The sequence below is a fragment of the Rhea pennata genome, unplaced genomic scaffold (assembly GCF_028389875.1).
Source record: "Rhea pennata isolate bPtePen1 unplaced genomic scaffold, bPtePen1.pri scaffold_33, whole genome shotgun sequence".
NCBI lineage: Eukaryota > Metazoa > Chordata > Aves > Rheiformes > Rheidae > Rhea > Rhea pennata.
This window is the reverse complement of record NW_026907680.1, coordinates 2,682,455-2,752,298: the sequence shown is the minus strand read 5'-3', so window position 1 is coordinate 2,752,298 and position 69,844 is coordinate 2,682,455. Positions and strand designations below refer to the sequence as shown.

Below are 69,844 nucleotides of genomic sequence, written 5' to 3'. Positions count from 1 at the left end.
TTGTATGTCAAAGTGAAATCGGAGCCCTGCTGGCAGCAAGGCCAAGGAGCAGAGGCTGTTTGCAGAGTTGTGGATGAATTTTGGGAGCTAGGAGCCCTTTTCTTCCTTTGAAGTCCCCTCTGGTGGCTGGCACCAACAGAGTGTGACTACACCCCACTGGCTGGCATCTCTGTGTGTCACTGAAGCATGACACACACTTGTGCAGAGTTGGTGGATGTGAATGCAAAGGGGAGTCTATGTGTGTGCACATACATGCAGGGCCTGGAAGAGGCAGGAGGGCCCTGTTTCAGGTGAGAGAGAGCCTCTGTGCCTGCTGCCACAGAATCCTTTGCCAACAATGTCTCCAGGCATGTAGAGCTGTGGTGAGCAGCCTAGTAGAGAGGAGTGAGGTGGAAGAGAGGGCTGCAAGGAATGCTGCTGGAGGGGAGGAGTGCCTTGGGTGAATATCTCCCCAAAGCTGTGGTGTTTCCCCTTGGGCAATGCCCTTCCTTTGACTGCCAGCAGCAAGGAGGAAGGAAGGTCATTTCCAGGCAGCAGTCAGGGGTGGCGAGCAGCAGGCTCGAGAGGATGTGCCCTTGGCTCAGGCAGCCCTTAGAGGCAAGGACAGGTTGTTTGGGCTCTTTGAAGAGGATGGGAAGGAGGGACATAAGTGCCTGAAGAGAGAAGGACTGCAAGGGACGGAGCAGTTATTCCCGGTTCCATTTCTGAAGCTTCCAAGAAAGCTTGTCCTTGGGGGCTACACAGCAGTGGCTACTGGAGTGCTCAGGACAGTGGGTAATGGTGTGTCCTGGAGCCTGTCCTTGGAGCTGACGCTGCTGCTCTCCTTGGTGCCTGGAGAAAAAGTCTCAACTGTGGGCTCCTCGAGTTTTCTTTTGGGCATGTTGTGCAGTCCTGAGTGTCCTGTGGCACACATCCCCGCGGTGTGTATTTGCAGCATGCTTCCAGGAATTCACTCACATTCTGCGAAGAAGGAATTACTGGGCAGGAGGACGCAAATGCCAGAAGCTCGAGCAGCAGCTGCGTGGCCTGTACATGGCCATCAGAAGTCAACAGAGGTAGGTGCTCCTGATGGAGGTCCTTCTTTTGCCAGCTTGCTTTCTGCCAAAGCATTGTGCTCTGGGCACTGGCTGTAGAAGGGCCCTTCCCATGGGTTCTGCTTAGCCTTGTCGGACTTTCCCTGGGGCTTTGCTTTCAGAAATGCCACTTGTGCACTAGTTTTACAATATATCTGTAACTCCTGCACTCTCCATGAACACACTGCTCTTTCTGGTGGCCATGGAAGCACTGAGCCTTTCTGTAATACGAGATGGAGAGTTTTTGCTCAGCTGTGTGATTATTCAGATGCTTGGTCTGAACAAGAAAGGGATGTTCAGCCTTGCTCAACTGCCTTTCAGAGCAAAAGGGTGCTGACAGGAAGGTTTAGGGAAAGGATGAGCGCAGGGACTGAGAAAAACGTTTCCTCCTGGTAAAACAGATGTATTGCAGCCCCCACTGCTCTCTCTCATCCTCCCTAGCAGGCTGACCGACACATTTCCCTAGAGTTTAGTGAGCTGCCTTCCCCTGGGCTTCCCTCCCTTGAATTCTCTATAGGCAGGAACTGCTCTCTTAACTCAGACTCTCGGCTCTTGCCCTCGACAAAAGCCTGCCAGAGCTTTTAGCCATTCTCCCCTATTCCCCCACAGCTGTTGTTGTGTAGAATGGAGGGGCTGCAGAGCAAGAGCAAGGGTTGTTTCTGCAATTCTGAGAGGCAGCTTCTTCTCTGAAGCATGGAAACATGGGCTGCCCTTGTGAGCAGCAAGATCCTTTCCTTGGCAGCATCTCACCTCTCTTTCTCACCTTTGCAGATAAAGGTGATGAGGGAATCAATGTTCACAGCCACTAGAGCGGCTCCTTTTTTGTCCTCTACTCCTCTTCCAAGTATTTTTCCAACGTGAGTACTTTGCCTTGCTTCTTTCCCCCTGCCTGATGAAGGCAGCAGCCACCCAGCACAGGTTGGTTAGGGCTGCATTGCCAGGGCTGGGGCAGGCTGCTCTGAAAGTGCTTTGGGAGCAAGGCTTCCCAGCGGCTGAGTCCCAGTGACCTGCACGCATGCTCCGCCTTCATATGGGCTCTGTGTGTGGGGAAGGGTTCTTCAGAGCTCTGTGCTGGCTCCCACCTGCTCAGAGCTTTGTGCTTGACTGCCTTGATGCCTTTCTCCTTCTTTGACACTGGGAGCCCAGCAACCATCCATTGCCCATCCCTGAACACAGAGTCTTTGGGGCCATGGAGCAGTGGCTAATGCATGTGGCAGGACAGGGGTAGTGGTATGAGTTGGAGCCTGTCCTGTAGATGACCCTGCTTCTATCCTCACTGCATGGAGAGAAAGTCATGCTGTGGGCGAGCTTAGAGCTCTCTTTCGGGCATGATGTGCAGCCCTGAGTGTTTTATTTGGGGGTAGTCTTCACAGCTGTTGATGTACCTGCAGTCAGTGGAACCCCTGTGCTTCTGCTGCAGCACTGCCTTCTGCTGCAGAAGCAGGTGCCCAGCTTGTGAGGGGGGAGTGGAGATCCTACTCCCCCTGTGCTCATACCACCTCCCCGTGTGTATATTTGCAGTCCATTCCCAGTCTCCTCACAGTGCTCTGCACAGAATGCAGCAGCAGGTGGAAAGAAACCACGTCCAGAAGCTAGGGTACGTGCTACACAGCCTGTGAATGTAGGCCATCAGAACACAGGAGTGGTAAGTGTTCCTGACTGGGGTCCTTCTTGTGCTAGCCTGCATTCTGCAAATGCATTGTCCTGTGGTTGCTGGTTGTACAAGAGCCCTTCCAGTGCCCTTCTTTGAGCCCTGGCTGACTTTGTCCAGGGCTTTGAGTTCAAAGGCGGTGCTCTAGTTTTACAATGCATCTCTCAGTGCTGCACTCTCCATGAACACGCCTGTAGAGCCACTGGGGTCCTCTTTCTGGTGGCAGTGGAATTTCTGGTTCTTTCTGTGATAGAAGATGGGCAGTTTCTGCTTAGCTGCGTGATTATTGAGATGCTTCGTGCAAACAAGAAAGGGATATTCAGCCTTGTTCAGCTTTCCTTTGGGGCAAAAGGATGCTGACAGGAAGGTTCAAAACAAGGTTCAAAGGAGAGTGTAAGTAACCTTCCCTTCAAGAAAACCACCATGTTGAAGCCCGCACTTGCTGCTCCTGGAAGTGACAATGCCCTCCACAATTTATTTGGCAGCAGGAGACATCAGAGACTGATCCCATGGGAAAGGCAGGGAACCCTGCTCAGGCTGTGATGTAGCTGGGGAATGTTGTGGAGCCCCTTGCTCTTCTGCAGCTGGGGCTGCAGAGTCCCTGCCTGCAGCAGCCGTTGTCCAGCGGGGGGCCCAGGCCAAGCCAGAGCCAGGGGTCTGGTGATTGCCGAGGTCCTGCAGTCTCCAGATGCTGATGAGGAACATGTGGAGAGCAGCGGAGTGGACTTGGAAGTGGGGCACATTGCACAGTGTGGAGTTGCCTTGCAGGTGCAGGAGGGTGCTGAGAATCTGGCTGAAGAAAAGCCCAGTATTCAAAAGATCGTCCAATACCAGCTGGGAGAAGACAAGCAAGTGACCCTGAAGGTCTACTTCTCCTGCCTAGAGGAAGAGGAGGAAGGACTGGACAGTCAAGAGGGGCCTTGCAAGACAGGGCAGGTATGTGGCAGCTCCAGGAGAAGCCTGGCAGAACTGAGGGGCAGTGAGGCAGCAAGAGGTGCCACTTGTAATCCCGGAGCCACTGTGCTGCCTAGAGCGTGCTGTGACTTTTCCTGACATGGGCTTGATGTGGCTTAAAGCCTGTCACTAAGTCCCTCTCCGCAGCCCCCAGCAAAAGCCCAGCACTGCTGTGGAGCTGAAGGGCTGTGGCTGCAAATGGGAGCAGGGTTGAGGGAGTAGGGGAGGAGAGAAGCAGGAGGGCTCTGAGGCCGAGCGAGAGAGACAAGGTGCAACCCCATTGCCCCATGAGCAAGCCACAGGGCTGGCCTGGGCTCAGCCTTGCCTTCCAGCCAAGGGGGCAGCTGTTGAGTGCTGAGAATGGCCTTCAACAGTGGCACCTGCAAAATCTGAGTAGCTGAGCGCAAAGGGATGCTTCCAGTGTTGGTGTGCCCCTTTGCAAAGCTCTCCTTGACTGCTGAATACTGGACACAGGTACCCCCCAGTCTTGGTTCACAACAGATTAGCAGTGTCCAAACAAGGTCTCAAGTCCCATGACAGTCAATATAGCAAAACCATCAGCGAACACTAGCCTGCACTACTCTGCAGACTTTCTCAGCCTTTCTAGTGGGGCAGAACACAGCCTATTCATTTCTACCTTCTTCCCAGGGGTTAGAAGAGCTGTGTGCAGAGACACAGCCAAGTAGCAGCAGGAGCAGCAGCAGCAGCACCAGCACTACTTGTGAGCCACGCGAGCACCCAGGAAGTTCTCTGAAGCTGAATTAAACCAACTGCCCCAAGTCGGGTGGCTCTTGGCTGGGTGTGCAGTGAGCTCGTGCGTTTGCAGCATGGGAACTTTGGAGAGGCCTGAAGAGCAGAGCTGAGGATTCAGGGCTTGGGGGCTGCTGCCAGGGCAGCTCTCTGCCGCGGTCATGCTGTAGCTCTTTGGCTGCAGCTGTGGTGGCTGTGGCCTAGGGGTGTGCTGCGTCTTGTTGGTGCTGGAGAGAGGTGTGGAGAGGGCCCTGCCATGGCCAACGCATGTCCTGGGGCCAGGGGGCCTGTGGGGAGAGGAGGAAAAAGCTGCTGTACGCCTCTGAGGGGAGGAAGTGCTTGAGCCTGGGCCCCCCTTGCTGGGGCCCAGTGCTGGCTGCGTGGTGGGAGGGAACTGCCAGCTCTTGTGTGTGTCTTGGGTGCCCTTGAGTGCTGGGCTTTTGCAGGTGTGAGGGGAAGAAGGCGGGTGCCCAGGGCCAGAAGGGGAAGCGGCCACCCCGGAGGCTTGGTGCCAGCAGCGTCCATGGCCACCTGGGCTGTAGCACCCGGGAACTAGTGGAGTTGCAGAGCCTGAGGGCAGGTAGGAAGGAGGGCAGCAGAGCCCAGAGGCTGGCCTTGAGGCGAGCAGGCTTCCCCTTCTGCAGAGACCTGCTAGGGGGACGCCAGGGGAGGCAGCTCAGAAGGGCGAAGGAGCTCAGGAAAGCTGGCAGGCCTTTAAGCTGCTGAAGGAGAGCCTCCTCCAAGTGCCACTCTGCTCCACCTTGACACTCCAGCAAGCCCAAGTCAGGGCAAAGCCTGCGGCCCCTCACTAGCAATGGCGATTCTGGAGGACCAGGCTTCATCGTTCCATCTGGTGCGTGCGCATCTGCAAATGCAGGAGCTTTGCTTGAGCGCCTGCTCAGGGAGACTTTCATCAGCACTACATGAGGATTGAGTCCCCTTCTCTCTGCAGACTGACAAGCCTCTGTAAGGATCTGCACCTCAGACCAGCTTCTAGCCTCTTTGTCCTCTACGCATTTTCCATTCCCCCCACAGCAGGAGCTGCGAGAGAAAGTGCCCATCACAGAATCATCGAAGGGTGGAGGTTGGAAGGGGCCTCTGGAGATCATCTCGTCCAACCCCCCTGCTCAAGCAGGGTCACCTACAGCACACTGCACAGAGTGGCCAAGCGTTAGACACTGTGTTTATCGATAACTGTGCGGTCTAGGCTTGTAGTTAATCTCCTTTTTTAGGCTTTCTTACTTTCAGGTTGGTGCTTGGGATCTGAGGCAAAGGCAGGAAGGGTTTTGGAGCAGCTGAGGTTGTCCGCTGGCCCGCGCTCACAGAGCAGTCTACTGTAACTCGTTGTGCTCCCTTTCAGCGGCCAGCGGTGCTTTTATTCCTCCCTGCTCCTCGTGGTGAGGTTTGCAGGCAGGAGCAACACATTTGGCCAGACTCTGGCGTGGGGCAGCCGGGGGGTGTGCCCGCACGCGGCCGTAGTGGGAGCCGAGCAGGGGAAGGGTACGGCTGGGTGTGGGCACGGCCGGTGGCGGCCAAGGCGGGCGGCAGGGCGCGGGGGGCGTCGCAGCCGCCGCGCTGGGGCCGCCATGGCGCCTGGCGCCGCTTGCGGCCGGGTCGGGCAGGCGCCATCGGCCGGGGCGTCCGGGGCGGCTGCGCGAGCGTCCCCCTGGCAACGGCGTCCCCCTGGCAACGGCGTCCCCCTGGCAACGGCGTCTGGCTGGGATCGGCGTTCCCCTGGCAACGGCGTCCCCCTGGCAAAGGCGTCCCCGCCCCCCGCGGAACTGCCTCCAGTGACGTCACGGGTCCGCGTGACCAATCGTTGGAGGCGGCTGTGGTGAGGGCGGCTGCGGTGAGGGCGGCAGGCGGAGCCTGGGCCTGGGGCGTGGCCTGGGCGCCCTCGGGGGCGGAGCGGAGCGGAGCGGCGGTGTCGCCGCCCTCCCGGGGCGCCTGCTCGTTGCGGGGCCGAGTCTGCTTGTGGTCGGCGGGGTTTGGCTGCGGGGGAGCCGGGGCGTGCGCGCTCAGGGCCTGTCAGCGAGGCCTGGGAGCGCGGCGGGCCGCTGGCAGGTGACAAGTGTCCGTGCGTGTCGTGGTGTGTGCCAGAGTGGGGGGGGTGTGGGGAAGGGTCTAGGGTGGTGGAGGTGGGAGAGGTCTGTGCGTGTGAAATCCTATCATTTCAGTTAAACCACGTGTTCTCTGAGGTAACTCTTGTATGTTTGTGTTCAGCGACGAAGTAGCTGAGAGGTTTTGAAGCCTGTGGCCGGGGGAGGCGTGGCAGTTTCCTGCGCTGATGGGAGGAGCAGGGAAAGTGGCCAGTGTTACTGCTGTTGTGTGCGGCATTTTGTGGCGTAAAGGCGGGGGGGTGTGCGGAGGGTCTGGAGACGGACACGGGCGGGGGTTTTCAGTAGGAAAGCGGCCGGGCTGTGCACGGGCGAACGTTGTTTTTCAAAAGCGGAGTCGTCTCCCCCGCCCCCCTCCCCCCCCCCCGCCGTTAACGGCATCTCCCCGGCAACGGCGTTCCCCCCCGCCCCGCCCCTCCCCCCCGCAGAACTGCTCCGGTGACGTCACGTCCGCGCGACCAATCGTTGGAGGCGGCTGCGGTGGGGGCGGCGGGCGGGGCCTGGGCCTGGGCCTGGGCCGCGGCGCCCTCGGGGGCGGAGCGGAGCGGAGCGGCGGTGTTGCTGCCGACTCAGGGCCTGGCAGCGAGGCCTGGGAGTGCGGCGGGCTGCCGGCGGGTGACAAGCGCGCCCGCGTGTGTGTGTGTGTGTGTGGCGTGGTGTGTGCTAGAGTGATGAGAGGAGTAGAATATGCAGGAAGCGTTATTTCTGTTACATAGGGCATTTTGTGGTGTAAAGGGGGGAGGGTGTGGGGAGGGTACAGAGCTGTCCTGAGCTGAGAGAAGGAGATAGGTGGGTGTTTTCAGTAGGAAAACTGCCAGGTTGTGCAAGATGTTTTCTTGGTCTGTTTTCCTTGCTTGGAGAAGGCAGTGTTGCCTCAGCATTCCGAAAAATGCTATTTCTCAAAAACGCTGTTGGAATCTGGCTCTCTTTTCTGTCCTCTGTACCTCAGTGGAGAAAATGGAAACTGTTTCACTGTGAAGAGGTGACAGTGCTTATGCAGTTTATAAGAGGAATATTGTTTTGGGTTTTTTGTTTTTGTTTTTTGTTTTTAAACCACTGAAGCTCATTCTTAACACTACACACGATTTGGTACCTCAATGTGAAGTCCTTTTATGTAATTTCTTTTTGCTTTTTTACTTTTTTAAAGGTCTTGTACAGAGTGAGAATCTAACTGTATATAAATTTTCAATCTTTAACTTTCTTTGTGTGCTTCCTGTTGCAGACAATGGCGGCAGAACAGATTTCTGCAGCTTCGCTCCTTGACAGGACTGTGAAGATTAGGAGGGAGGCTGAAGAGCGGAAAGTGGTCTGGGCCTGGGGCCTCCTTAATATGTCTGTTGGGGGGATGATATATACTGACATGTATGTTGATTGTTATATCTGACTCAACTAAGTAAAGCATTCTACTTTGTATATGCTTAAATATTTCATAGGACCCAGTTACTGTTAAATTGATCGCTTCTTCCTTTTCTTTTTAGGACTGGAAAACTTATAAGTTCCTATTACAACATCGCATTTTGGCCGCTCTGGTATATTGGTGAGTTGTCACAGCATGTGAATTAGTTTTAGGGAGGAGGGAAGGTTTCAGCCTTCATTCTTCTTGCTGGGGAAAGCATTTTTAAGGTTTGGGGTTTTTCGTTGTTGTTGTTGTTTTTTAATAACCAAGCTTCATTTTGTTTTCCTTTATCCCTTTTGGTGCTGTTGGAATTTCATCATTTTAGTGACAAGTAAGAAAGAGGGTGAAGAACAGGTTTCCTACCTTAAATGTGTTTAATGTGTGCAATAAGGCTTTGGGGAATAGTTGAAATAGTAGCGTTGTGTTGTATTGTAGGGCTGCAGGACATTTCCAAATAATCAAATTTGGTTTCAAATGAGTAGGCTCAAAAGTAATTGTATCTAATACTATTAGCGGATGAAAAGGAAGAAGAGTGAGAGCAATGTCAGGTAACGAGTGACAGAAGGTTTGGCAGAAGACACTTGATAAATAGCATGAAACTTCATTGCAGTGCTTTGTATCCTGTCTGGAAAATACCTTTCGCTTTTACAAATACATATTGTAGCAACAGAAATGAATTTCAATATAGAAAGGAAATTTATCTCTAATGGTTCTTGCATGAAAAGGAGAAGTTGTCTTACGTCCGTGCTCAGACTGGCAGTTATTGGTAGCCCTAACAATAAACTATTCTTGATTTGTGTATAAACTTGTTTTCTCAGATCATTTACTGTCACTCCTGTTTATGGTGCCTAGCATGATAAAAACCTTTGTGTTTGTTCTAGAGCTTGTGCTTGTATCCCTGTTCAGTCTGAATGCCTTATTTGATTTTTGGATGTACTTCAAGTACACAATGGCACCAACTACCTTGGTCATGACTCGTAGACAGCAGATCCTTCTAGGGATGCAGAATGCAGGTAGGTGTTATAAATTATAAATACTTTTTTTAAAGATGATATCTTTCTCAAGCCCATGAATCTTTAGTGAAGTGAGTTCTCAGTTACCTCATCTGACAAGAGCAGTAAGATGAACTAACTGCAGCCTATAAAAATTCAAAATAAAAGTGATAAATTGATGAGCAATTAAGGGGAGAAGTGGAGAGGAAGCAACCAATACAAAAGGAGAAAAGGAGAGTGGGCTGTTAAAGGGCAGTGAGAGAGACTTAAACTTTATGAAGCTGGACAAGGAATTTGTAACCTATAAATGGGATTGAGAACAAGGCAGAGTGTATAGGTTTGTATTTAAATTTGGTATCCTACTATCATCATACTGACTGGAGAGCGCCAAATTAGAAAGAGAAAAGAGACCTTAGTGTGCAGTCTGAAAATGACAGGCTAGAGAGCAGTTGCTCTGAAAAGTTCTGAACGTCTAAGTGATGTTGTAAAATATAGAAAAACTTGGCAGAGTTTGAAAATACAGCAAAAGCAAGGTGCTAGTACAATGTGTTACATACTACTAGGCTGCCTCCAGAGAAAGAGCGGCAGATACGGGAGTAGGGTTATATCACCGCAGCTGAGGAGTGTAATATCTGGGTTTGCACAGGTAAATGAGACATTAGATGTGCTAAAGACACATGAAGCAGGCAGGTAGAGTAGCTGACCAAATAAGTTACATAATTGCCTCGGGCTATGCAAAGGTGCTTGGTAGAATTTAACTGAAATTTTAAATTGTAGAATTTGTATTGAATTATGATCACGTGTCCCAGTTTTCTGATTTTTATGTCTTTGGGGTTGACTGCTGAATCCTGTAGGGGTCAGACTAGAATAGTCTTTTTAGTGTCCTAGAATTTCCTTAAGGGAAGAGAGTTGTGTATGTGTGTTTTGCTGTGTATTTAAAGTGAGGAGGAGAGTTCTGGGCTGCTGCATGTACAGTGCTGATTGTGGGTTTTTTTGCTTATTGCAGCGGTACAAATAATTCCAGCACATGAGCTGGCAGCGAAGAAAGTCCCTTCTTCTACGCCTTCTCCTAGAGTCCAGGGTCATACTGTGCTGAGTTACAGCCCATCCCGGCCCTTCAGGGCCAGTCCAAAGTTTACTTCTGGTTGTATCTCAGGGTACAGCCCTCAGCGGCAGGCTCTGTCAAGCAACAGCGCTTCTTATAGCAGTGCTTTAACCTATTCACCAAGCAGCAGCTACAGTAAGGTAATGACCAAGGTGGCTTCAAGGGGAACGGTTTGGCTTTGCTTATCGTGTCCTTGTGTTGTGCTGTAAGCCATTGGAGGTGTGCGGCCGGCAGTGGAGGGTCCTGTGTGTGTGTTCGCTTTGTTTGCAAAGCAGATGAAATTTGTCTTGTCAGTATTCATCCTCTTTCCCTGGTGTTAATTTATTTGTTTTAGAGTAGCTAGCTTGTTTCAGAGCACAGCAAAAATAAGAAACTAGAATGTAACTACAAAATAGCAAAAACCTTCCCCCAAACGAGAGCATATTTTATAGCAGCAATCAGCAGAGTAATCAATTCTTATGTTGAGTCGATCTATTCATTTAGTTTATAAAGTCAAAATGGAACTCTCACTTTCCTCATGTGACACAACTGTTTGCTTTTGTTTCCCAAAGCTTTCCAGCTTCAGCTCTTCTCCTACTGGTTCACCATTTGCCTCAAGTGTTGGGCCAGTGGAAAGCACCGGGCTAAGGTCTCGTTGCCACTTTTCACCAATGCGGTATAATTCCCGTATGAGTCAAGATGATGAAATCACAGACCGCAAGTCACTGCAAAAGTACCTTCGAAGCGAAGAAGAGAAACAGCGTAGACTTCAATTGGGTACGTAAATAACTTCATGTAGCCTGAAAAGCTTGGCAAGGAGGGGATGTTGGTTTTATTGATGAGGAGTGGATGAGAAAAGTTGGAAAAGATTCCTGCACAGAAAGAGAGCTGCTGAAGTACTAGTCTATATTATAGATATACTAATAATCTCTGTAGCATTTGTTGTGTATAGTGGACTATAATGAGTTGAAGGGCTTATCACCTCGATGAGAGGGATATTTTGTGGAGAAGGCAGTTGAGCTAAAGGTGGTGAATTACCTGCAGGCAGTTTTTGTCTGGGATAGGGACAGTGCCTTATTAATATAAAGATGAAATCAGTGTTTATGCAGACAGATTTTGGTGTATGTATTTATGATAATTCATGAGCACGTCTCTCCTGTCAAAGCCTTAATATAGTGACCTATTGCCTGTAGTGTTGCTTCTGTGATTACTTGGTGATAATTTTATGACTGTTCAATGTCATTTCAGCAAGTTCATGTTCCAGCTCTCCTTCCAGCAGCCCAACCTTTTGGAACTACAGCCGTTCCTTAGTAGAGCAAGCACAGGTGCTGAGAAAGTACCAGTATCAGGTGGCTTGCATGCCCCAGGCTCCATCAGCACACAAGGACGAAGCTCGTCTGAGCTCTCCACTGACTGCAGAAGAAGTAAGCTCAGCACCAAAGGAGCCAAGAGAGAAAAACAGGGCTCTAAAATATGTGGCTCCATCCAAATGTGAACTCTGTCAATGGTGCTAGAAAGGGAGAAATCCTATAGCATTTAACCATTTTCATACAGCTTGTAAGACTTTTTGCCACAAGGGGTATACATTTCAAATTCCGGACTGTAAAATTTTACAATTGTAAAATTGTAAAATGATTTCTTCCTTGGTGAACAAGGTACCTGTGTTTAGGTGGAAAACTGACTCCTGAGAGAATTTCAGGTTTCATGCTTTGTGGTCTTTGTAATTAACTAATACTCACCGTGTGGGCCACGGTGGAAAGCTGGAAACTTCTGTTGGTTTGGCCAACTGTTCAGAATTATTTTATCTGAAGTTGTTTAATATTACTGTGTAATCTGAGAACAGATAGACTTTGAGTTCAACTCAAGAATGGTGGTTGCGGAACTTTTTTTTACCATTTTGTACTCTGGATAAAATAAACTTGTGACATAAAAATTGACTGGAAACTGACCTGTACCTAATGTAGTGAAATAGTTGAAGGTGTGTAAAATTGTTCTCCTTTACACTTGTGTCTGGAATAAGTCTGATTCAAAAGAATGTCATTAATGTAGCTTTTAATTAAATTTGATCTGTTTTCTTTATGTCGTACATTAACTTAGTCTACCCTGCAACTTGGACCAATTTTATCCTAACAGAGCAGGGAATGCAAAACTGTGCGTTTGGACTCACGGGAGATTTAGTGTACTGTGAAAAGAGAGTAGGAGAGTAGTATGGTAAGCTACTGTAGAATTCACATGATACAGCCATTAGATGAGAGTTCTGAAACAAATGCAATTTGCATTATGTGCTGTGGCTGCGGTCAGAAAACGTCGTAGGCCCTAAAAACTCTTTAGTATTCTGTTAGGTTGCTGTATGTAGGTAATAATGTTCTTTCCATAGGTTTGGGCAAGGGTGATTGTGAATCGACGACAGCTTGATTACCTGGATTCCTGGACCGCTAGGTTCAGAAGTGTAAGTCCGGTCCCTGTGAACTGCCTGTTCTTGCTGTTAGAATAGGTACAGCAGAATGAAAAAGTACCTCAGTGCTCCCTGTATACCTAAGGAAGTGAGAAGAATTACATATTTGAGTCTATTTGAGGATTAGGGTGGGCTTGGACATGGAGACTAAAACAGCATGCTTGTAACCAAGAAGTATTAAGACACATTTTCAACCTGAACTTTTGCACTTGCTGACCTAGGTGTTTTCTGTTCTGAAAACTTCACAGTTGTAAAGTTCACCCACCTTTGAATGAAGACACGTGCATCTTAACACACAGTGGATGTGAAAAGACTTGTTTTTTCTTTCTACAACCCAATTTTCTGAATTTTTTCTGTTTTTTTTTTCTCCTGTATTTCAAACTCCTTCTGGACTCAAATAAAGCATGGGAAATGCCAGCCCGTTGACTTTTTCCAACAGCCTTGAGGAGTGTAATAAGAAAACAAAAAGAAAATTTTGGTCTTAGGCAATTGCTTTAGCAGAGGAAATACAATCACATACTATGACAAAATAATTTGTAAGCCTAACTTTGAATTACCCCTTCAGTCAGAAACTATCACATATGTAGTTCTTCTAAGTAGTGGGACGAGTGAAATGTAAAAGATTTCTATTGATATGTGGGATTATGACTGTTCTGTACCAGATTCCTAAGCATCTGTTCATAAACCTACAGGCAGCTTGGCTTCAGTTCCCAAACTGTGTCACATACAAGTGTCACATACTGTGTTTATCAGGCCCTTCATTTCCTGAAAGGGTTTTGAGAGGGAGTGGACCCATGAAAGTTTAAATTACCACTATGAGTGACGTGCAGTGCCTCAGAATACCCCTTTTCTCATTGTTCAGGAAAGCTTTATCAGTATCACTGCTTTCTGGAGATTTGTTTTCCCAAGTCCTCTATAGTGAATTTTTGGCATTTTAGAGGGTCTTTCTAGAGCCAATCACCCCTATCTAAATTGATGCTCTTAATTACTTTTCCTCCTTGGTTGACTTCAAAGTTCCTGTTGTTAAACTCCTTTGTGATTGTAACAGTGATGCTGACTAGAGAGTAAACTAACATTTTTGTCACATTCTTGTTGCTTCTAAGCTTTTTAATTTTTGCATTTCTCTTTCCTAGTGGATTAATGAGACTATTTTAGTGCCACTTGTACAAGAGATTGAGTCTGTGAGCAGTCAGCTGAGAAGAATGGGGTACCCAGAAATGCAGGTTGGAGGTATGATGATAGAGTAACTGGGGGGTTCGCTGTGGTGGTTGGTAGCAGGCCACCCCATAGCAGGGCACTGCATAGGTAGTATAGAAAACAAGTCTGCTAAGAATTACAGTTCCGTTTCCTGTTTGTATTGGTGTGATCTTTGCTTCATGTAATGCATTTTACTAAACTGGAAGGATTCTTCATAGGATTTCTGGAAATACTGATAAAGGCATGCTGATGCTGCAATAGCATAAAATTCTTAAGCCTCTTGTTTCCTCTGAATTCATTCCTGGAGAGTTAAAGGCTCAGATTAACATCCTTGTATCTTAAACTGCCAGAAAACTATCACACGTTGCAAGGATGGTTGCCTGTCAGCCCTCTCTGTCTATGTTAGTATGTGTCTTTCCAAACTTCCTTAAAATCAGCTACTTCCTGAAAAACCTATTGCTGTTACTTCCTTAAATTGTTACCTGCTATCTTGTCTGAAAGCAAACAGGCCACAAAACGTTTTATGAAAACTTAGATGTGATACATTGTATCCAAATAGTGTTTAAGAACTGAGAAGTCGTCTTATGACTGTGATAATAATAAATCTATAGACCTAGGAAGTATTTATTTATTTATTTATTTTAACTTAAATTAATTCTGTTATCACAGGCGATTAATCGTTTGCATTTAAGATCTAAGATCATTTTAAGGTTAAGATACATTAAAGTTTATTTATTTATTTATTTTAACTTAGAATAGTTCTGTTATCACAGATAGGCTATTAATCGTTTGCATTTAAGATCTAAGATCATTTTAAGGTTAAGATACATTAAAGATTATTTAAGTACTAGGTGTAGCACTAAGTGGGGTTGGGGAGGATAATCTCAGGTGTATTTTGGAGAGCTATGGGCATTAGAAGAAAAATTTTTTTTTTTGGCCTGTTTGTAGTCTGTCCTCAAGATCTGCATCTGTTGTGGTGCCTGTGAAAAACTGATCACTTACTGACCTCATCTCCACCTTGCTGCCCTCCTACTGCTCTTTAAAATGGATGTTACTTCTTCCCTTTTTCACACCATATGTTTCTGTTTTCTTATGGAATGCAAGCCCTTCAGATAAGGGTCTGTCGTCTTTTGCGACCGCACAGTGCTGCATAGCGTTTATGTTGTGTGGTTTAAGGGAGACAGCTAGTACTTCACTGGGATTGGAAACAAACATTTGGAGTATTGGATAAGCTGTTAACTGTGTATAAATCTTAGTAAATTATCTTAGTAAGTTACCTTAGTAAATAGTGAGACAAAAAAGCCAGTTCCTCCTTGTAACAGTGCATTTGTTAACGCCTTGTAAGGGAGAATGTTCAAATTTCTGTCGTGGATGCAGATGTCGTGCTGGCTCTTGTCGCATGCAGAAGCCAGCATCAGCAATCTGAAACAAGCAGCGCTTGTTAAAGCTCCAGTCATGCCAACTCTGTACGCTATAATGCAGTATTTGGATATTGCAGCGAACCAAGAGTATTTGTTTGAAAGGATCAAAGATATGTGGTCTACCATACTGACTTTAAAACGTTTCAGTTAGCTGGGTCAAGCGTCGGCGGTGTCAGATACCCCGTCAATTAAGAGGTTTGAACTACAGTCACAGCAGGGAGAAGAGCTGCTTTTCAAGTAGCAGAGGTAGTTTTTGCAACTTCCTCTTTTCAGACCGATGTAATGATGTGGGACTTGGCATGGAAGTTTTTATTTCTTCTCTCAGTTTGGGGTGTGAAGTGTCCTATTTAATCCCTTCATTAATTACCAATAAAAAATACCTTGTAAACTCCACTCCCCTAACTTTATATCTTTATAAGCACTTCCTTAGTTTAATTTTTCCTATTTTGTGCACTGAAAATACATGCAGTGTTCTTGAAGCTAGTGTCAAATATATCCTTGCACCTTCAACCTCCAGTAGCTGAATAAATTTTGTTTTTTCAGAGCTTTCTCAGGGAGGATACATGAGCTCATTCCGATGGAACAGAGGAGGAGATTTCAAGGGCCGTAAGTGGGATGCTGACTTGCCCACTGACTGTGCTGTAAGTTTTCAAAGAAGGCTTAATATAACTTCCTAAAGTGTGTCTTTCAGGGTAGATTTTTGTGTGTGGTAGCAATTAAGTCTTTTGAGGAACATGGTCAAAATCCTGTTTGCCTCACGATCCTGATATTCTCATTGTAGTCAGTGAAATTATGCAAGGAATAATGCCAATGGGATTGGACATTGTGCAGATCACAAAAACGCGATTTCATGTCTTAGTCTTAAGCCAGTCTCTTATTTAGACTCACCTGAGATGTCAGTCAGGTAACTGTTTTGGGAGCAACCTGACAGAAGGTTGCAGATTTGTTAGAGCAATATTCTTACCTTATTAAAAAAAAAAAAAAAAAAAAAAAAAAAAAAAAGTCTGCTTTAACCAAGTTTCTCATGCAAGATGAACCTTAAAATTTTCATTTGCTGTAATGGTTAGAAGAACAAACGGATTATTAAGTGGCGTGTCTTGATGTTTATTTAATTCAGTAATATTTCTTGAGAGATCCACAGGGATTACATTATCTTACTTGAGAACAGACTTGTAGTCATGCTTAGCCAATTAATGCAAAAGGTCAGGAGAAAGCACTTCAGTGAATACAGTGACTTGAAAATTCAACTGAAATAGTTAAAAGAAAGGCCACAAGATAACCCAGGGAGTGGAGAACAAGCTTCACGTGTGACTCTTCAGTTGAACTCTGTATTTGAAAGGAGAGTTCAGGTGATTTGATTCCCTCTGTAGATGTTCAGTTACTGGGGAGAAGCAGAAAGAAGATTCATATGCAAGTTTTACAACCTTGCTGACAAAGATGCAACAAGATTGAATTGCTGGAAGCTAAAGCTGAGCAAAATCTGTCTTGAAATAAGATTTAATTTTCTAGTTGTGAAGATGACTAAATATTTGGGACTGACAAGCTGGGAAGCAGCTCTAGCTATCTTGGTAGACAGCAAGCTGAGCAGTTTGAAAGTATTAAAGACCGTAACACAGACCATCACACCCTGAATTCATTGTCTTTTAATGAAACCAGCTAAGAGAGGTGGTGTTGGACAATGTACTAAACTTGTAAAGATTCTGGAAAAGAAGTTCTGATATAACAGATGAAATTAATATTGAACACTTGTCTCGAAGCTTTGGCATTAACTTAAGACAATAAGTGCCAAATGAAGAGTTTTTAACGGTAATGTTAGTCTCATTGCATGCAACTTAAAGCAATAATTTCCGCTAGACCTTTTGAGGCTTTGGGCATTTAGCCCATAGAAATTCTTCTGTCTGCCAAACAAATCCTATGTTGAACACAGGAGGTATCATACTACAGAGTAATTTGGTCACGCTGCACCCAAAGAATGTTGAGAACTCTACTGTAAGAGTTAAAACACAACATGCAGTACTGCGATTTTCTCACTGTTAGCTAAGAAGATACTTGTTCTAGGACTTTCTTCCAAAATGTTGAAAGCTGGTAAGATTCATGAGCAGTTCAAGTTTGTCCATTGATTTTGTTTTGCCATTTTTGACAAGAGAGGAGCAACTTGCTGGGTAAGTGTAGTGTTTGGAAAAGTTGTCATTAGATCGGATCGGCCTCTCTAAGCCAAATCTTTGCAGCTAGCGTAGAAACCATCATGAAATCAGGTATCTTGTAGTTTGTCCTATACATGCTATTCAGATCTGTGACTTTGCAAATTCTGTGAGATGTGAAGATAGTTACTTGTATGTCAGGAGTTCAGTTCACATGCAGCACCTTTTTAACGTGTTGTGACTGAAAGGGTTTCATTTACAGGAAGAATAAACTTGTCTTGATGTCTGTGGCGTGCCCTGGACCATTGAATTCAGTGCTCTAAGTGTTAAGCTGCCTTGGGCTTCTAAACATGGTGGGATTAATTAAGTCCATGATGCAGCAACAGACTCTCAAATACCCTAACTAATGTCTGAGATTATGGAAAGAAAGCTGCTGTCCTGTCAGTCTTCTTAATGATACTAAAATGAGATTTGTTTTTGTTTGCACAGATCCTTATGCACATATTCTGCACTTACCTCGATGCCAGACTGCCCCCTAGCCCCAAATACCCCGATGGCAGAACCTTCACTGCCCAACACTTTGTTCAAACACCAGATAAACCAGGTATTGGCATTCTTGGACTGCTTGTTTAGCTGCTGTTTCCTGCTTGGATCCCATCAGCGCTCTTAAAATCCCTATCTTATTTTAAAACTTTAATTCACAGACATTACAAATGAAAATGTATTTTGCATCTACCAAAGCAACATCAATCCACCCCACTATGAGCTGATCTACCACCGCCAGGTCTACAATCTGCCCGAGGTATGATCGTGTTAGTTTTTTCTGCTGTCAGGAAACCTTGAGCAGACCTGATTGGTTTCTTTTTCATTCTTCCTTTTCCTTTGGAACTAGCCACATCCATTGAATATGTAGGCTGGCTCAGTGCAGGAAGCAAATGTTACCACGATCTTTGACCATCATGTGGTATTTAGTCTGCTGCTGAACGATAGCTTCAGTGCCTAGCTTAGGTACATCAGTGCCCAGGCAGCAGCTTCCTCTTGTTGTTTATTTTCTGATGATTTATTCTAAAATCCTAATTTATGTAAGCTCTGAGGTGTGTTGCTATTCCTCAGTGCCAACAAGACTGATGCTTGTCTGTACGAGTTTTTGGAGGGAAACATCTAATCTCAATATCAAAATACTAGACTTTTCCTGTACATCTTGATTTTATGATTGAGCCCCGATTGTGACTTGATTTTCTGATTTCAGAAAAGCTCTTTTAAAAAGCATTTAAAAATATTTGAGGGTGATAATCCATCTAGAAAACAAGCTTGGTCTTTTTCTGGTGTTTGCCTAATTGAAAGATAAGAATTGAGGCAAAACCCCAGCAGTCTAAGCTGTAATACCATTTCGCGAGGTCTCTGTTATAGTTTTTTCTCATCTCTGATGATATAACAGGCCGACAGGGTGCACACTGCAGTATATGTATCTTGCAAAAAGTTTTGAAGGAAAAATTGTGCTGCTCCACCTAAGATCAGGACAGGGGATGACAGTTGTTTTAAATAAGACATTCTAAGATATTAGTATGTTTGTTTGCATGTGATTTCATTTCCAAGTTTTTTTCTCTTCCCGTGGTATTCAGGGCAGAAACAACATGTTCCATACATTGCTTATGTTTCTGTACATCATAAAGACAAAAGAATCTGGGATGCTTGGGTAAGTGTCAAACGTTCCATATCATTGCGCTGCGCACGAGATCTGAGCAGGAGCTTTCTGTTTTGAAATACCGTAACTGAAGTTGCTATCATAGGACGATACTGATGGAATTAAAATGCTCTTCTCATTTTAAGTAATGGCAGCCTTTTTACAAAATCATGTCAGTTTTGTGTGCATGAGCGTGCAGGAAATGTTTTGTGCTTTTCTTTGGTCTTGTGCTGGCTGAAAAATCCTGTGGAGTCCATGCTGCGGAATAGTGGCCTTGGCCAGACAACCAGGTTGCTACCTTCTTGCTAGAAGTACTGTGCTATTTATAAACAGGAGACAGACACTGCCATAGTGCTGTAATCTCTTGGTTTTGGCATAACAAGAGGAGTTTCGAGGGCACAGTGAAAGCTGCACTGACATAAAAGCAATGTCCGGACTTTTTTGTTCTGAAAGAGCTGTTTTTAATTCGAGGTGAAACACGATACCTACATAAATGTTAAAATGCTGATGTGTGGGATTGGCAGTTTTTCTTGTAATGAAGATTTGTTTTAAATAGGAGCTTTAACTTACTTGTGTCTTATCGTTATAATGCTGTTTTTGCAGGCACGTGAATTTTGGTGCATCAGGAGTCAACGTTCTAGGGGTGTTTGGAGAGTAACATCTCCAGCAGGACTGCAGCTCAGAAGAACGATCCTGCTTCTCCTACAAGACGAACTGAGCAGCATTGTTTCACTTGTTGCCTTGAATATGGACTATGAAATGGGATAATTTAAACTCTGCTTTATGGACAGAGGGGAAATGTTTGTAATTTCTGTACAGTTTTGGGGAGGATACTCTGTAAAACGTTTTATTGTTTTTTACTGATGAAATGTATCTAAACAGGAACTCCAGGCAGGTCTTTTCTATTTGGCTCCTCACCTTAACAAATCGTATTTAAACCCCCCTTGCTATTTCTGTTGCATTTACTCTTCAAGCACTCTAAAGAGCTTAACTGCCCGCAGGGCTCAGCAATGAACCCGCACTTGCCGCGTTTGAGGGTGGAATGCAGCAGCGCAGCTGGGACGTGTCTCCCGCAGTTGTACCCAGCCGCTCGCTGGCGAGCAGTCCCTTGAAAAGACAGTTACTGCAACGCGGCCAACTGCCGGATTCACAAGATCCAAGAGATTCCAGACGGGCATAACAGGCGCCAAGTTAGCGCTTACACCGATTTTTGGTTAATTTAATTACATGCGATCTGAAAGGACGTTGTCTTTTATCCCTGCTCATTGGAATAATTGGATTTTGTGACCTCTCTGGATGCTTCAGGTGTTTCCACTGCAGATATAAGGGAAAGAGAAAATTTTTTGACTTGCTGGTTTCAGTAGGTGTTTATAAGATAGATATAAACCAAAACAAAATAAGCATACCATTCAAATGTGACCATCTTACGAGACAGAAGATGTTGTGGGTGATCGAGTACGACTAGAACATTACCCTGCCTTTGCTTTTTAATTTTTTAAAAATTCTTTTATTTCTCATGTTAGCTTTTCTGCTAGCAGCTCCTTACTTTTAGGGCCTTGCAGACTGGCATGTGGCTTCAGCATCCCCACATGAAACCAGAGTGGATACACCTGCGTGGGCTCATCCCAGGAACTTAGGGGAACACCCCGAAGTTCCTGCTGCCTCGCCAGGAACTTCTTGGGGGCGAGCGGCCGCCGCCTGGCCAGAGCCTCCGGCTTCTCGGGAACGAGTCAAGCTCTGGGGCCGCCGGCCAAGCTGCGGTTCCCGTTGCAGTGACGGTCTCAAAGCTCGGGCAGCAGTGGAACGTCCCCGCTGCGGAACGACGCCTGCGCGAGCGTCTCACCACGCCTGCATGTGCCGCCGTTCCCCTTCTGCGGAATTGTCTTTTGGGGGAAAACACTTGCCTTTGTTTCAAAGAGCGGGCCCCACTTTTTAAGGGGGGGATCCATTGCAAATTCAGGCAAATCAAAAAGGGGGTTAGAAGTTGATGTGGTTTATTTTTTTAAACAGAGGGGTAAAACTGCGATACTGTTGTCCCAAAATCTGGGTTCTGTTACCCGGTGTGCAAGCAACCAATAGACACACAGGGTCGAGATATTTGTTCATTTCATTTCTGTGCAGAGATGGGGGCTAGGTGGTAGATCCACAAAGCTAACACACCTCCTCCCCCTCTCATTCTTGATTTACACACGCTTTCCAGGGAGTATTTTATACAAATCTTTCTATTGGTTACAGTTTCATTACCTCAGGTAATCGCTCTGCGCTTGCGCTTTCACATTCTTGTTAATTAGCACAGGAAGCGAAGAAGAGGCGGTAACATCATTATCATGTCATTTCCATCTCATTATTCATTTAGGAGTGTGAAGTTTAATATGTTAATAAGCCTTAATGAACCTAAGGTCGCTTCTGGGTTATTCTGCTGTTTTTGTCTTACCTTCCCCTCACAATCTTCACAGCGCTGTGGTTTCATCAAGGTTATTTAGCCGGAGCTGGTTATCCTTTGCAGTACTGTTTTTCTCTCTCCCTTGTCCTTGAGTCGTGTTAACTATTTGCAAGTTTTTTTTCTCACAGTATTTCTCTAACAATTTCCCCCTTTGAGACTTGTTAATATCACTTATCTAGCAAGTCTCATTTAAACAACTTCAATTATTCTTACATGGATGTTAAATTAATTCTAAGTATTTCCCATGGCATGGGTAATCCGGGAGATTTGGGGAACAGGGAAGCAAGCGGTAATCTGAGTCACTTTTTCTGAAGGTCCGTATAAGCTACAAAATCAGGTTAGTTGTACCAATGAGCGTGCATAACAAAGTTAACAATGTCCTCATTTTCCATCTTAACTCTATAGCAAACAAATTAAATTAAACAAATCAATATTCTTGTAAATCAGCTCTATCTATAATTAACAATACTATCAGAATGCAAAATAACACCTAATAACACTAAGAGCACTCTATTTCCATATAAAAAAGTTCAGTTTTCCAAGTGCAATTCATCACTTTTGTAACTTCTGTATTATCTTGGGACCTATCTTGTGGGTGTGGCAGTCCACGAGTCATTCAAAGGTGCCTTCTTTATTTGGGAATAGTGGGTCCAGGAACTTATTCCCTCCACCTTTACTGCAGTAGGAGTTGTCAGAAGCACCAGGTAAGGTCCTTTCCACTTTTCTCTTAGTGGTTCTTCTTTCCATGTCCGAATATGAACTAGATGCCCAGGCTTGAAGTCATGCACAGGGGAATCCAATGGAAGGGGGGGTACGTTGATTAAAGTACCTATGTAAAGATGTTAGTACCCGAGACAAAGACAATAAATACTCCCTCAACATTTCTTCCCCTCTTACATGCCTTTGATCACTTCATCCCCCTATTTCATTAATTGGGTAAGGTTTCCCGTAAAGTGTTTCAAAAGGGCTTACTCCCTTTTTTATTCTTGGGGTTATTCTTATTCTCATCAAGGCCATTGGTAATACATCTACCCATTTAAGATGGGTTTCCTGACACAGTTTTGAAATACGTCTTTTAAGTGTTTGGTTCATTCTTTCTACCTTACCGCTAGACTGGGGTCTGCATGGAGTGTGTAATTCCCATTTCATCTGTAAAAATCTGGATGTTCCTTGAACCACCTCTGAAATAAAATGAAGTCCATTATTTGAGGATATGCCTTCAGGAATCCCAAATCGAGGAATTCTCTTTTAGTAAAATTTTAATTACCTCTTTTGCACGATTGGTGGAGCATGGGAAGGCTTCTGGCCAACCAGAAAATGTATCTACCAAAACAAATAAATATTTAAACCAACCGCATTTAGGCAATTCAGAGAAATCGATCTGCCAGTGTTCCCCTGGGGTTAACCCTCTTCTTAGTTCTCCCATAGGTGGTTTCTTCTGAATTTTGGGGTTAGTTGCACAACAGGTGGGGCATCTCCTTACAATAAGGTCAGCATTTGATAGCATCTTTGATCCCACGGCATATCTTTTTTACGCTGCTTATCATAGCATCTGCTCCCATGTGAGTTTCTTCATGCAGTCTCTTGAGGAGCACTTCCATCATTTTGGCTGTAGTTAAAACTTGTCCATTTGGGGTGACTCACCACCCTTTAGCATTTTTTGTACATTCTAGCCTTTATGCCAACTGATTTTCTTTGTCTGAATATTCAGGAGGTCTCACCTGTATTTTTCTACTGGGTAATAAAGCCCCAATCACCTGTCCTGCTAGTGCTGCCTTTTTGGCTGCCATATCTGCTCTCCTGTTTCCTTGTGCCACTTCACTATTTCCCTTCTGGTGGGCTTTGCAATGCATTATAGCTACTTCTTTGAGTTCCATTATTGCTTTGAACAATCTTAATATCTCTTGTCCATACTTGATATTACTTCCTTGACAATTTAAGAGCCCTCGTTCTTTCCAAATCGCTCCATGAGTGTGAACTACCCCAAAAGCATACTTTGAGTCAGTATCTATATTTACTCTTTGGCCCTTTCCGATTTCAAGGGCTCGTAAAAGGGCAATGATTTCAGCCTTTCTTGCTGAGGTGTTTTGTGGCAATGGTTTAGCTTCTACTTCTTTCCACTGAGTCACTACTGCATATCCAGCCTTTCTCTCTCCATTCTGTACAAAGCTGCTACCCACAGTCAATGTGCGGGCCTCTTGTATTAATAAAGACGGTGGCTGCTATAGCCCGGAGGCAGGCCGGCCATCCTTTACTTACTTTGTCTAATTGTTTAGAAAGATATGCCACCGGTCTTTTCCGGCTCCCAAGCATTTGGGTCATTACTCCCGAGGCCACCTGCTGCCGCTCATGCACATACAATTGAAAGGGTTTAGCCATATCTGGGAGTCCCAGTGCTGGAGCTTCCGTCAATTTCTTTTTTATTTCATCGAAACTAGCATGGCATTCTGGGGTCCGCTCTAACCATTCTCCCGGACCCTTTAGGGCTGCATATAAAGGTTTAGTTATCAGCACAAAATTAGAGATCCATATACGGCAAAATCCTGCCATTCCCAAGAATCCTCTCAGCTGTCTTTTTGTGCGGGGTCCTGCAATTCGGCATATAGCCTCTTTTCTTTCCGCTCCTAGTGCACGTTCTCCTTTTGATATTTTAAATCCAAGATATTGGACTTCCTTCTTCGCAATCTGAGCCTTTTTCTTTGAAACACGATACCCGGCAAGTCCCAAACAATTGAACAGACTCACTGTCGCCTCTAAACATATTTGCTCTGAATCCACTCCACTCAAAATATCATCCACATACTGTAAAAGAGTGACATTTTTGTTACCTTCCTGCCATTGGGCTAGTTCTTTGGCCAAGATCTCACCAAACAGGATAGGGCTGTCCTTGAATCCTTGAGGAAGAACCGTCCAGCATAACTGCACCTTCTTCCTTGTAGTGGGACTTTCCCATTCAAAGGCGAAAATTGTCTGGCTTTGTTCCTCTATAGGAATACAGAAAAAAGCATCTTTAAATCTAGCACTGTAAAACAATTGTTAGTCTCAGGCACTGAGGCTAAAAGAGTATATAGGTTTGGCACACTTGGATGGATATCTTTTGTTATTTGGTTCACTGCCCTCAGGTCCTGGACCAGTTGATATTCTTGGGAGTGCGGTTTCCTTACCGGCAGGATTGGTGTATTGAATTCAGACTGACACTCTCTAAGCAAGCCATATTGCAAGAAGGCATTAATTAGGGGTTCCAATCCTCTACGTGCTTCTAGCTTAACAGGGTACTGATGCACCCTAACTGGCTTCGCTCCTGGTTGCAGCTCTATTTTGACCGGAGTCGCGTTTTTTGCTTTGCCTGGCTTTGTTGAGGCCCAAACCAAGGGAATCACCGCATCCAATACACTTGAAGGGATACTTGCACTGTTATCGTCTGGAGCCGATCCCATCAAAAGGCAGATTTGTGCTCTCCATGCCGATTCTGGAGGGCTGTGGAGCTGCACGGAACTCTCAGAAAAGGTCACCTGCGCATTCAGTTTGCATAGTAAATCCCGTCCTAATAAAGGGAGGGGACACTCTGGCATAGAGAGAAATTCATGAGTCAATTTAGTACCTCCAATCGTGCACTCCATTGGTTGCAAAAAATGGCCTCAAAGCTTTCCTTCCCGTAGCCCCAACAATGGTGGACCCTTACTTAAGGGTCCTTTACAACTAGTTATCACTGAATGAGTGGCTCCACTATCTAATAAAAAAATCTATAGTTTCATTCCCCAGCTTTACTGGAACCAGGGGATCAGCTGAGGAAATTCTGATTTTCTCCCCTGGTCCCCTTCATTCCATATCTGACTCCTCTAACATAATTAGGTTGGTGTTTGCTGGGCTCTGTAGCTTTGTTATCCTTCTTTGCTTTGGACATTCATCTTTCCAGTGCCCTTCCTGCTTACAAATTGCACATTGATTTGGACCCAAAGCGGGTCTAGGGAGGCCTCCTCCTGGCCTCCCTCCCCTTCCACCTCTTCCTCCTCTGTTACCTCTCCTGCTTCCCCTGCCCCTGCCTTGGGATTCATTCCTCTGGACAGCTGCCAGGAGAGAAGCCTGCAGTTTCATTCGATTTTGTGTTTCTCTTGTTCTCTTTTCATCTCGATTATTATATAACTTATACGCTATTTCTATCAGCTGTGGAATAGACATTCCCCCAGCTCCATCTACCTTCTGCAGCTTCTTTCTAATATCCTGAGCTGACTGGCCAATAAAGAGCATATTAAACAGCCTTTGATTCGCTTCCTCATTTGGATCCAGGTCTGTCCATTTTCTGGCTCTTTCGCATAATCTTTCATAAAAGGCCAAGGGATTTTCTTCAGGCCCTTGCTTTACTTCATACAGTTTTGATGCGTTCTTTGGTTTCGGAACTCTGTACCGAAACCCGTATAAGATTAGCTGTTGATACTGCCTCAATAGCTCCCTACCCCCACTCCTATTTGGATCCCACTCTGGATCCTTTCTGGTGCGTAAATAGACCTCAGGTTCCCCCTTTCTGTCCCTTCTCTCACCCTCTTCTTTTGCCTTAGCAATTACCAGCCTCCTTTCTTCTCCCGTCAGGAAAGCATTCCACAGCGCCTGCACATCTCCCCAGTTAGGATTATGAGTTATCATAATAGTCTCCAAAAGCTGATGCAGCTTCTCAGGATTTTCCCTATATGATCCAATAGACTGCTTCCAGTTTAGTAAATCCAAGGTAAAAGGAACATGTACAAATACTGGCAGCCCTTCTGGTCCCACCGCTTGTCTCAAAGGAGCCTGCAGAACAGGTTGTTTCCGTCTCCTAGTTCGGCCAGAAATAGGGCTGGACTCTTGGCTTTCTAGCGGGGGGGGGCGATGCTTCAACTGCGGTGGAATCGTTTCCACAAGAGGGGGGCACTGTCAGTAGTTGTACATCCTCCTGCTCCTCTCCATTCAGAATTTGTCTGTTAGCACAATACCCGCTCTCTTCCTTCTTTCCTACTGCAACCATTACAGATTCCTCCTTACTTATAAGTTCACAATCCCTCTGCATTTCTGCTTCCCTATATAGTGACACAAAAGCCTCCACATAGGGTATTTCATCCCACTTCCCCTTCCAGCAACAAAACAGCAGTAACTGTAATATAGTGTTATAGTTCATTTTTTGGCCATTTCTCATCACATTCCAGCTTATATATTGGCCACCATTGATTACAACATCTTTTCATTCTTTTTTTTTTTTTTGTCATCCTATCTCCTCCAAAAATATTCCAGTGTTTCAAAATACAACCCAAAGGGCTACAGGGAGGAATCATGGATTGGCTTGATCCCATGTTAATTACCTAGAAATACCAACCTTATTACCTAGAAATACCTTTTTTTCCCGTACCTTTGTGTGCACTCCGCTCTGACCCCTCTGGCCAATTTAAGGCAACCTTTGCCGAGTGTCTATGTGTGACATAATCCAACATAATCTTCCGTGGAAGTAGGTAAAGTTTATACTCACCAATCCAAAGATTCACCCCCCTTTCACCCTGGCACAAATACCTCTGGTCAGCGTTGCACCTTTGCGGCTCTTGTCGCCCCGACTACGGAGGGAGGTCGGAGGACTCTCCCATCAACAGGTCAGTGCGTCCTGGAGCTTGATCCGATCCAGTCCGCTGTCGGGAATGGCAAGATGATCCAGGCAAGGCCTTCTGGCAAGTCCCACCTGGGTCGCCAAACTGTTGTCCCAAAATCTGGGTGCTGTTACCCGGTGTGCAAGCAACCAATAGACACACAGGGTCGAGGTGTTTGTTGATTTCATTTCTGCGCAGAGATGGGGGCTAGCTGGTAAATCCACAAAGCTAGCACACTTTCTCCCCTTCTCGTTCTTTGTTTATACACGCTTTTCAGAGAGTACTTCATGCAAGTTTTCCTGTTGGTTACAGTTTCATTACCTCAGGTAATCGCTCTGCGCTTGCGCTTTCACATTCTTGTTAATTAGCATAGGAAGCGAAGAAGAGGCGGTAACATCATTATCATGTCATTTCCATCTCATTATTCATTTAGGGGTGTGAAGTTCAATATGTTAATAAGCCTTAATGAACCTAAGGTCACTTCTGGGTTATTCTGATGTTTTTGTCTTACCTACTCCTCGCAATCTTTACAGCGCTGTGGTTTCATGAAGGTCATTTAGCCGGAGCTGGTTATCCTTTGCAGTACTGTTTTTCTCTCCCCCGTGTCCTTGAGTCTTGTTAACTATTTGCAAGGTTTTTCCCACAGTATTTCTCTAACACCAACACCCCTGCTGCTTCCTCGGGCTGGTTGTGCCCTCCTAGGCACTAACAGCAGCCTTGTGGCCACTGGTGGCCTCTCAGGTCTTGAGGCGCAAGTGAGCTCACTAGCAGAAGCAGCAGCAAGGTTCCTCCTCCTGGCTTCCAGGTGGGTGGGGCTGGAATCACCTCCCTGTCAGCACTGACACCATTTTCCTGCTGCGAGGCTCCCGGGTGCAAGGCACAAGTGCCCTCACACTCAGCATCAAAGCCTTGTGCCTGCCAGTGGCCATGCTGGGCTGCACTACAGGGTTTTCCACTGCAGGAGGACTGAAGTAGGGGACACAGAACAGATCCAAGAGCAATGTGCTCAGTGCTAAGAGAACGCTGAAAACGCTACATGTCTGTAGCCGGAAGAGAATGGAAGGGAGCAGAGGGACTGCTTTGGCTAAAAGGCAGCGCCTGACTTGAGCAAGACCACACGTGTGCTTCCATACAAAATGTTTAGGCAGCTCCACCAAGCTGCAGAAGAAAGGTTAGCCAGTTGGTTACTCACAGTAGAAGGGACATGGACTTTACGGTGCCAGACAAGCTCCGTATCCCTGCAGGCTTGTTAGGGGGAAGTGCAGTGTGCCTAGCAACTTTTGAAACCCCTTGGAGTTTAGGTTCAGCCTGCAGCAAGGATTTCTCACAGCCAGACCATTTAGTGGGAAACCATTACCGTGCTGCATAAAGCAAATATTTTTCACCAGCTTTGCATAGTGTTTTGTTCCAGTCACATCCTTTCTGCTCAGAGTATCACAATGCCTCTGTATTACCCTAGAAAGTGGCATTTGCTGAAGATCCTTCAGTAGATGTGTGGAGGCCAACACATGTACTTCCAGCTTCACCTGCACCTGGGAGAGGGGGAAAAAAAAACCCCAGTGTTAGTATTCCAGAACACGTAGCCCAAAGCGTTTGTGGAAATAAATAGTACATGGGATTGGACGGTGCAAAAATGTAGAGAGATGTAAAGCCCTCAGAGGAACTCAAAATGAAAGGGGCCCACACAGAGGAAGACATTTGATTTTTTGTGTTTGATTATCACTCAACGGGCTCTTGAAAGAGAGTGAAGGAAATTCCACTGGATATCCCCATCAAAGGGATGGGGCCAAACTCTTTTCACTAGTGCCATGCAACAGGACAAGAGGCAACGGGCACAAACAGAACCAGCAGAAGCTCCGCCTCAATATGAGGAGGAATTTCTTTCCTGTGAGAGTGACCAAGCACTGGCAGAGGTTTCCCAGAGACATTGTGGAGTCTCCTTCTCTGGAGAGATTCAAACCCTGCCCGGATGCAACCCTGTCTAACATGGTCTAGGTGACCCTGCCTGAGCAGGGAGGTTGGACTAGATGATCCCCTGAGGTCCCTTCCAACCTTACCCACTCTGTAATTCTGTGATATGCCCCACACGTTTTCAGAAAACCCACCGACCATATCTACTTACACCATTGGCCAACCTGGACCCCTGCAGGTCTCTCTGTCTCCAAGCGTCCCATCTTCCTTCACAGCTCAGAAAGGCAGTTTTATGGAGGACAAATCTTTTAGCCGCTTTCTGCTGAGCCTTCTCGATGGAGATGTATATGCATACACAAACACAGACACAGGTACCATTTGCCCTGTCGAAACATCCTTTTTTCCAGGGAAACTCCTCTACAGGACTATGTAAACCAACCAAGAAGACCCTCACTGTCTTCCTGCATCGAGCACAATCAGATAAAGTCTCAAAAGCCAATAAATGACATCATTGTTCCCAGTCAGCACGGGATGACATTCAAAAATGCTAGTGTTAGGCAATAGGTTTGTGGACACGCCAGCAAGTGTTAAAAGCTGTAGAGAAACAAATCACAGTGCTGGGTGAGGAAAAGATCCTGGAGCAAAAAGGACCTCTCTGATGAGCTCCGTGCTTTGAAATAGGTCCTGTCACAAAGCAGGGACTCCAGAGGAACCAGTTTCCCCTCCTCCTCCGCCCATACCTTTCCTTTGTCGGAGCCTGGGAAGCACACTGCATACACAAGTGGAAGGCCCACATCTCCAGTGGATCTGAGGAGCTTTCCTTCTCTGACAGCAGGCAAGCTGACTCTTCCCATGTGCTTGTGCAAATGGTGCCCTTAGGAGTCACAGTTGTCTCAGTGTGGCAGGGGACACTGCCGGGAAGTTCTTGCTTTCTTCTTGAAATTGTATGAGTAAAGAGAAAAGCAAGAACTCAGCCCCTCCAGGAGAGCTCCTGCTGAAGGTGGCAGCCCAGCATGCCAAGAGGCCCACTTGTGTTCTGAGGCCATACTTGAAGACCGGGCTGAGAAAATTGTGGGCTTTCCCTGAGGGCTTTGGCTCCCCAGTATGGCTTAAGGCCTTTGTGATAAGGAGTTCCCGCACCCTTTTCCAATCCAAATCATGCTCCCATATGGGCAGCTGACTCTCTGCTGTGACAAACAAGGTCTGGAGGAAAAAGCCAGCCCAAGATGTCTTTCTGCCTTGCTTGCTTCTGGTAGGGATCAATCTTTTCAAACAAACCAAAACCAGAACCTCTCATTCCTCTCCATGTTATAGGCTCCCCAAATAAGAGCTACAGAAGGACCAAAGCACAGGGAATGGCTGGGCAATAAAGTGCCAGAGGGTATTTGCTGCAGGAGGAGTAAGGCCTCTTGGGGAGTAAATGACCACATCTGAACTTTGCATAGACTGGGGCAGGCTGTGAGCTAACAGCTCTTGGTCAGGAAGGAGAGGCAAGAGAGAGGTCGCTGAAAGCCGAATCTTCTTGCCCTGCAGAGGTGAGAAGAAGCCCAGCAGAAGTGCTTTGAAGAGGAAGAGAGAAGCCAAGCAAGGAGGCGCATGTGACCCTGCCACAGGTTGACGGTGTGCTTTCAGCCCAAGGTGGGGGTGCGCTTCTGGAAGGACAAAGCAGGCAAAGGCTTTGTGGCTCCTGCCTCTGGCTGAGGAAGCTCCCAGGCCCCAGGCTGCTGGAAGAAGACCCTGTTGGGGCAATCAGTGCATTCTTTGCTGTTCTGTGCCTACTTGCTGCTGAGGCAGCCTGTGCTGAAACACCATGTGATTGGAGCCAGTGCTCTCTGCTCCTGCTCTGCAAAGCTGTTGGCCTAAGCCTCTTCACTCCCTCGGCATCCATGGCAAAGCCATCAAAGGACGCCAGCTTCGGATGAGATCAGTCTAATGCCTCGTGTTTCCCAGCACTGGAGCTCTGGCTCCCTCCGCTTGCTGCTTAGTTTGCAAGAGCAACCTCTTTTTGTCTCTCAGAGTTCTACCTTTGAAGGGCAGGCTTGTTCCATTTGTCTTCCCCTCAAGGATGAGAGGTGCAAAAGCAGAAAAATCTGGCAGAAAATAGGACGCAAGCACAGAGCTGAGGAATGAGCCCAAAGACAGCAAAGGCCTCTTCTCCCACTGCGGGCTGCAGCTCTCGGAACCCTGGCCTCAAGTACTTCGTGAGCCGCAGTCTGCAAGCAGAACCTCCGTGTTTCCTTCTCTGGAGACATTCAGAGGCTGCCTGGTGTGATCCTGTGCAGTGTGCTGTAGGTGACCCTGCTTGAGCAGGGGGGTTGGACGAGATGATCTCCAGAGGCCCCTTCCAACCTCCACCCTTCGATGATTCTGTGATGGGCGCTTTCTCTCGCAGCTCCTGCTGTGGGGGTAATGGAAAATGCGTGGAGGACAAAGAAGCTAGAAGCTGGTCTGAGGTGCAGATCCTTACCGAGGCTTGTCAGTCTGCAGAGAGAAGGGGAGTCGATGCTCATGAAGTGCTGATGAAAGTCTCCCTGAGCAGGCGCTCAAGCAAAGCTCCTGCATTTGCAGATGCGCGCGCACCAGATGGAACGATGAAGCCTGGTCCTCCAGAATCGCCATTGCTAGTGAGGGGCCGCAGGCTTTGCCCTGACTTGGGCTTGCTGGAGTGTCAAGGTGGAGCAGAGTGGCACTTGGAGGAGGCTCTCCTTCAGCAGCTTAAAGGCCTGCCAGCTTTCCTGAGCTCCTTTGCCCTTCTGAGCTGCCTCCCCTGGCGTCCCCCTAGCAGGTCTCTGCAGAAGGGGAAGCCTGCTCGCCTCAAGGCCAGCTCTGGGCTCTGCTGCCCTCCTTCCTACCTGCCCTCGGTCTCTGCAACTCCACTAGTTCCCGGGTGCTACAGCCCAGGTGGCCATGGACTCTGGTGGCACCAAGGCTCCGGGGTGGCCGCTTCCCCTTCTGGCCCTGGGCACCCGCCTTCTTCCCCTCACGCCCGCAAAAGCCGAGCACTCAAGGGTACCCAAGACACACACAAGAGCTGGCAGTTCCCTCCCACCACGACGCCAGCACTGGGCCCCAGCAAGGGGGGCCCAGGCTCAAGCACTTCCTCCCCTCAGAGGCGTACAGCAGCTTTTTCCTCCTCTCCCCACAGGCCCCCTGGCCCCAGGACATGTGTTGGGCATGGCAGGGCCCTCTCCATGCCTCTCCCCAGCACCAATAAGACGCAGCACACCCCTAGGCCACAGCCACCACAGCTGCAGCTGCAGCCAAAGAGCCACAGCACGACCACGGCGGAGAGCTGCCCTGGCAGCAGCCCCTGAGCCCTGACTCCTCAGCTCTGCTCTTCAGGATTCCCCAAAGCTCCCACACTGCAAACGGACGAGCTCACCGCACACCCAGCCAAGAGGCACCCGACTTGGGGCAGTTGGTTTAATTCAGCTTCAGAGAACTTCCTGGGTGCTGGCGTGGCTCACAAGCAGTGCTGCTGCTGCTGCCGTTGCCGCCGTTGTGGCTGCTGCTGTGGCCACTGCTGCTGCCCCTGGGGCTCCCACTGCCGTTGCTGCTCTGTCTGACACTGGGTCTTCGTGTGCCGCTGCCACTGCCAGTGCGGCTGCCGTTGTGTCCAGCATTGGAGCTTCCACTGCCCCTACTGCTACGAGCGGGTTTCCCGCTGTGTCCAACATTTCAGCTAGCACTGTCACTGCCGCTGTGTTTGCCGCTGGCACTTGGGCTGCCACTGTGCCCACCACTGGGGCTTCCAGTGACGCTGCCACCGCCAGTGGATCTGCTGCTGCGTCTGCCACTGGGGCTTCCACTGCCCCTGCCGCTGTGTGCGGCACTGCCACTGCCGCTGCCACTTGGTCTGACACTGGGGGTTCCAGTGCCACTGCCATTGACACTGGGGCTGCCGCTGTCTCTGACAGTGGGGCTTCCAGTGCCACTGCCACTCTGTCCGGCACTGGCACTGGGGCTGCCGCTTGGTCTGACAGTGGGGCTTCCACTGCCCCTGCCGCTGACACTGGGGCTGCCACTCTGTCTGCCACTGGGGCTCCCGCTGCCACTGCCACGCTGCCTGCTATTGACACTGGGGCTGCCGTTCTCTTTTGCAGTGGGGCTTCCGCTGCCGCTGCCTCTGGGTCTCCCGCTGACACTGCCGCTGATACTGCCCCTGCCACTGCTGCTGCGTCTTCTGCTGAAACTGGCTCTGCTGGGCTCTTTGCCACTGCTGCTGCATCTTCTGCTAAAACTGGCTCTGCTGGGCTCTTTGCCACTGCTGCTGCTCTTTCTTCTGCCTGCCTGTGTCTCCGCACACGGCTCTTCTTCCCCCTGCACAAGGAGGCAGAAAGAACAGGCTGTGTTCTGCCCTGCCAGAAAGCCCAGTAAGACTGCAGACTCGTGAGGGCCGGGGATGTTTGCGGGAGCTTCTGAGGGTGTTGCCAGCCTCACCGTCATGGGACATGGGAGCTTGTTTGGACACAGCTCATCAGCCTGCGGCTGAGGCTGCTGGTGCCAGGACTGGCGGGTACCTGTGTCGTCTTGGCTTCAGCAGTCAGGGAGAGCTTTGCAAAGGGGCACACCAATGCTGGAAGCATCCCTTTGCGCTCAGCTGCTCAGATCTTGCAGGTGCCACTGTTGGAGGCCATTCTCAGCACTCAACAGCTGCCCCCTTGGCTGGAAGGCAAGGCTGAGCCCAGGCCAGCCCTGTGGCTTGCTCATGGGGCAATGGGGCTGCAGCCGCACTGACACCTTGTCTCTCTCACTCGGCCTCAGAGCCCTCCTGCTTCTCTCCTCCTCTACTCCCTCAACCCCGCTCCCATTTGCAGCCACAGCCCTTCAGCTCCACAGCAGTGCTGGGCATTTGCTGGGGGCTGCAGGGAGGGACTTAGTGACAAGCTTTAAGCCACGTAAATCTCATGTCAGGAAAAGTCACAGCACGCTCTAGGCAGCACAGTGGCTCCGGGATTACAAGTGGCACCCCTTGCTGCCTCACTGCCCCTCAGTTCTGCCAGGCTTCTCCTGGAGCTGCCACATACCTGCCCTGTCTTGCAAGGCCCCTCTTGACTGTCCAGCCCTTCCTCCTCTTCCTCTAGGCAGGAGAAGTAGACCTTCAGGGTCACTTGCTTGTCTTCTCCCAGCTGGTATCGGACAATCTTCTGAATACTGGGCTTTTCTTCAGCCAGATTCTCAGCACCCTCCTGCACCTGCAAGACAACTCCACACTGTGCAATGTGCCCCACTTCCAAGTCCACTCCGCTGCTCTCCACATGCTTCTCACCAGCATCCGGGGACTGCAGGACCTTGGCAATCACCAGGCTCCTAGCTCTGGCTTGGCCTGGGCCCCCCGCCGGACAACGGCTGCTGCAGGCAGGGGCTCCGCAGCCCCAGCGGCAGAAGAGCAAGGGGCACCGCAACATGTCCCAGGCTTTGTGACCTTTCTCCTGAGCCTTCCTGCCAGCACCCTATTGCCCTGAAGCGAAGACCAGCCACGCTGAACATCCCCTTCTCATTCACACCAAGCATCTCAATAATCACACAGCTGAGCAGAAACTCTCCATGGTCTCTCACTGAAAACCCCAGCACTACCATGGCCAGAAAAAAAGAGAGGGCCCCAGGGGCTCTGCTGGAGTGTTCAAGGAGGGAGCAGCAGCAAGAGCTATATTGCAAAACTAGAGCCCAAGCAGTGCCTTTGAAGGCAAGCCCTGGGCCAAGTCAGCCAGGGCTCAGCAGAGCCCATGGGAAGGGCTCTTGTCCCAGAGAAGAATGCTTCTGCAGACAAAGGAGCTCAGGGAGGAGCACCTACCTGTCTTCCCTTCGGAGCGCTTTCATTCACAGCCCACACAGCTCGCACTCTAGCACGTGGCGGTTGTTCCCAGGCGCCTGGTGCCGGCCGTTTGGCAAAACACTCTGGGGTGGTGGAAAACATCCTGCGAACAGGCACCAGGGAGGTGGCATGAGCCCGGGGAAGCTGGGGAGTTTGGACTCCACGCAGCGCTCCCAAGGGGGGCACCTGCCTCTGCAGCAGAAGGCAGTTCTGCAGCAGCAGCTCGGGGGTTCCACTGACGGGGATCACATCCACAGACACGGAAATCACCTCCCGCCAAAACACCCACAGCTGCACAACGTGCCCGCTGGAGAGCTCCGAGTGCCCACAGCAAGACTTTCTCTCCAGGCAGCAAGGAGAGCAGCAGGGTCCCCTACAAGGACAGCCTCCAACTCACACCATTACCTGTGTCCTGTCAACTGCATTAGCCACTGCTCTGTGGCCCCAAGGACTTGGTGTTCAGGGATGGGCAATAGATTGCTGCTGGGCACCCAGCAACAGAGAAGGAGAAAGGCATGAAGGCAGCCCAGAATAAAGCCCTTGTGTGGTGGGAGCCAGCACAGAGTTGGCCAAAGCCCCCCACAAAGCCCACATGAAGGCAGAGCATGCCCGTAGGTCACAGGGACGCTGTCGCTGGGAAGTCTTGCTCCCAAAGCACTTTCAGAGTGCCTCCACCAGCCCTGGCACTGCAGCCCTAACAAACCTGTGCTGAGAAGATGCTCCCTTGCTAAACTGGAGGCTAGGGAGCCATCAAATATACTCACGTTGGAAACATATGGCGGCGGGGAGTACGGGCCTGGACATCGAGGGCTTTGGTGGCTGCAAGGATCGAGTCTCTCATCTCCAGCATCTGCACAGGGGAGAAACACAGGTGAGATGCTGCCAAGAAGAGGATCTTGCTGCTCACAAGGGCAGCCAATGTTTGCACTGTTCAGAGAAGAAGCTGCCTCTCAGAACAGCAGAAACAACCTTCTCTCTTGCTCACTGCAACCCCTCCATTCTACACAATAGCTGCTCCCTGGACATACAGGCAAATGGGGAAAAGCTCTGGCAGGCTTTTGTCCAGGGCAAGAGCCAAGAGGCTGATCCAGGAGAGCAGTTCTTGCCTAAGGGAGAGACTGAGGGAGGGCAGCGCAGGGGAGGGCCGCTGACGAAGATCAAGGGCAATGTGCAGGGCAGTCCTGCCAGGGAGGAGAGGAGGGGGCAGTGGGGGCTACGGCAGGTCTCTTTTCCCAGAAGGGAAAATTATTTCTCAGGCTCTGCTCTGACCCTTCCCATGCGCCTTCCTGCAAACACCCTACTGCCCTGAAGGAAAGACTAGCGACACTGAACATCCCATTCTCATTAATCACACAACTGAGCAGAAACTGAATTTTCTATTGCAGAAAGGCTCTGCAGTTCAGAGGCAATCAAAAAACGGGGCCCCGGTGCCTCCGCTGGTGTGTTCAAGGAGGGCGCAGCAGCAAGAGCTATACTGCAAACCTGGAGCACAAGCGGTGCCTGTGAAGGCAAGCCCCGGGCCAAGTCTTGCAAGGCTCAGCAGAGCCCATGGGAAGGGCTCTTGTACAGCCAGCGCCCATAGCACAAGGCCTGGGCAGAAAGCAGGCTGGCACATGAAGGGCCTCAATGAGGAGCACTTACCACGCCAGACCTCTGACGGCCCTCGCTCAGAGGACATGCAGCTAGTTCTCTCCGTTTCTTCTTCCTGCCCGCTGCTGCACTCTGTGCAGAGCACTCTGAGGTGACTGGCACCGGCCTGCAAATACACACCGCGGAGAGGTGATATGAGCACAGGGGGAGTAGGGTCCCCACCTGGCCCTCACCAGCTTCACACCTGCTCCTGCAGCAGAAGGCAATTCTGCAGCAGAAGCACAGGGCTCCCATTGAGTGTGGCCACATCAGTGCATCACCTCCCACCAAAACACCTGGGGCTGCACGTCATGCCTGAAGGAGAGCTCCAGGAGCCCAAGGGAGACTCTCTCCAGGCAGTGAGGAGAGCAGCAGGGTCATCTGCCAGGACAGGCTCCAAGGCACAGCATTACCTGCTGTCCTGCCAACTACATAAGACCTGAACACTCTGTGTTCAGGGATGGGCAATAGGTTGTTGCTGGGCACCCAGTGTCGAAGAAGGAGAAAGGTATCAAGGCAGTCAAGCATTAAGCTCTTGCATAGTGGGAGGCAGCACAGAGCTCTGCTGAACCCTCTCCCCACCCACAGAGCCCAGATGAAGGCAGCGCATGCATGCAGGTCACTGGGACCCAGCTGCTTGGAATTTTTGCTCCCAAAGCACTTTCAGAGCAGCCTTCACCAGCCCTGGCACTGCAGCCCTAACAAACCCTGGCGGAGAGGCTGCTGCCTTCGTCAGGCAGGGGGAAAAGAAGTAAGGGAAAGTACTCACCTTAGGAACATGTTTGGAAGAGATGCAGGGGACACAATCGGAGCTGCTTTAGGAGCTGTTGGGATTGAATCCCTGTGTATTTTCATCTGCAAAGGTGAGAAAGAGAGGTGAGATGCTGCCAAGGAAAGGCTCTTGCTGCTGGCATGGGCAGCCAATGTTTGCACTGCTCAGAGAGGAAGCTGCCTCTCAGAAACTCAGAAACACCCATCGTTGTTGCTCACAGCAGCCCCTCCATTCTACACAACAGCAGCTGCAGGGGAATATGGGCAAATGTCTAAAAAAAAAAAAAAAAAAAAAAAAACTCTGACAGGATTATGTCCAGGGCAAGCACAAAGAGTCTGATCCAGCAGAGCATTGGGAAGTCAAGGCAGGCGAGCGCAGAGGAAGGCAGCTCACTGAACTCTAGGGCAATGTGCAGGGCAGTCCTGCTAGGGAGGATGAGAGAGGGCAGTGGGGGTTACGGCAGCTCTGTTTTCCCAGAAGGGAAGGTTCTTTCTCAGCCTCTGCTCTGACCCTTCCCTGTCAGTGCTCTTTTACCCTGAAGGGAAGCCCAGCAACGCTGAACATCCCTTTCCTGTTTGAACCAAGCATCTGAATAATCACACCGCTGAACAGAATCTCTCCATCTGCTATAGCAGAAAGGCCCAGCAGTTCCACGGCCACTAGAGCGAGGGCCCCAGAGGCTCTGCTGGGAGACGTTAATGGAGAGTGAAGGAGTCATGAGAGATGCACTGCAGAAGTGGAGCACAAGCAGCGCCTTTGACAGCAAACCCCGGGGACAGTCAGGCAGGGCCCAGAGGAACCCATGGGAAGGGCTCTTGTCCAGCCAGCACCCACACCACAATGCTTTGGCAGAAAGCAAGCTGCCAAAAGAAGGACCTCCATCAGGAGCACCTACCTCTCTTGAATTCTGATAGCCAATCTCGGGCCAGCCAGCTCCCGCTCTGGCGTCTGGCAGCTGCTTCCTCCAGCCCAGTAAATCCTCCTTTGCAGAGCTAGGCTGAATTGCTGGCAGCATGCTGCAAATACACACCGTGGGGAAGTTTGACACAGAGACTCTCCACCACCCAAACACCCAGGGCTGCACAGCGTGCCCGAGGGAAAGCTCTGGGTGCCCACATCAAGACTTTTTCTCCAGGCACCAAGGAGAGCAGCAGGGTCAGCTCCAAGGACAGGCTCCAGCACACACCATTACCCACTGTCCTGAGCACTCCAGTAGCCACTGCGGTGTGGCCCCCAAGGACAAGCTTTCTTGGAAGCTTCAGAAATGGAACCGGGAATAACTGCTCTGTCCCTTGTAGTCCTTCCGTCTTCAGGCACTCATGTCCCTCCTTCCCATCCTCTTCCAAGTGCCCAAACAACTCGCCCTTGCCTCTAAGGGCTGCCTGAGCCAAGGCCACACCCTCTCGAGCCTTCTGCTCACCACCCCTGACTGCTGCCTGGAAATGACCCTCCTTCCTCCTTGCTGCTGGCAGTCAAAGGAAGGGCACTGCCCAAGGGGAAACACCACAGCTTTGGGGAGATATTCACCCAAGGCATCCTCTCCTCCAGCAGCATTCCCTGCAGACCCCTCTTCCACCTCACAGCAGTTGAGCTTTTCCACTTAGCTCCCCACAAGGCTTGACAAGGGCATGCAGACTCTTCCTCAGCCTCCAAAATTGCCCTGAGACACCCAGCCCTGCTCTCCACAGATGAGCAGCATTCTCCTTACTTTCATCTATGGGCTAGGGGAAAAGGCCCTCCTCTTCCCAAAGGACCTATTACATTGAGTTGCCCAAAGGTCTGGAAGCTGGAAGCAGAGGCAGCGGGGGCAGAAAGCCAAGAGCAGGCTCTGCCAGGCACTTGCTCTTGTCTGCCCAGCCAGCAACGGAGGCCTAGTCCTCGTGGCAGAGCTTAAAAGGCATTCAGAGCTCCTCAGGACCTTGTGTCCAAGGGAAACATCACCCTCCAAGACACACAAGGCTACAGGGTCACCCTCCGCCATTCCCGGAAATTCCCAAGTGTCTCACCTGCCTCGAGGCTCTTCCTCCACCGTGCCTTCCTCCACATTGGTAGCCACCACTTTGGATTCAGGCTGCCTCTCTCGCTGGAGGAGGCGCTGGCCAGATACATGCTCTGCAATCAGAAGGGAAGAAAACACACAGTCAAGCCAAAGGCTGTGCTTTGGGAATGTGTAGGAGAAACACAGAAGGCAAGGGCAGAACGAATTGCTTTGAAGGTGGAAGGAAGTCTTGGCACAAGTGAGCAGATTGTCGACTCCCCATCAGGGCTGAGCTGCCTTGCCTCTAGTGCCTCATGCTAGGCGAGCCACGGTGCTGCAGCCTTGGCTCCAATGCCCTGCCAAGGACCAACAAAAGAGAAGGTGCAAAGCCCAGCCAGGCATCAGCCACTCCATTACCTTCCTTGCTGCTGGCAACATCTAGTCCCTTCTCCTCTTCCCACGTGGGCTTCACAGCTCCCACAGATGGTCTTCGAGGGGCACTCTCAAGCACATACCTGTAAACCAGAAAAAGACACCACTCGCAAGGAAGGGCCCCGCATGTCCTTTGCTGCTTCTGTGAATTCTGGGCGTGCAGGCACATTGCGAAGCTGATACAAACAGCAGCCTTTCCCAAAGGGGAATATGCAGGACAGGTCATCTCCTGCAGGACTCCCTCAGGAAGTGCAGGGACCCAGCATGCCTGCCTGCAGGCCCACAAGCTTCCTCCTCACACTGCTCCAGGCCTTCCCTCTACCCCTGGGGAGAGAGCTCCTTCTCAGCTTTCCAAAGCAAACCCTCCAGGTCAACACTGCAGCCTGTCTGACAGCTCCTGAGCAGGCTCCTGTGCAGGCACATCAGACAAGGCCCCTTTCCTCCAGCTTTCCACCCTCTTAGGAAATTCTAATCTAGACCTCCACAGCCCTTGCAATCCCTCCCAAGCTCAGGGCAGAGCATCTGCAAAGAACAGCCTCCATTCCTGGGCCACTAGTGGAACAAAGGCCTTCACAAGGTGGGAGCCAGCACAGAGCTCAGCAGAACCCCCACACAGAGCCCAAACAAAGCCAGGGCATGGCTGCAGCACACGGGGATCCAACTCCTCGGAAGACTTGCTCTGCAAGCACATCCTGAGCAGCCTTCACTAGCTCTGGCAACACACCTCGACCAAACCTGCAGTGAGGAGCTGCTCTTTGGGTGAGCCAGGAACTCAGGTGGAAAGGAGCAAACCAAAGTACTCACGTTGGAAAGACAATGAGAGAGCCAGAATGGATCAGGGAAGCCGCTGTTTGGGTGCTTGTGAGAACTGAATGCCTCATCTCTGGCATCTGCAAAGGGCAGAGACATGGGTGAGATGCTACGAAGAAAAGGACCTTGCTGCCCACAAGGGCAGACCATGTTTCCACTAATCAGAGAAGAAGCTGCCACTCAGAAAGAGGGAAACACCCCTCGCTCTTGCTCACAGCCACCCCCACCTCCATTCTACAGACCAGCAGGTGCGGAATAATACAGGCAGATGGCCAGAAACACTGGCAGGCTTCTGTCAAGGGCAAGAGCCAAGAGACTGATGCAGGAGAGCACTTGTTGCGTAGTGGAGAAGTCAAGGGAGGCTAGCAGAGGCCTTCTGCACCAGAAAGCCCAGGCTGAATGACACGGCTGCACTGGAGACCTGGGCAAAGGCCCTGGCTTGCAATGACTTTGTCTGTGACAAACCCCGAGAGTCTTCTGCAACTTGAGGAGCAGCTGTTGGACGCACTGCCCCACAATCCCAAACATGGCCAGAGGAGGCCTGGAGACAAATGGGATCCTAACACAAAGACCCCAAGGAAAGGCTGACTTTCTGGAAGACTTCTGGAGGAAGCCTAGCAGGAAAGAACTCCCAGGACCTGGCAGTGGGGGGAAAGCGGTTGCTTTGGACTTGGCCAGGCTTGCAAAGGGGTGAGAAGGAGAGCTGTGGAAAAAGGCAGACTTACATCCAGAAGAGCTTTGAGCAGCTGTGGGGAGGCATTCAGCCTGCGCAGAAAGCCTCTGTAAAACCACATTGTCACCTCTTTGCCTTCAATGAGAAGCACGCCAATGCCCTTGAAAAGAAGGGCCACGTTCTTCCCATTGGCCAGGCAGCAAGACAGAAGGTACACGGTCTCCTCCACGCAGGCCGCCACTGTTTTCCAAGGCATGGAGATGGCCACGGCTACGTGAGGATACTTGAGGGTCTCAGCTTTCCTGCACCCTAGGCAACAAGCAAAGAGCAGCACAGTCACGGACGGAGCCCTTCAGCAGGCTCCCACACAGTGCTGGGCGCCTGAAGGTCTTGCGGCAGCACGGAGCTGCAGAGCTCTCTGCTTTAACCCCCACAAAAGCCCCCACAGGAGGGGGGCTCCTGTCAGCCCTCCCTGGCCCAAATTCAAAGCACTCTGCAGCCTCCTCGGACAAGGCTACCGCAGGGCTTCCTTCCCTGCACAGACACCAAGAGCAAGCCCTGGCCACCTCCTGGGAGCGGGAGGCAGGAGGGCAGGCCAAGCAGAGCAGCAGGAGGGCCAGCTGCCAGCAGAAGGCAGTGCACAGAGGAATGGTGCCGGCACTCAGGCCATGCATGCTTTGACGAGCCTTAGCTGTGCCATGTCACGCTGGCTCCAAAGGAGGAGGAAAACACATGGGCTGCACAACAGCCTTCCACGCTGCCTCTTAATCCATCGGTGTTAGGAAGCAATAGGAAGGACTTGTCCTTTTGAGCAGACGGCTGCTGTGGCATCAACAGGGAACAACAGTGGCAACTACACGGCACTGGAAGCAGCAGCCACAAAAGCCCCACTATGGAGCCACGTGTTCGAGCCAGTGCAAGAGAGAGACACACCGAGAGACTCTCGTTGGATTCTGCATTATAATGTTGTGACAATCAAAACACCCTGAAGCTCTGCTCAGCACCCGGGGCAGCAAGTCTCAATTTCTAACAGCCCCTGGGAAACAGCAGAGAGCCACAGCCCCGCGATGTCCCCAGGGGAAGCCGAGGTTTCAGTCTGCCTTCTTACCAGCAACAGAGGCCTCCTCGTGGCTGAGGCCGTGAAGATCCACAAGGTTGCTTGAGAGGCGAAATGCGGGTCTCTGAACAGTCAGATGACTTTTCTTGCTAGGAACGACTTGTTTTGTAGCAACACTGAAGTTGCCAAGGGGAATAATTCTCACATCCTGCAGCCGGAGAAGTAGAGAGAAGCCTTAGAAGCATGGGAGACAGACAAAGAGAGAGTTGTTCTCAAAGCATGGCCACGGTGCTAGGTGCCCTGCCCATGGCTGGCATGCAAAGGGGCAAGACAGAGCCTTCTGGAAAGCTTGGCGGAAGCCCTGGAGAACTCCCTGAGAAGGCCATTCCCCATAGTTTCCTCCCCCTCCTCCTCAGCCTCCAAAGGCAACGTTGCCGCCCCTCCAGCACACGAAGAAAAGGCTTTCCCAGAACAGCTCCCTTTCTGGCCTTGCACTCTGCCAGGATCTCCAGAGAGGGCCCAGAAAGCCTCCCACCCTTCCAGCAACCGCAGCTGCACTGCACATTGGGCACCTCCCTTTTGGGAGAAGTCGGTCTGGGGCACAGCTGTCATTTGCAGCATGCTTCTGCAGGGAGGTTGCTTCTGCTTGGAGAGGAGGGGCAGGACTATTGCGGCCCATGGCCCCGAGGGGTCAGTGCTGCTGCCAGCATGGGTATGGGAGGGGAGGGAGAGGATGGCACATCCACCTTGTTCAGCACCAGCTTCTCCTGGATGTAGTTGGAGACACCCTCCCAGATGGGCACGGCCACTGCAAAGCAAGGCAAAGAAACGTCATGCCCCCTGCACCACAAGGCACCATCAGCGGAGGACCCTTGGGGCACCCCCAGACTGCCCAGGCTCCCCAAAGCCCCCGGGCATCTACAGCCCATCTTGGCGCTCAGCCTCTCGACAGCAATCCTGGGCAAGGAGGTCGCGAAGGCCTTACCCCGCGGGGGGATGACGGGCACCCGCTGCTCACGCTGCGTGGCGCGGCCAGCGTCCCGGAGCTCCATGTCCGTGCCGGGCGCTCTGGCTTGGCCGCGCAGCAGGAGGGTCCCTGCAAAGGCTTCCTGGCCGCTCGGCTGCTCCTGCTGCGCCCTTCAGCGCAGCCCCGCGCTGCCCCGGGCTCCCGTCGCCAGCTCCCGCTGGGGCTCGTCAGCTCCTGGCAGCACAGCGGTGCCCAGAGCAGCCCCAGCGCCTGCGCTGCGGCGGGCTGTGCGGGACGAGTGGGGAGGGTGCGTGGGCGGGCGGGAGAGGGCAGCGGTGGCTGTGACCCGGCAGGGATGTCCCCTGTGACGCCAGCCCGTGTCACAGAGGGGACCGGGACCCCCGGGGCCCCCGGCCAGTGCTGGCCCTGCAGTGGGGAGGGGCTGCACGGGGCACTTGTGGGGCTGCCGTGACCCCCGCACTGGGGAGGTCCTGGGGCAGGGATAACCCCACCGGGGGACCGGCTGGGCTGGGTGCTGCGGCTGCACTCAGCCAGGCCATGGCCCCATGCGGGAAACCTGGCTGCGAGGGGAGGGGGGCAGTGGGGCACTGCACCAGCCTCCACCCATGGCGACACAGCACAGGCTGCGGCTCCTGCTGCCCCCGGTGCAAGGAATTGCTGAGAACGGACCGATGGCAGGGAAACCTCCAGCAAGGCCTTGGCAGGCAGCAAAGCCCTGCCTCAGTGCTGAAGCAGAAGTTTCTTCCTGCCAGGCGTGGGCAGCTGGTGCATCCTGCCTCTTGGAATGTCCCCCAGAGCCCCCAGATGATGCCACACACGGGTCTGTGTCTCTCCACATTGCCCAGGGAGAGCTCGCAGGCACTTGCGCATGCCCTGGATCACCTCTGGCACCTCTGGTGTCACCCAGTGTTTCCACGGCAGCAGCTGACTCCCACCTTCCACCACCTTGGACTGGAAATGGGAGGGGGGACAAGGAGCTCGCACACTTCTGTGCACCTCTTTTGGGCACACGGCAGCTTAAGCAGGATGAATCCCACAACCGTCCTGGGGGTTAGTGGCGTGCATGGGATGGAGGTGTCTGTCCCGCCACCTGGAGGGCTTCTCCCCAAAGAAATGAGGGGCCCAGGCTGACTCAGCTCACTCACTGCTAGAAGCCTGGGGAAATGACTTTCCTGCTGGGTGCAGGAGCAGCTCCTCTGCCAGGAGCCGCAGTGCTGAGGGCACTGCCTGCCTGTGCTGAGCTGAGCTGAGACAAAACGGAGGGAAGCTCCGGACGCTCAGGAGGGAGGCAGCAGCTGAGAGCTCCTTGCGGCAGAAATGGGCAGAGCCCTTCCAGTGGGAAGTCTCTGGCTGCAGGGCAGTGCTGCTGAGCTGCTCGCGGGGTCCTGGAGACCTCGCGCAGGTGATGGTTGAGGCCATCTTTCCAGAGAGCTCTCTCGGTGGAGCAGCTGGTGCTTTAGGGCAGGGACTTGCTGCCACAGTGTCCGAGGGACAGGGCGGCACGGCTCCCTTCTACCGGGGAGGGCGGCAGGGCTGTGCGAGCAGGGCGTGCGTGCAGCCAGGTGTGCCCAGGGCTGTGGCTGAGAGCAGTGTCCTGGGAGGTCAGGGTGCCCAGGGCCATGCCTCTGCCACCTGCGATGGTCAGCACTCAGCCCGCCTGGGCAACTGCCTGCAGGGCTGCGTGGAGAAGCCATGGTGGGAAGTAGCAGCCCACAGAAGGGCAGGATCTTGCTGTCCCAGATCAGAGGCTGTGTGGGGCAAGGCTGCTCAGAGCTGCTGCTCAGCCCCAGGAGCTTGCCCGGAGGAAAGTCAAGGCAGGGACCACTCCACAGGGAAGGAGGTTTCCTGAGTGTTGGCTTTCTGTTCCACGCTGTTGTTTTGGGGGAAGGGAAAAGGAGGTGCCAAGGCTGGAGAAGAGCTGGAGACTGGGGAGGCTGCTGAGGGGTCAGCAGGTCTGTGGGGAAGCTCAGAAAGTGCTTTTGCCCCTGCTCTGCCCACGCACAGCAGCAGCAGCAGCAGCAGCTCTGCTGGCCCCAGGAGCCTTTTTGGAGCTGCTCCTTGGCACCTGCCAAGAGGTGGGTGCCCCGAGGCAGTGCCCTGCTGCCGGGAGGGCTCTCTGGGGCACAGACAAGTGCCCCAGAAGTGGGCTGGGGTCTGTTGGCTAAGGCAGGCAATAGACATGGGAGAGGGCATTTGGTGCTGGCAGGAAAAGCTGCAGGCGGTGGAGCCATGGTGCGAGAAGGGGAGGAACGCAGAACAGAAGTGCGGTGGGAGGGAGAATTAGGGAATTTAGCTCTCTTCTCCTCCAGTGCAGATGTTTTCCTCCCAGAAAACCCCACATGGCCTCTGCCAGCCCGCAGAGCCTCTGCCCCACAGGCCCCAGGGCCAGGCCAGGCACTGCCTTCTCTGCAGACAGACCTCTGGCTTAGGAGAGGGTCTGACTCCAACGAGATGTTACTCCAGCCTAGGCCTCTCTTGCAAAGGCTGGAGCAGCAGCAAGTACACGGAGGTTCTGCTTGCAAACTGCAGCTCACTAAGTGCTTGAGGTCAGTTTTCCGAGAGCTGCTGGTGCTTCAGCACAGTCTTTCTAGCACAGGCTGGAACAGCAGCAAGTAAATGCAGAACCGCAAAGAATGCAGTGATTGCCCCAACAGGGTCTTCTTCCAGCAGCCTGGGGCCTGGGAGCTTCCTCAGCCAGAGGCAGGAGACACAAAGCCTTTGTCCGCTTGGTCCTTCCAGAAGTGCACCCCCACCTTGGGCTGAAAGCACACCGTCAATGTGTGGCAGGGCCACATGCGGCTCCTTGCTTGGCTTCTCTCTTCCTCTTCAAAGCACTTCTGCTGGGCATCTTCTCACCTCCGCACGGCAAGGAGATGCGGCTTTCAGCGACCTCTCTCTTGCCTCTCCTTCCTGACCAAGAGCTGTTAGCTCACAGCCTGCCCCGGTGCATACAAAGTTCAGATGTGGTCATTTACTCCCCAAGAGGCCTTACTCCTCCTGCAGCAAATACCCTCTGGCACTTTATTGCCCAGCCATTCCCTGTGCTTTGGTCCTTCTGTAGCTCTTATTTGGGGAGCCTATAACATGGAGAGGAATGAGAGGTTCTGGTTTTGGTTTGTTTGAAAAGATTGATCCCTACCAGAAGCAAGCAAGGCAGAAAGACATCTTGGGCTGGCTTTTTCCTCCAGACCACGTTTGTCGCAGCAGAGAGTCAGCTGCCTGTATGGGAGCATGATTTGGATCGGAAAAGGGTGCGGGAACTCCTCATCACAAAGGCCTTAAGCCATACTGGGGAGCCAAAGTCCTCAGCGAAAGCCCACAATTTTCTCAGCCTGGTCTTCAAGTACGGCCTCAGAACACAAGTGGGTCTCTTGGCATGCTGGGCTGCCACCTTCAGCAGGAGCTCTCCTGGACGGGCTGAGTTCTTGCTTTTCTCTTTACTCATACAATTTCAAGAAGAAAACAAGAACTCCCTGGCAGTGTCCCCTGCCACACTGAGACAACTGTGGCTCCTACGGGCACCATTTGCACAACCGTCCAGGAAGATTCTGCATAGGTATTGTCAGAGAAGGAAAGCTCCTCAGATCCACTGGAGATGTGGGCCTTCCACTCGTGTATACAGTGTGCTTCCCAGGCTCTGACAAAGGAAAGGTATGGGCAGAGGAGGAGGGCAAACTGGTTCCTCTGCAGTCCCTGCTTTGTGACAGGACCTATTTCAAAGCACGGAGATCATCAGAGAGGTCCTTTTTGCTCCAGGATCTTTTCCTCACCCAGCACTGTGATTTGTTTCTCTACAGCTTTCAACATTTGCTGGCGTGTCCACAAACCTATTGCCTAACACTAGCATTTTTGAATGTTATCCCGTGCTGACTGGGAGCAATGTCATTTATTGGCTTTTGAGACTTTATCTGATTGTGCTCGATGCAGGAAGACACTGAGGGTCTTCTTGGTTGGTTTACATAGTCCTGTAGAGGAGTTTCCCTGGTAAAAAATGGAAGTTTCGACAGGGCAAGTGGTACCTGTGTGTGTGTGTATGCATATACATCTCCATCGAGAAGGCTCAGCAGAAAGCGGCTAAAAGATTTGTCCTCCATAAAACTGCCTTTCTGAGCTGTGAAGATGGTACGCTTGGAGACAGAGAGACCTGCAGGGGTCCAGGTTGGCCAATGGTGTAAGTAGATATGGTCGGTGGGTTTTCTGAAAACGTGTGGTGCATATCACAGAATCACAGAATGGGTAAGGTTGGAAGGGGCCTCAGGAGATCATCTAGTCCAACCTCCCTGCTCAGGCAGGGTCACCTAGACCATGTTAGACAGGGTTGCATCCGGGCAGGGTCTGAATCTCCCCAGAGAAGGAGACTCCACAATGTCTCTGGGAAACCTCTCCCAGTGCTTGGTCACTCTTACAGGAAAGAAATTCCTCCTCATATTGAGGCGGAGCTTCAACTGGTTCTGTTTGTGCCTATTGCCTCTTGTCCTGTTGCGTGGCACTAGTGAAAAGAGTTCGGCCCCATCCCTTTGACGGGGATATCCAGTGGAATTTCCTTCACTCTCTTTCAAGAGCCCATTGAGTGATAATCAAACACAAAAAATCAAATGTCTTCCTCTGTGTGGGTCCCCTTCATTTTGATTTCCTCTGAGGGCTTTACATCTCTCTACATTTTTGCACCGTCCAGTCCCATGAACTATTTATTTCCACAAACGCTTTGGGCTACGTGTGCTGTAAAACTAACACTGGATATTTTCCCCCTCTCCCAGGTGCAGGTGAAGTTGGAAGTGCATGTGTTGGCCTCCACGCATCTACTGAAGAATCTGCAGCAAATGCAGATGCACCCCACGACTCCACTTTCCAGGGCAATACAGAGGCATTGTGATATTCTGAACAAAAAGGATGTGACTGGCACAAAACACTACACAGAGCTGGTGAAAAATATTTGCTTTACACAGCACGGTAATGGTTTCCCACTAAATGGTCTGGCAGTGAGAAATCCTTGCCGCAGGCTGAACCTAAACTCCAAGGGGTTTCAAAAATTGCCAGGCACACTGCACTTCCCTCTAACAAGCCTGCAGGGATATGGAGCTTGTCTGGCACCGTAAAGTCCATATGCCTTCTCGTGCGAGTAACCAACTGGCTAACCTTTCTTCTGCAGCTTGGTGGAGCTGCCTAAGTATTTTGTATGGAAGCACATGTGTGGTCTTGCTCAAGTCAGGCGCTGCCTTTTAGCCACAGCAGTCCCTCTGCTCCCTTCCATTCTCGTCCTGCTACAGACATGTAGCGTTTTCAGCGTTCTCTTAGCACTGAGCACATTGCTCTTGGATCTGTTCTGTGTCCCCTACTTCAGTCCTCATGCACTGGAAAACCCTGTAGTGAAGCCGAAAGCTTTCCGAGGGCTCAGCCGGCAGCGCTGGGCACTACAGATTGCTGCTGCTTCCGTGCGCCTCTGGAGGTGGCTGTAAAAGCACGGTCGAGTGAGAGGAGTGCCAAGACAACAACAGTGTGGTTTTGTTATACGAGTTTCACTACGCCACGTTGGTTTGGAGATACATTAATGTTGCAGCTCTAGAGGCTTTCAGGCATTAGATTAACCATGCTGCCACTCCGGGGACACTTCCTCTGAGAAGAAGTCCAGGGATGTTAAGATACAGGTGTGTCTGTCCCCGCCTCCTCATTCCTCAATCCTTTCTAGAAGCTGGCCTGACAGATGAGCCAAGCTTTCGGTTACTGTGACTTGCTGATCACGCCAGAGCTGTAGCCCTGCTGAAGGGCAGAGCAAAGGGTGTCTCAGTAACACGAGTTTCTCAGCGAGTTCTCTGCCGTCATCGAACACCTGCATTTGTCATCCCACAGCTGCACACGTGCCCCTTGGAGGGCAGTGAGCCCAGGCTGCTGGAACAGGGGAAGTTCCTTCCAAGGGCTGCTGAGGAAGAGCGGTTGTACTGCGGGGAAGAAAGAGCTCAGAAATTCTCTTCTACTTAGGATTTCTCAGTCCCTGAGAGGCAGGAGCCGTCACCTGGCTTCAGCGGTGCTTGGGAGGTGACTTGCGCCTCATCAGCTCCTAGGCCAGCAGCAGGCACGTGGATGCCACTTCTCCCGAAGAACCACCAGCACCAGGCCCATTGCCCCTTTGGGAGCTTGTGAGGTCACTTCTGATAGGACAGGAGCAGGCCCACTGCTGCTGCTCCACTTCAGGAGGTCACTTCTGCCTCAGGACCTGACAGGTCAGTGGCAGGCACAGGATGGCAGTGCTGACTGCGAGGCCACTACTCCCTCAGGCCCGGAGAGGCCACTGGCAGGCACAAGGCTTTGATGCTGAGTGTGAGGGCACTTGTGCCTTGCACCTGGAAGCCTCGCAGCAGGAAAATGGTGTCAGTGCTGACAGGGAGGTGATTCCAGCCCCACCCACCTGGAAGCCAGGAGGAGGAACCTTGCTGCTGCTTCTGCTAGTGAGCTCACTTGCGCCTCAAGACCTGAGAGGCCACCAGTGGCCACAAGGCAGCTGTTAGTGCCTGGGAAGGAGCAACCACCCTGCGGAGGCAGCAGGGGTGTTGGCAAGCTCAGTGCCGGAGGGGAGAGCAGCAGGTGTTGTACAGCTGCCTCCAGGAGGGCTCCACGCTGTCTCCCATTGCTTCTTCATCAATGTCCTGATGAAGCAGGGACTTGGTGCGTAACCAGGGAGGGGTGCTGATACCTGGCTGTGCTGGAGAGGAGCTTTTCAGAGAAGGACCTGGGGGCTGTGGTGGGCACCAAGCTGACCATGAACCAGCAATGTGCTCTGGTGGCAAAGAGCAGCCATGGTATCCTGGGCTGCATCAGGAAGAGCATTGCCAGCAGGTGGAGGCAGGTGATCCTTCCCCTCTGCTCAGCACTGGTGAGGCCGCACCTGGAGAGCTTGGTCCACCAGCACAAGAGAAACATGGACCTACTGGAGTGAGTCCAACCACAAAGAAGACTAAGGGCCTGGAGCATCTCCTGTATGAGGAGAGACAGAGATAGCTGGGCCTGTTCAGTGTGTAAGGGGAGAAGGCTCAGGGCAATTTGAATGTACAGAAGTACCTGATGGGGACATGGCATAAAGAAGACAGAGACAGATTCTTCTGTGACAGCCAGTGGCAGGATGGGAGGCAACAGGCACATGTAGAAATACAAGAAATTCCATTGAAATGTAAGAAAAGACTTTCCACTGCAAGAGCGATGGAACACCAGACCAAGTTGCTCAGCAGGACTGTGAGTCTCCATCCTTGCTGCTGCTCAAAACCCAACTGGACACAGTCTCAGTCAGCATGCTCCAGGTATACCTCCAGGTATAAAAGAAAAGAGGGTGGAGGCAGATGTTCTCTTCCAGAGGTGCTTTCCAACTTCAGCAATGCGTTGATTCAGTGATTTGGTGATGCTGCCATTTGTGAAGTCACTTGTGAGCTGCCTAGAGGAACTTTGCTTATCCATGGAAGAACTCCTCTGTATCACAGAGCAGTCAGTGCCTCGGCAAATTACTTCTCAAGGACTTCAACGAGGCGTGGGGGCTTTTTCTTCAGGGCCTCGTACAGGCGATCCTTGCACCAGGGAGTCCAGCTCGGCATCAGCCTGAACAGCTCACGCATCATGGTGTGGGATGTTCTCTCCACCAAAATTATTTGGTATTGCTCAAAGTCCAGAACGTCCCTGAGCAGGAGGTCCAGGACACCTTTCACTTCAACAACGCATTCAATGAGCTCCACTCGGTGCCTATTGACATAGTGTTCCCCCTGGGGAGGCCAGAAGCAAAGGGTTAGTCATCTGTGGACACACTGGTGCTCTTTCAGCTGCTTCACAGGTCATGGAGCAGCAGCCACTTCACAGCAGGGTTTGCCTGAGCTAGCACGACCCAAGGAGGAAATGAACGGCACCACGGAGCACCCAGTCCTCTCTGTTATTAGTGAGTGATGGCACCGTCTAGCCGAAAGCCGAAAGCATTCTAGTGTGAATGTCTAATTCAAACTGGGGCTGTGCCGGGGCCAATGCTGTGTTTTAGAGTGGGTGTTTGAGCCCCAGCCCCTGGTTTTGAGGCGTTTCGCCCCCAAAAGTCTCACCTGTCACTGCCAACATTTGAGCAGATTCTTTGCGGATTTGTTCTCTGCCCCTAAAGCCTGTGGGACAGCAAAACAGAAAAGAAATGAGAGGGGAAGCAATGGGAGGGAGCTCCAATCTTGCACAGTCAATGGGGCGCTGCAGAAGGGAGGGACAGAGCAGACACCTTTCCAAAGGAGGCTCCTTCCCTTAGGGGACCAGGACTCCCAGGTCACCTCCCAGCCTTGCGGGTGACCCTCTCTCACGGCTGCTCCCATCCCCAGCGAGCCAGTGCCATCAAGTGACAGCACAGCTAACCGCAGCCCTACCAGAGACCACCACTGCGCGGTGTGAACTGGCCATGGGAAATGCTGGAGCTACGGATGATGTTCCATGAGCACCTCTGACAGGGAGGAGACATCCCATCACCTGGTTCAACCCATATGTCTTGCTGGGAACTCACTGCATTGGAGTTTTAAGCTAATTTCAGACAGTGTCATGGCAAAAACAGTCAATCGAGCTCATCACCCTTGGTTTGTTCTGCAGCAACCCTGCACATGTCAACATGGCCGCCCCAATAATACGCCAATGACACGCACACGCCAACGGCACGGCTGTCCCACACACATGCCAATGAGACACACACACGCCAAGGACACGGCTGCCCCTTTCACAGGCAAAGACATGGACACGGCAGCCCCACGTACACAGCAGCCCCACGCACACCCATATGCAGGGCAGTTGGGACCAGTGGGACAACATCCCCCCCTGCTTCCCCCCACCCCGGGTGCCCAGGCGTCCAGGCACCCCTCAGCCCCCCATCCTGGCGGGCATCCAAGCACCCCCATGGGCCCCACCACCCCAGGGACCCAGCATCCAGACACCTGACTGCCTCCCCCCACACCAGGCGTCCAGGCTTCCCGACACCCCTCTGCCCCCCTCACACGAGGGGTCCAGGCGTCCGGGCCCCTCCTTCCACGTGCCCAGGAAATCCCCATCCCTTCCCACGACAGGGGCCCAGGCGTCCGAGCACCCCCCCTTCCCCCCGCTCCCCGTCACCCGAGCGCCGGCTCGGACGCCTGGGCCCCTCGCCGCGCCCCCTTCCCTCCCCCAGGCCCAGCGATGCCGCTGCCGCCCCGCGCCGGGAACTGCAATCCCAGCAGGCAGCGCGGCCGCCGAGCCCCACCCCCTCCCTGGCGCCTCCTCGAGCCCTGACAGAGGGGACGAGAGAGACACGGAGCTGCTGGAGAGAGGGCGGCGTGGGGCTGCGAAGGTGGTCGGGGGCTGGAGCAGCTGCCCTCCGAGGAACGGCTGCGAGAGCTGGGGCTGTTTAGCCTGGGGAGGAGAAGCCTGAGGGGGATCTTATCAGTGTGTCTAAGTACCTGAAGGGAGGGTGTCAAGGGGACGGGGCCAAACTCTTTTCAGTAGTGCCGTGCGACAGGACTAGAGGCAGCGGGCACAAACTGAACCAGCGGACGCTCCGCCTGAATATGAGGAGGAATTTCTTCACAGTTGTCATAAATTTCACTCAATCAGTGTAGCCAATGTAAGAATTTTATTAATTACAGCAAGCAAGATATAGGCAAATATCAGCGCTGGGCGACACGGGAGTCTTCGCTCTGCCAACTGCCGCACCGGGTGGGTCCCAGTTCCTCTTTTTATATCATTCCGTCTTCCTGTTGTAACAGCATTCTGCGCATGTGAGTCCTGTTGCTAGGGTTCTAGTTTCTTCTCATTCGTTGGAGGTCGATCGTTGACCTTTTATGGTATAGCCAAGTGATTGGCCAAAGTTCCTTTAACTTCTCATTCGCTGGAGTTCGATCGTTGACCTTTTATGGTATAGCCAAGTGATTGGCCAAACTTCCTTTAATCTTTTAAACCAGTTAGGCAAAGCCATCTTTTTCACAATACGTATTACTAGGTTCTTTGTTGTTTTGCAAAATGAAAACAGGATACATATCTGGTTCTACTACAATTCCCCCATTTCTCTTATCCTGATTCATTTTGCTCATTATATTGGCGTAATTCTTCCGCGGCTAGTTCTAATATTTGCAAACGCTCTGTATCAGGCAGGCGGTTATATCTGGTGAGATATGGACCCAACAGCACCCGCTAATTGTACAATCAACACAAGAATTTGCAGAGTCAAGGGGGAAGTCCTGCGTTGAAGGAGGGAGCGCGCTTCGGTGGATCTACAGGGGGTACCAATTCCAGTCCCTTTCACGGGGCTGTATCCTGAACGTCCTACGGGTGTCCAAATCCGGAGGTTTCGTTCTCCACTAGCTGTTACCCCTCTGCCTCGCTCGTCGACCCGGTTGCTTCGAGCCACAAGGTGAACCATCTTCTCAGCAGCAAGGATATTCTTCAGGAGCCCTCCTAGACAACACCCGCAGTTCTGTATATAAATTTTAGTTCTGGTGGTCAATCAAGGCGGAACCGCACGGGATACCTCTCAGATAAGTTCCCTAGATATAAGCGATTCCGCCAGTTTTCTCGCCAGGAATTTTCTAGCCGCAATGGGCTTACCACTTGCCTCTGCAAATTTTACAAAGGAAAAGATTCAACCATGGGTACCTCATACATTCCCTCCTCCCGAGTGGAGATTCAGTTCCTCTGGGCATTTGATGTTTGAGTTCTGCTAGTCCCTTTCCTCTGTATTTTTAACTTCAATCCTCCGGGTCTTCCAATTATTTGCCACTCGGAAGTTGATTCGAGTTTGGGGCCAGGATCTTGGATTTCCACCGGTCCCTTAATTCTGCTGGCATGAGTCCATCCTTTTTCCGCCGTCCGAACTGCAGCTTCTGTAGTCAATAACACAAGGTAAGGCCCCTCCCATTGTGGGGTCAAAGTTGCTTCCTTCCATGTTTTGATCATTACCCAGTCACCCGGCCGTGCACAATGCAACTTTAGGTCTAACGGCGGTCTCTGCGCTAAGATTCCTTTTTTCCATAACTCTTTCCTGTATTTCATTAATTGAGTAACATAATTGGCCGTGATCTGATCTCTGACTATTGGGTGATCCTGCGGTTCTCCCATATTGTAAGGCATTCCATACAACATTTCGAATGGGGAGACCCCCATGTCCGTTCTGGGTTGTGTCCTAACATTTAGTAGAGCTAACGGCAAACATTTTATCCATGACAGTTTGGTCTCAATCATGAGCTTTGTTAACTGTTTTTTTATTTCTCCATTCATTCTTTCTACTCGCCCTGAACTTTAGGGGTGCCAGGGGGTATGATGGTCCCATCTAACCCCTAATGCAGTCATAGTGTCGGTCACAATTCTAGACACGAAATGGGGGCCCCGATCAGAATCAATAGTCTCCGTAATCCCATAGCGGGGGATAAGTTGTTCTAAGAGGATTTTGACTACCACCTGAGCAGTGGCTCTTGCTGGGGGAAAAGCCTCCACATAATGGGTCAAATGGTCCACCATTACTAATAGGTATTTATACCTTCCAATCTTTGGCAGTTCAGTAAAATCTACCTGAATATGTGCAAACGGCCGCCGCGCTGCCGGTCGTCCCCCTCGCACGGGGTGCCGTAGATGGGCCTTGTTCACCTTCAAGCAGGTGACACGTCCTCGTACCACCTGTTTTGCCAGGTCGTCGGCCCCAAAACACATGTATTGTATAGTAAATTGATCCACTAGCGCCTGCGCCCCGCAATGTGTCCGACCATGTATCCTCCTCATAATTTCCATAGCTACTGATTTTGGTAATACTATTCTGTTTCCCCCCGGAAGTTTCCACCGCCCCTGGGAGTCTCGCCTCAGCCCCATCTTTTCCAGCCTTTCCTGCTCACACGTGGTAAAACTGTACACTCTCCAAGGTGGGTCATGGACCGATTCCTCAGGCCTCTGATCCTTACAGATGCAATCCGTCACAAGCAACTTCCCATTTTCTCGATAAACATGGCAAGGAGGTTGCAGATGTATTCTCCCACAAATCTGACATTGTGTTCCCTGGGAGATACGCAAAGTTAATAGTGCGGCCCTCTTTGCTTCTTGGTCTGCGGCATTATTCCCTCTACTTCTGAAATCTTTTCCTCTCTGGTGCCCTTTCAAATGTACCACAGCAATTTCCTTAGGCCCCCTCAGAGCTAGCAATACTCTTCTGATCAAATTCTGATGTATCAGGCTCTTGCCCTGGGAGTTCATCAGTCCCCTCTCTTCCCACATCTTGCCAAAAGTATGCACAACCCCATATGCATATTTCGAGTCGGTATATATAGTACCTATTTTACCTTGCAATATCTGCAGGGCTCGTAGTAAAGCATAAAGCTCACAGGCCTGTGCCAACCAAGACTTGTGCAGTGGCCCCGACTCGAGGACTGTTAACTCCTTTCCTGAAGTTATTGCATATCCAGGCGCCCTTTCACCATTAACAACCCTAGAGGACCCGTCCACAAATAGTCTGTCTCCCACCTCTAATTCTTCTTCTTCCAAATCTGGCCGTATCTTTGTTTGCTCTTCTATGACAGCCAGTCATGCGTCAAATTGTTCTCATTTGGTTCTCCATATAAAAATTGAGCTAGGTTCTGCATGCTAGCTATCTCTAAGGATAATTTTGGGGAGTCTAATAGAATGCCTTTGTATCTTAAAGTCGGGCATCTGTTATCCACTTCTCGGCCTTTTGTTGTAATACTCCCCTGATACTATGAGGGGTAACACATGCAGCTGCCCGGTAAGGGTGATCTTGTTGGCCTCTTCAACGAGTAACGCACAGGCTACTATAGCCTGTAGACAAGTAGGCCATCCCCGACTTACTGGATCTAGCAATTTGGACAGATATCCTACGGGCTTCTTTTTACCCGCCCATTCTTGCATCAATACTCCATAAGCCGTACCGTCATCTGTGTTGATGAACAGATAAAAGGGTCTCTTAACGTCAGGAAGGCTCAGCACCGGAGCATTGACTAAGTCATGTCGCAATTCCTTTAAGCGTTCCTCATCTTCATTGCTCCATTTTAGTAGTCCCTCCTGGCTCAATTTGTCATACAGGAATTTGACTTTCGCGCTATAGTTTTCTATCCATTGTCGGCAATACCCAACAAGTCCTAAAAGTTGGCGTATTTGTTTCTTATTCCTAGGAGGTGGCAGCGGTAAGATCCCACTTACCCTTTCGGGGTCTGTTCTCTTCTCTCCCTTCCGAAGATAGTGCCCCAGGTATTTTACCTCTTCCTCAACAAATTGTAGCTTAGCTTTTGACACTTTTAGCCCTTTTTCATTGAGGAAGTTCGGGAGCTTAATGCTTTCTTCACGGACTCTATCTTCAGTCTCACCTGCGATTAAGAGGTCATCCACATATTGGATGAGGGTGATTCCTTCCCCCGTGTGATACTCCTGCAAAATTTGTTCTAGAGCTTGTCCAAATAAATTTGGGGATTCTGTAAATCCCTGGGGAAGTACCGTCCACCTCAACTGTTGTCTTCTATGCGTGTCTGGGTCTTCCCACTCAAATGCAAAATAGTCTCTACTCTGTTCGTCCAGAGGACATGTCCAGAATGCATCTTTGAGATCTATCACACTATAGTATTGTTTTTCAGGCCCCAATCTACTCAATATAGTATAGGGGTTTGCCACTACCGGAAAGCGGGCCACAGTTCTTTTATTAATTTCCCTTAGATCGTGCACTAGTCGATACGACCCGTCCGCCTTTCTCACGGGCAAAATAGGGGTGTTAAAAGGAGACATACAAGGTTCGAGGAGACCTCTCTCCAGTAACCTCTTTATCTCGGGTTGCAGAACTTTCCTGCCCTCAGGGGAGATGGGATATTGTTTAATTCTTACAGGTATCTCTGGGTTTCTAATAATAACTGAGAAAGGCGCTATATCAAGTTTCCCAACACTGTTAGGAGTGTACCAAACTTCGGGGTTAATCTTTCCTTCATCTTCCACCCTTAAAGGGCAGAGTTTAATCCTTATTTCTTTGTCTATTACTTCCATATTAATACCTAATTCCGTAATCAGATCCCTCCCTAACAAGTTAAAATCTGCCTCTGGGACTAATAGCAGGTTCCCCAGTCCCATTTTAGATTCTGTTTCAATTAATACATTCTTAATTGTAGGGACCTCAAAGGGTTCCCCTTTGGCTCCCACTACTTGAGCTATTTCTCTAGGTATCTTACATCCCTTTGGGATTTTCTGAACAGTCGATCGTTCGGCTCCGGTATCTACCAGAAACTCGACCTCCTGCTGTTGATGATTCCAATTGGGGTTTTGAAGTGGCCATTTGGTGTCCGCTAAAGGCCCCTGAGCGTGTTGGTTATTCCAAATCCGCATTCCTGCCCTTCTAATCATATTCCTCTCCTCGGCTGTGAATAGGATATTCATTATAGCCTGCAACTCCTCCCAGGTATAAATGCTGGGTCCCGAAAATTGATCTAATCTTTCTGATACTCCTAGTGGGTCCTCCAGAAGGTTCCCCATTTCTTTCTTAAAGTCTCGCACATCTCCGGAACTCAATGGGACGGAGATGAATCCTATAACTGGGTTTGGACCCCGGCCTCCAATGGGCATTTCCCGGAGCGGGTATAGACTCTGCTGCTGCGTCCGCTCTGGAGTTATGAGATCTTGACTTAGTTCATCGACCCTAGAGGGATCTTGCGATGCATTAGGAAGGGGGTCGTCTTGGGGTGGTACATAAGGGGGGGGAACTATTGGTATTTCTTCTTTTCCCCTGTTCTCCTTTTCCCTCAAGGAAAGGAGGGCATCTGCGCCCGGTCTAGTCACCCATACGCCAGCATACTCGCTCTCCTCCTTACTGAAGGGGATTTTACTTTTCACCCAAAGATTCAACTTCTGCCTAACCCAATCCTCAGATAATCCGAATATTGGCCAGAAAACATTACGGGAAATCTCCCTTCCTCCCCATACTACCATACAATAATGAATCATCTTTGCCTTATCTTTATCCTTGGTAGTGAGGTAGTGTTTCCAATTGTCTAACATAAACCCCAGTGGACTATCTCTGGGTATCCGAGGAAATTTTATGGAACTCGGGGGCTTGCTTTTCCCCTGTCCCATCTTCTGGAGCGCCTTCTATCGTCAATGTATCCACTCGCTTCCCCTGGTTCATGGCTCACGCCCTCGCGGGCAATGAGAACCGCACTACTGAGGGTCCACACTCGCTTGGGGAATCCGGACTACCAGTCCCCCTCTCACGCATACATTCGCTGCGCCTCCAGGATCCCTGACCCAGACTGAACGGATCTCCTTTTTCACAAAGTACTCACGCGTCCCACGTCTTCGTCCGGACCTTTGTGCACAAAGTTTATAGGGTCTGCAGGGCTCCTTTGCCTAATATCTTGAAATTTGGGTTCGTCGGTGCAACCGGGACGGGAGATTGGACTGCCAAGGCCACCTATTGATAGGCGGGGCGCCTCCCTGGTAGGCCAAAGAAGATCCCGTCTCACAGGTTACATCCGAGTCACTGCACCAAATTGTCATAAATTTCACTCAATCAGTGTAGCCAATATAAGAATTTTATTAATTACAGCAAGCAAGATATAGGCAAATATCAGCACTGGGCGACACGGGAGTCTTCGCTCTGCCAACTGCTGCACCGGGTGGGTCCCAGTTCTTCTTTTTATATCATTCCGTCTTCCTGTTGTAACAGCATTCTGCGCATGTGAGTCCTGTTGCTAGGGTTCTAGTTTCTTCTCATTCGTTGGAGGTCGATCGTTGACCTTTTATGGTATAGCCAAGTGATTGGCCAAAGTTCCTTTAATCTTTTAAACCGGTTAGGCAAAGCATCTTTTTCACAATACATATTACTAGGTTCTTTGTTGTTTTGCAAAATGAAAACAGGATACATATCTGGTTCTACTACACAGTGACAGTGACCGAGCACTGGGAGAGGTTACCCAGAGAGGTGGAGGAGTCTCCTTCCCTGGAGAGATTCAAGGCCTGTCTGGATGCAGTCCTATCTACGATGGTCTAGGTGACCCTGCCTGAGCAGGGAGGTTGCACTAGATGATCTCCACAGGTCCCTTCCAACCTTCCTGATTCTGTGATTCTGCTGAGCCTGCTCGCCTCAAGGCCAGCTCTGGGCTCTGCTGCTCTCCTTCCTACCTGCCCTCGGTCTCTGCAACTCCACTAGTTCCCGGGTGCTACAGCCCAGGTGGCCATGGACTCTGCTGGCACCAAGCCTCTGGGGTGGCCGCTTCCCTTTCTGGCCCTGGGCACCCGCCTTCTTCCCCTCACACCCACAAAAGCCCAGCACTCAAGGGCACCCAAGACACACACAAGAGCTGGCAGTTCCCTGCCACCACGCAGCCAGCACTGGGCCCCAGCAAGGGGGCCCAGGCTCAAGCACTTCTTCTCCTCAGAGGTGTACAGCAGCTTTTTCCTCCTCTCCCCACAGGCCCCTTGAACCCAGGACATGTGTTGGCCACGGCAGGGCCCTCTCCACGCCTCTCCCCAACACCAACAAGAAGCAGCACACCCCTAGGCCACAGCCACCGCAGCTGAAGAGCCACAGCACGACGACGGTGTAGAGCTGCACTGGCAGCAGCCCCCAAGCCCTGACTCCTCAGCTCTCCTCTTCAGGCCTCTCCAAAGTTCCCATGCTGCAAACGGATGATCTCACTGCACACCCAGCCAAGAGGCACCCGACTTGGGGCAGTTGGTTTAATTCAGCTTCAGAGAACTTCCTGTGTGCTCGCGTGGCTCACAAGCAGTGCTGTTGCTGCTGCTGCTGCCGTTGCTGCCGTTGTGGCTGCTGCTGTGGCCACTGCCGCTGCCCCCGGGGCTCCCACTGCCACTTCCCCTCTGTCTGACATGTAGTCTTCAACTGCCCCTGCCACTGGGGCTGCCGCTGTGCCCGCCACTGGGGCTTCCACTGCTGCTGCCCCCGCCAGTGGATCAGCTGCTGTCCCCGCCACTGGGGCTTCCACTTCTGCTGCCCCCGCCAGTGGATCAGCTGCTGTCCCCGCCACTGGAGCTTCCACTGCCGCTGCTGCTCTGTCTGACACTGGCACTGGAGCTGCTGCTGTGCCTGCAGCTGCAGTGCCAGTGAGGCTGCTGCTGACACTGGGGCTGTCGCTCTGTCTGACAGTGGGTTTCCCAGTGCCACTGGGGCTCCCGGTGGGGCTGCCGTTCTGTCTGCCACTGATGCTGCCACTGCGATTGCCAGTGGGGCTGCTGCTGGCACTGTGGCTGCCACTGATGCTGCCACTGCCCCTGCCACTGCTGCTCTGTCTTCTGTTGCCACCGGGTCTGCCGCTGACACTGCCACTTCTGCTGCTCTTTCTCCTGCTTGTCCCTGTCTCTTCCCATGGCTCTTCTTCCCCCTGGAGAAGGAGGCAGAAAGGAACAGGCTGTGCCCTCCTGCGGCAGAAAGGCCAAGGCCGTCCTGCTAGGGAGGACAGGGGTGCGCAGTGGGGGCCAGAGCCGGTCTCTTTTCCCGCAAGGGAAAGGCCTGTTCCCTAACTCTTCCCGTGAGCCTTCCTGTCAGCACCCTTCTGCCAGGAAGGGAAGCCCAGCAAGGCTGAACATCCCTTGCTTGTTCACACCAAAGATCTAACTCATCACACAGCTGAAGAGAAACTCTCCATCTTCTAGCGTGGAAACGCCCTGCAGTTCCACAGCCACCAAGCAGAGAGCCCCAGAGGCTTTGTTGGGTTGCTCACTGAGAGTGCTGGAGAGGCAGATACATTGCAGAAGTAGAGCACAGCTGGCATCTCTGAAAACAAAGCCCTGCGCAAAGCCTTCCAGGGCCCAGCAGGGCTCTTGTACAGCCAGCGCCCATAGCACAAGGCCTGGGCAGAAAGCAGGCTGGCACATGAAGGGCCTCAATGAGGAGCACTTACCACTCCAGACCTCTGACGGCCTTCACTCAGAGGACACGCAGCTAGTGCTCAGGCTTCTCTCCGTTTCTTCTTCCTGTCCACTGCTGCACTCTGTGCAGAGCACTCTGAGGTGACTGGCACTGGCCTGCAAATACACACCGTGAGGAGGTGATACGAGCACAGGGGGAGTAGGGTCCCCACCTGGCCCTCACCAGCTTCACACCTGCTCCTGCAGCAGAAGGCAGTTCTGCAGCAGAAGCACAGGGCTTCCACTGACTGTGGCCACATCAGTGCATCACCTCCCACCAAAGCACCTGGGGCTGCACGTCATGCCTGAAGGAGAGCTCCAGGAGCCCAAGGGAGACTCTCTCCAGGCAGTGAGGAGAGCAGCAGGGTCATCTGCCAGGACAGGCTCTGAAACACATCATTACCTGCTGTCCTGCCAACTACAAGACTGCTCCGTGGCCCCAAAGGCTCTGTGTTCAGGGGTGGGCAACGGATTGTTGCTGGGCACCCAGTGTCAAAGAAGGAGAAAGGCATCAAGCATTTACACACAAAGCCCTTAGCAGGTGGACGACATCACAGAGTTCTGCAGAACCCTATCCTCACCCACAGAGCCCAGATGAAGGCAGAGCATGCCTGCAGGCAGCTGGGACCCAGCCGCTGGGAAGACTTGTTCCCAAAGCACTTTCAGAGCAGCCTGCCCCAGCCCTGGCAATGCAGCCCTAACAAACCTGTGCGGAGAGGCTGCTGCCTTTGTCAGGCAGGGGGAAAGAAAGAAAGGAAAGTACTCACGTTGGAAAAATACTTGGAAGAGGTTCAAGGGGCACAATTGAAGCTGCTTTAGTGCCTGTCAGGATTGAATCCCTGCATATTTTCATCTGCAAAGGTGAGAAAGAGAGGTGAGATGCTGCCAAGGAAAGGCTCTTGCTCCTGGCAAGGGCAGCCCATGTTTCCATGCTACAGAGAAGAAGTTGCCTCTCAGAACTGCAGAAATACCCGTTGCTCTTGTTCACAGCAGCCCCTCCATTCCACACAAGAGCAGCTGCAGGGGAATATGGGCAAAGAGCTAAATGATCTGGCAGGCTTTTGTCCAGGGAAGAGCCAAAAGGCTGATCCAGGACAGAATGGAGAGAAGAGAGAGGCAAGCGCAGGGGAAGGCAGCTCACTAAACTCTAGGGCAATGTGCAGGGCAGTCCTGCTAGGGAGGACAGGAGGTCTCTGTGGGGGCTATGGCAGCTCTGTTTTCCCAGAAGGGAAGGTTCTTCCCCAGCCTCTGTTCTGAGCCTTCCCGGGAGCCTTCCTGTCAGCACCCTTTTACCCTGAAGGGAAGCCCAGCAAAAGCCTCTGCTCCTTAGGAAACCAGCCCTGCTCTGGCAAAGGTAGAAACACGCTGACATCATGGAAGGTTTTCTTTTTAAAAGGCAGATTTGCTCTTAGGAAGGAGAAACTAGTACTTTAAGACAGCCTTGTTTGAAGATGATGGAGCCAGGCCTCCAGCAACAGCAGTGGCAGCCGAAGCCAAGCAGGAGCTCGGGCAAGCAAAGCCTGGAGTAATTTATCCTCCTTCTAGCTATGTGGCAGAGGTAGGCCCCAAAGCAGCAAAGGTCCCCCAGCTCGTGTGCGCCAGCGGGAACCTTGAATCATTCAAATAGTCAAGATGCACAAAAGCATTGCCTTACCTAGCAGCAAGCCCTCAAACCAGAGCTGCATGCTCTCCAGCGCTGCCTCTGAAAACAAGTCAGTTGTGGGGTGAAGCAGCAAGGCGCTTTACTCAGCCTTCAAACACTTGTCCCCATGCTGCAGCAGCCACCCCAGGGCTCTGGGAGGGGAGGGATGACCTGCCCCACACACAGGCTTAGAGGTTGCTGTGTGTTCATGCACACATGATTTTGGCTTTGCACTGTTAGCAGCACCCCACCACCACCACCCTGAAGATGGCTGCAGCTTATTTTGGGGGATGCTTTTGAAGACAGAAAGGTGCCTCCCATCACTAGGAAAGATTTGTATCACCTTTTATCAGCAAAGCAAGTCACTGACTGTTGCTCTGTAACGTTCGCAGCCCTGATGTGTAACACAGGCTATGACGCATGGCTAGAGCTCTGCCAGCAAAACACTTGAAGGCAGCAGGGTGGCTCTACTGAAGAGGTGAGCTATGAGCAGTTGATGGATGCACCAGCAGCTGCTGCTGGAGGAGAGGGCCACTCTCCAGGCTCACAGCACTTGCTGCCCGTTAAAGCTCCAGCGAGCAGAAGAGGTTTGGGTGCAGGTAGGTGGGTACCATGTCATGGTGAGCTAGTGGTAAATAGGTACCTTGCAAAGTCTTCCCCAAGACCTGGTCCCCTCCCACCTCTGCAACACTGAATATGGTACAGTTCAAGTGTTGAAGACAGAATTAAGAAACTATGACAGACGGAGAAAGCAGCCAGACATGTGCCCTGGCACCAGAGTGAGAGCCTGACACCTTTCCTCTCTGCTTTGATCCTGCCTTAACACAACAGCTGTGTGGCTGTATTCCAGCTTAGGCTGTCCCTTGTAGGATGACCTCGTAAGGCCACCGGACTAAGGAAGACAGGCAGCAAACCATTGCCCATCCCGGAACAGAGTCCCTGGGGCCACAGAGCAGTGGCTAATGTAGCTGGCAGCACAGTGCGTAATGCTGTGCCTCGGAGCCTATCCTGCCAGATGACCCTGCTGCTCGCCTTCCTGCATGGAGAGAAATTTTTGCTCTGGTTCTGTCCAGAGCTCTACTTTGGGCATAACGTGCAGCCCTGGGTGTTTTGTTAGGGGGTGATGCCCATATCTGTGGATGTGACCCCAGTCAGTGGGACCCACGTGCTTCTGCTACAGAACTGCCTTCTGCGGCAGAAGCAGGTGCCCAACTTGTCAGGCTGAAATGGAGACCCTACTCCCCCTGTGCTCATGCCACCTCCCCGCGGTGTGTATTTGCAGTCCACCCCTAGGCACCCCAGAATGCTCTGCCCAGAAGGCAGTGCCAGGCGGGAGGAAGCCATCTTCAGAAGGTGGAGCACCTACTGAGTGGCCTGGGAATGAAGTGGACGAGAATGCAGAGCAGTAAGTGTCACTGCTGGGGGCCCTTCTTTTCCAGCGTGCTTCCTGCAAAAGCCTTGAGCTATGGGCGCTGGCTTGCAAGAGCCCTTCCCATGGGTTCACTGAGCCCTGCCCGACATCGCCCAGTCCTGCCTTCAAAGGCAGCAGTGGTGAATGTAGTTGTGGAATGCACACGCTGTTGCACCTTGCTCTCCGTGAACACACCAGCAGAGCCTCTGGGGCCCTCCTGCTGGTGGCACTGGAAGTGCTGGGCCTTTCTGTGATAGAAAGTGAAGAGCGAGTGAAGAGTTTCTGCTCAGCTCTGTGATAATTCAGATGCTTGTTTCAAGCAGGAAAGGGATGTTCAGCATGGACAGCAGGAGGATGACCAGTGCCCTCCACCGAGACCAGTGGACCACGGTGCTGTGGTGGTGGCAGGGCCCTGGGGGAAAGGAGCAGGGAGGAATCAGAAACCCCACGTGAGCCTCCCAGCGTGGGAAGGGGAGCAGGGGACTCGCCGAGCGGAGCCGGGGTGGCACTCACTGTGACAGTCGCTGATGTGGATGTCATAGATGTGCAAGTGAGTTTTCAGGGTGAAGAAGAGGCCGATGAGGTAGGCGGCAGGGAGCAGCAGGGACACTGTGTACACCAGGGGCCTGCGGGACACGGCGCTCAGCCCCACGCGAGAGCCCTTTGGAGGCCCCGGCGTTCCCCTGCACCCCACAGAGCTGAGAACACCGGTGGCTGTCCCAGGACAGAGGGAGATGGACGCAGCGTGGTCCAGCCCTGGGACCAGACAGGCACAGCGGTGCCATCCCCAGGAGGGAGGACGCCCTGCCCGTGACCAGGCAGCTCCCCGAGGACCTGTGAGCCAACCCACGAAGTGCCACCCCGACACAGGGACCGGGTCCACCCCAGGACACTCACTGGACGTGGCTGTAGTAGAGCATGCTGTTGTTCTGCACCTGCAACGGAGAGCCCATCAGCGGGGCGAGCGCCATGGCCGTGCCCTGGGCACCCTGCAGTGCCCTTTGCGGGCCGCCGGCGAGGAGCCGGGCGGGCTACGGGCGCCCATGGGTGCCGCGGTTTGGGGGCTTACCAGGTCGAAGTGGCAGCTCTTGCAGAGGTAGTGGCCCAGCGCGTTCTGGGTGACGTTGTGGCACTCGCCGCACACCAGCCTCCCATATACCTTGGAGAAGAGCATCGGGGCGAAGACGCCTGCTGGCAGGAGAGGTGGAAGTGGGCGCCAGGCCACGGCACGGGACATCCTCCCCCCACTGGCACCGCCGCTGGGGCACTCACCTCCCACGGAGAGGAAGAGCAGGGCCGAGCTGACACCCGCCGAGCGGCTGTTGAACCTCTGCTCCTGGTGCCGGATGCCTCCTATGACCGTGCACAAGCCCTCGGAGAGAACGTGGCTGTCAGTGTGACCTCGGCGAGGAGGTCCTCTCCTCCTCCCACGCTGGAGGACGGGGGCTTTCGTGACACAAGCGCCTCCTCCCCGCCGGGCTCACCGGGACCAGGAGGACGCAGCCCACCAGGGTGCCCGTCAGCTCCGCCTTGACGATCTCCTCATAGCACTTGCTGCCCTTATGGGCGCCCTTGATGAGCGCCGTGATGTAGAAGGTGAGCTCCGTGATGGAGCCGAACGTGGCGTTCACCACCGCCCCCACCGCGACGTTGCTCTGCGCCGAGATGCTGCGGGGATAGGAAGCGCAGAGGGTCAACGGGGCGGGAAGCAGCGCCGCGGGGTGGCCCCGGCACCAGGCAGCTGCTCACCTGGCGATGGCCATGCCGATGTAGTAGGAGAGGGGCATGATGGAGAGCAGCGCCAGGGCGAACTTCACGGGCGAGCTCGTCAGCCGGTTGCGCCCGTCCACGTAGCCCAGCACCAGCGTCACCACCACCAGCAGCAGCAGGTCTGCTGCAGCCGTCAAGAACGTGTCCGAAGTGGGGGGGGGAGGGCGGTGGTTTTTGAGAGGTGGTACCTCAAGGAGGTGCCCAGTTGACGTGTCCCCGCGTACACACAAAAAGGAAGTGGCAGGGAAAAGGACACTGACAGCGAAGATGTTGATGCTGTCCACGGCGTACTTGTAGTAGTAGGCGTTGACGGCGCGGTAGCAGCACTTGATCACCTCCGCCTCCAGCGGCACGTTCGTGTGCAGTGGCGGCAGCGGGGCGATGGAAACCAAGCGGGTGACACTGGTCTGGGTGTCCCCCCCTGCCAAAAGCCAGCCCATCGAGAGGGGACCCTCCACCCCCAGCACCAGGGGCCACCCACCATGCGCGGGCGCCAGATGCGCACCCGCTCTGGGGGCGGCAGCAGCACCCGGTGGGCCGTGCGGGTGCTCATCTTGGTGACGGAGATGAGGAAGAAGAGGAGCCAGGCGACGAAGCAGACGAGCCCGTGGGCCAGTGCCAGCGCCGGGTAGCCCAGGCAGAGCCACACGGCGGCGGCGGCGGCAGCGCGTTGCTGCAAGGACGGCCCGGTGGCGGCAGTTTTTTAGGGTGGAAAAACCCGAACGGGAGCAGCCGGGCTCCCAAAGAGCCGCCCCTCGGGCCCCGTCCAGCACCTCCCGCGCCAGGCACTCACCCGGTAGCCGGGGTCCGCGGGGCACCAGCGGCCGGGCGCTGGGCCGCCGAGCAGGGCCGAGGTCTCCCGGGTGCCGTCGGCCTCCGCGGCGGGACCCTGGCGGAGAGTGAGGAGGGGCTGGCGGGGACGGACGTACGGATGGCACGCGGCCGTTACCTCCACCCGCTGGATCACTTTGCTGAAGGGCCAGAGGAAGTAGCCGCCCAGGTCCCTGCAGAGCCGCCCTGCGGGGACAGCGGCATCGAGACGCGGGGCAGGACCCCGACGCGCACGTCCCGTCTCCCACCACGACAGCCCGGCCCGGTCGCACCGGGGACGGGCACCTGGGGAAGACTCACCGTAAGGAGCCCCCACGACGGTGAGGAACATCTCGGCGGCCACCAGGACGTAGAGGAGCGCCAGCCACCAGCCGAAGAGCAGCGCGTAGAGGACGCTGTCCAACGTCACCGTGGAGCCTGCAGACAGCGACCGGCCCCTCCGCTGCTCCGCCAGCCGCTTCGCCACGTGCACAGCGGAGGAGGGGGGGTGTTAACCGGGCTCCCTCCTCCCAACAGGGTTTTGCCGCGAACCCTAGAGCCTCAGCGGCCGCCCACCTCCAAAGCCACGGATGACGTTCAGGTTGGAGTAGAGCTCCTTCCTGATCTCCGAGCGGTCCTCCCAGGGCCGGGCAGTCGCGTGGCTCTTCCACTTCTTGAAGCCGAACTGCAGAGAGGAGAAGGTCGCGGCCAAAGAAAAGACCCCCTCCCCTCCCGCACAGCAGGATGGGCATGGGCCGCGGGGGGACGGACCCACCTTGACGTCGTTGGAGAGCTTGTTGGCCTCCACTGCGCTCTCGGCCGTCAGCGTGGTCTTTGCCCCGCAGCTCTCGCACGCTGGCACCTCGTTCAAGTGCTGCTGGTGGGTGACGACTGCGGGCGAGAGGCGAGCGGGCGCGGGCGCTGGCACAGGGACCCCCTGCGCGGACCCCCCTCGCCGCTGCCGCCCCCGGGCTCCCTACCAGGCAGGATGCGGAGGGCGAGGATGCGGGGGGCGAGGATGCCGTGGGGGTGGGAGGCCAAGGGCAGGTCGCCATGCGGGTCGTTAATGGCGGCGCAGCGGCGGTCGCAGGGCGAGCCCCACCGCGGGCCCTCGCCCCGCACCTCCGGCTCCCCGGCAGCGGCTGCAAGAGAGGCAGCGGCCAGGACGGGCCGGGCCAGGCTGAGCCGCGCCAAGCCGAGCCTGGGAGGCGCCGCGCGTTCGTCCTCTTGCGGCCCTGGCGCCGCACCGGAGCCCCTGCTTCCCCCCCCCCGAAAAAAACCCCACCCCCTTCCCAGGCTCATGCACTCCAGCACCCGCTGCAGCCCAACCCAGGAGGGACCCCCGCACACTGTGCAAATCGTCCCCCAGGTGCAACACCCCCGCCATGGAAAGCCACCCCCCCCCCCCCAGTGCAATGTCCAGGATCCCTCCCCGTGGGTGCAACACCCAGAAGGGACCTTCCTCCCCTCCCCCCCCATGCAATGCCCCCCCGTGGAAAGCCCCCCAGTGCAAGGCTCAGGACCCCTCCCATTGGGTGCAGCACCCTGAAGGGACCCAGAGGCAGCGGCAGTGGAAGCCCCACTGCAAAAGAGAACGGCAGCCCCAGTGTCAGTAGCAGGCAGCGTAGCAGTGGCAGCGGGAGCCCCGGTGGCAGGCAGAGCGGCAGCCCCAGTGTCAATGGCAGTGGCACTGGAAGCCCCAGTGGCAGAGACAGCGGCAGCCCCAGTGGCAGCGGCAGTGGCACTGGAAGCCCCACTGTAAGACACAGTGGCAGCCCCAGTGTCAATGGCAGTGGCACTGGAAGCCCCACTGTAAGACACTGCAGCAGCCCCAGTGTCAATGGCAGTGGCACTGGAAGCCCCACTGTAAGACACAGTGGCAGCCCCAGTGTCAATGGCAGGGGCACTGGAAACCCCACTGTCAAACACAGTGGCAGCCCCAGTGGCACTGGAAGCCCCAGTGTCAGACCAAGTGGCAGCGGCAGTGGCAGTGCCGGACACAGCGGCAGCGGAACTGGAAGCCCCAGTGGCAGACGCAGCAGCAGATCCACTGGCGGTGGCAGCGTCACTGGAAGCCCCAGTGGCGGGCACAGCGGCAGCCCAAGTGCCAGCGGCAAACACAGCGGCAGTGACAGTGGGAGCTGCAATGTTGGACACAGCGGGAAACCCGCTCGTAGCAGCAGTGGCAGCGGAAGATCCAATGCTGGACTCAACAGCAGCCCCACTGGCAGTGGCAGCGGCACACGAAGACCCAGTGTCAGAAAGACCAACAGCAGCAGTGGGAGCCCCAGGGGCAGCGGCAGTGGCCACAGCAGCAGCCACAACGGCGGCAGCAGCAGCAGCAGCAGCAGCACTGCTTGTGAGCCACGCGAGCACCCAGGAAGTTCTCTGCAGCTGAATTAAACCAACTGCCCCAAGTCGGGTGGCTCTTGGCTGGGTGTGTGGTGAGCTCGTCCGTTTGCAGCGTGGGAGCTTTGGAGAGGATATAAAGTTAGGGGAGTGGAGTTTACAAGGTAATTTTTATTGGTAATTAATGAAGGAATTAAATAGGACACTTCACACCCCAAACTGAGAGAAGAAATAAAAACTTCCATGCCAAGTCCCACATCATTACATTGGTCTGAAAAGAGGAAGTTGCAAAAACTACCTCTGCTACTTGAAAAGCAGCTCTTCTCCCTGCTGTGACTGTAGTTCAAACCTCTTAATTGACGGGGTATCTGACACCGCCGACACTTGACCCAGCTAACGGAAACGTTTTAAAGTCAGTATGGTTGACCACATACCTTTGACCCTTTCAACCAAATACTCTTGGTTCGCTGCAATATCCAAATACTGCATTATAGCGTACAGAGTTGGCATGACTGGAGCTTTAACAAGCGCTGCTTGTTTCAGATTGCTGACGCTGGCTTCTGCATGCGACAAGAGCCAGCACGACATCTGCATCCACGACAGAAATTTGAACATTCTCCCTTACAAGACGTTAACAAATGCAATGTTACAAGGAGGAACTGGCTTTTTTGTCTCACTATTTACTAAGGTAACTTACTAAGATAATTTACTAAGATTTATACAAAGTTAACAGCTTATCCAATACTCCAAATGTTTGTTTCCAATCCCAGTGAAGTACTAGCTGTCTCCCTTAAACCACAGAACGTAAACGCTATGCAGCACTGTGCGGTCGCAAAAGACGACAGTTCCTTATCTGAAGGGCTTGCATTCCATAAGAAAACAGAAACATATGGTGTGAAAAAGGGAAGAAGTAACATCCATTTTAAAGAGCAGCAGCAGAGCAGCAAGGTGGAGATGAGGTCAGTAAGTGA

At 52.0% G+C, this 69,844-nt stretch overlaps 1 protein-coding gene and 1 pseudogene across 1 annotated transcript; one reads left to right on the top strand and one right to left on the bottom strand.

Annotated features, from left to right (window-relative positions):
* Positions 1–6,715: 6,715 nt before the first annotated feature.
* Positions 6,716–19,573, top strand: LOC134154713 (transmembrane protein 209-like; annotated as a pseudogene).
* A 19,520-nt stretch (positions 19,574–39,093) lies between these two features.
* On the bottom strand, positions 39,094–69,362 carry LOC134154712 (uncharacterized). Its single transcript, XM_062601391.1, has 19 exons — positions 69,308–69,362; positions 67,547–67,666; positions 67,300–67,445; positions 67,101–67,209; positions 66,846–66,962; positions 66,664–66,731; positions 66,508–66,603; positions 66,196–66,387; positions 65,971–66,073; positions 65,694–65,835; positions 65,429–65,612; positions 65,217–65,316; positions 65,014–65,132; positions 64,842–64,879; positions 64,458–64,570; positions 64,290–64,356; positions 55,840–56,971; positions 50,624–50,771; positions 39,094–39,203 (listed from the first exon to the last, which is right to left on the bottom strand). Exons 1-19 carry the CDS (start codon positions 69,360–69,362, stop codon positions 39,094–39,096), a joined length of 3,159 nt encoding a protein of 1,052 aa, XP_062457375.1.
* Positions 69,363–69,844: the final 482 nt, after the last annotated feature.

Excerpts from the sequence above, each read along its gene's own strand:
- LOC134154712 (XM_062601391.1), bottom strand. The coding sequence starts at position 69,362 with ATGCAGTATTTGGATATTGCAGCGAACCAAGAGTATTTGGTTGAAAGG. Across the intron at positions 67,210-67,299 it reads AGCTCTCCAACGACGTCAAG|TTCGGCTTCAAGAAGTGGAA; the intron begins GTGGGTCCGTCC and ends TCCTCTCTGCAG. Across the intron at positions 65,317-65,428 it reads GCTGCGTCCTCCTGGTCCCG|GGCTTGTGCACGGTCATAGG; the intron begins GTGAGCCCGGCG and ends GTTCTCTCCGAG.